The sequence below is a fragment of the Neopsephotus bourkii genome, unplaced genomic scaffold, assembly GCF_033783945.1.
Source record: "Neopsephotus bourkii isolate Nb327-2 ecotype Australia unplaced genomic scaffold, CSIRO-AGI_Nbou_v1 NB_390, whole genome shotgun sequence".
NCBI classification, from domain to species: domain Eukaryota; kingdom Metazoa; phylum Chordata; class Aves; order Psittaciformes; family Psittacidae; genus Neopsephotus; species Neopsephotus bourkii.
The window spans coordinates 145,819-217,907 of NW_026900894.1; the positions used below are offsets into that span (position 1 = coordinate 145,819).

Sequence of the window (72,089 nt, forward strand, 5' to 3'; positions counted from 1 at the left end):
AAGTGGTGCTGTTTATCGTGTATCAAGCAAAACTAGGAAACCACCACACGACTCAACTAACAAAGGTTCTGTTCCTAACCTGAAAGTAAGCCTGGTTTTTTTTACTTGGAAACCTCACCCAAGGTTTGGGCAAACACAAGCTCTTTCTAATTTCTCTCCTCCAATCTGAAAATCAGTTACATCCAGGGACTTCATATATTTATCAATGAAAAATAAATGTTTTGCAAACCATGCTTATACAAACTGAAAAAAGGAGGGAAAAGTACTTGAAACCTACGCTTTTTATAAAAAAAAATTCAAATGCAGAAAGCCCCTATTTTAAACAACTTGTATCATATTCTGTAGTCTCACAATCAAGTACAATACTGACAAAAGATAATTTCTGATGCACTTTTGTACAAAGAAATATTACCAACAGGTATATGGTAACCCAACAACTAATGCTACTTTTCCTCATCAGATGACTCGATTGTACTTTTGAGAGCCAGCTGACTTCCGTAATCCATGAAATTGAAGAAAAAAAGAAGTATGTGTTTGTAAATGCCTATAGTTATTACAATCTTAGGTAACACTACCGAATATGAGAATGGCCATATGAAGTCATCAACCCAGCATTTTCATTAAGACAGCCATAATCAGCTTATTCTGCATTTCCCTACATGATAACCACAGGAGAAAAGACAAAGAATTTACAAGTAAAAAAAAAAAAAGGCAGGATGAGAAGCAGAAAGAAAAAGGTCTTCAGTCAAGGGAAATATTTTCTAAAGCTTTTTTTTTAAAAAAACAACCCTGAACCAAACGACAAGATGACACACACACAGAAATCACCGAGTACCCACCCTCATTAGATTGGCAAAATACAACTGCTCTCACAAAGCATTACTTAGTTTTTAAGTGGTGAGAATATATGGGCGATTGCATGCTCAAGCCTGGAGCATTTCTCAGTGCATCTGTGGTTTGAAAAAGACAGTTTCATAAGCCTGTTTCAAATAAAATTTCAGTCACCCATACTGTCAATATAGCAGGTCACTCATGGAGAAGGCTGGGAGAAAAACAACTACAGGATTAGAAAAGCAACACTGCTTTCTAAACACTAAACACTGTAACAATTTTATTCAATGAGTCTCTAAATGAATCTGTTTTAAAGTCACTTTCTGTTAATATGGAGTTTCATAAATGGGCAGCATAAACTGTCACTTAATTTAAAATATAAATCTGAATATAGTCATCATGGTCTTTTTATGTATGATTTAAAATTCTTATTTTGCAATGCATTGTTTTATTATGAAGCATTTCTTTACCATGAGTGTGGTCCAACACTGGAAGAGGCTTTTTAGGGAGGTGGTTGATGTCCCAAGCCTGTCAGTGTTTAAGAGGCATTTGGACAATGCCCTTAATATAATGCTTTGACTTTTGGTCAGCTCTGAACTGGTCCATCAGTTGGACTAGGTAATCATTGCAGGCCCCTTCCAACTGAAATACCGTATCCTGTCCTGTCCTGTCTGTTCCTGTCCTATCCGTGTCTTATCCTATCCTATCCTGTGCTATCCTGTCCTTTCCCTATCCTATCCTATCCTATCCTATCCTATCCTATCCTATCCTATCCTATCCTATCCTATCCTATCCTATCCTATCCTATCCTATCCTATCCTATCCTATCCTATCCTATCCTTTCCCTGTCCTGTCCTGTCCTGTCCGTCCTGTCCTATCCTATCCTATCCTATCCTATCCTATCCTATCCTATCCATCTTATAATCTCTTCTCCTACGTAGGCTATAATAGTCCTTCTCCTTTTCTTATTCAAGATTACATCACCAGAAGAAGCCTCCTTAACAACTTGGTTTGTGCCTCTGTTTTCCTGTAACCATTGTGTATGTAACCTGCTGCTTTTCTTGATTTTGTTCCTGTCAATGCTGCAATTTATTAAGCATCAGGAAGGCCATATTTATCTCTTGAGAACCTCTATGGACACTAATGAGCTCATGCGGAAGCTAGCTGACAGCCTGGAAAAAATTAATTATTGGTAAATTATTCTTACTGGGGCTACTTTTCCATTCAAAAGTGATTACAGCTTGTTTGCCCAAATACTGTTTTTGAAAACCCAGTTAGATAGATTGGTAAATTTAATAATTCTACGAAGCTATCATGAATGACTCGAACTCTTTTGCAGGACCTACAGTAGCTACCTATACACTTTCTGTGAGTGAACCTAGGGGGGTTCCGTGGCCATGCCTAAGTTTTAAAGGTTAAGTGGAGTCAGTCACAGAAGACTTTTGTCTAATGGTTTTGAGAATGCTGAAAGTCACCCCAAGTAGCCACCTATGGTCATGCTGGGATCAGTTGTCCTCATTGGTGGTATTTTTGCCAGAAACTCATGTTGTCCCTTCTCAAAGATGACTAGAAGCTGTCTAGTCCAAAAGACAGCACTTGCTGAGAAGCAGGGTATGCCAGCTTAGATGTGCCGATTCAGTAAGTTTCCCAATAATCTGGGATCCTGGTCAGAGTGAATCTGAATGTGAAACACCATTTTCCCTCTGGGACACTCACCTCCATACTGCCTTTAAGTGGCAAGAGTCAACTACCAAGTGAACTATTTGAGTGGCATTAAAACAGAATTATACCTGGATTTCAAAGAGTGAATGACTGAAAATAAGTGTTGTGGGTTTTTTTATAACCACCTATTCCCTAGTTGAGAAAGCACATAGAGCTTGCCTTATCCTCCCCTTCTGCAGATTGAACAAGCCCAGCTCCTCTGGTCTAGAAACATCTCCGGTAAAACATGATGAGTCACAGGTTACCTACTTTAGTTTCACGTTCCCACAAAGATTTTGAAGGAACAAAGGTATTTTGTCAGTAAAGCAGGCTTGTTGGAAGCTAGGAAATTTACCTGTGACTTTAGGAGTTGACTGTAAATTTTCAGTAAGAGGAAACAGCAGGAAGCTTTCTTTTTACAGAAGACAGTAACTTTTCATTTTCCTCTAAATGGTATTTCTCTAAATGACATTTAAAAAATTAAAAAGTGCACAACTGTCATTAAGTCCTATAAAACTACTTATGAAACATTATTATAAGGAAATTAACACTGCCGTTAGAACGTATCTCTAGCTAGAATTCTTATATCACATAATCTTCTGAATTATGTAAATTACACGATCCATGTAAAATTAAGTAGCCACACTGAGATCTATAAAGATTAATATGTTCAGAAAAAAATTCTCAGAATCACAGAATAGTTAGGACCTTAAAATCATCTATTTCCAACCCCCAAATAAGAGAGAGATGGATAGCCAGTAAGAGACAAAACTCCTGCAAGAGATGTAATGGCAGAAATGAAAAGAAATGACCAACTACATTCATAATATATAGAGTTATAGAGTATTTTAGACTGACTCTGGAGGTCATCTAGTTAGCTCTGTCACTCATGACGGGGCCAGGTTGGATCAGTTTGTTCAGGTCCTTGTCTAGATGAGTTCTGCATATTCAAGGATGAAGATTTCAGTCTTTCTTTTAGCATAATCTAAGTCCAGCTGTTAGCACAGATAAACAGAAGACATCACATCTTTATCTTCTTTTATTAAAACCCATTGCAAGATCAAAGGTTTCACGAAAAAATAGAAACTTACAAATTGTGTGAATAGTTTTAATACACTCATAAAAAGACATTAGACAAAAAATGACTGAGATTCTGTACTATTTCTGCAATATAATCCATTGCCTGTATTCTGAAAATATTGTGGCCATTTTTTTTAGTAAATAAAAAGCCTAGCATTACACGTGTTCACATATATTTACCACTTACTTAAAGCAAAAACTTTACCATATATATATATATATATTTTTTTTCTTTTCAGAGAAATTAGTTCATCCCCATTTTGAAAAGACTAATAAGAAAACAATCAACACTCGCATTGGAATTACTGTGAGCTGATGTTTCTGTTGTAGAAAATTATGCTATGGAAGTCAAGAAACAGTTCTACAGAGAGTTATACAGCCATAAAGCTCCTAGTTTATGCTGTGTTAGACCTTCTGGATTAGCAAAACATTTTTAAAATAATGGCAATTCCTCAGCTGAAGCTTAAGCATTTCATACTTTGGCTTAAGATGATGTATCCTTTGAAAAACAAATACCCAATGTTACACACCTGAAAACATTCTTAACCAAATAGTAATACTCTGAAGGTTAATGCAGCTTCAAGTTGAAGCTGCAATGTCTGTATTTTCACTGTCCCCTTGTCTAATTGAACTCCCTGTGATGCACAGAAAATTAATCTGTTTATGTATTTTATTCTGGGTATTTTCTTGCATACACTGTATTATGAAGTGTCTGATCCTCCAAAATGATACCCATGATGGGACTTGTATTTAGACGGCTTTCTCAAGGTAAGCACTTTTTGTACTGTAAACTATGTTGTAAAATAACAACCACACATGATATGAGAACTTGTACCTATTTATCTGAATTTCCTCATTCAGCAACATAACAGCATAGTCAGAGGAGAAAAAACATATATTTTTTTAAATTTTTAAATTAAAAAGTAAAAAATATTTTCAAATATTTCAAATATTTTAAAATATTTTTTCAATCAGATGTTTAAACATTGTATAATAATTTATTTCTGATACTTGGTGTATTCAATTACTGTTTCACTTTGTAAAGTGGAAACGGGTTAGCAGTGTTAGGTGAAGCACTGTTAACTCATAAAAATAGTGAGGTGGAAACATCTGGAAATCTCCACAGTCTCCTATTTTAAACAACACAAAATGAAAGAAGATACAAATTTCGTTGAGTGACAGAAAGAAGTAAAATTGTCCATTAAATATCCATTCTGTCACTGTCATAATTTACTAAGATTTGTGTTTAAAGTAATGATTTGTCTAATTATCAACATGTTCATAAGAAAATAACAAATCTAGGTAGATTTTCTTATTACTGTGCATCTGTAAACTCCTTGTATATCTTTAGTAAATAATAAGCATCAAGTTTAGCTCCCAGTTGCAACACAGGACTCTCTGTTGATCAACTGCACTGTTGCTAGCACAAATCAAAGGAAACGCACATGACCAAGAAGGAGTAAAGTAAATAGAGGAAATCAAGCTTAAGATCTTCTATAACTCAAACTATCCAGAGAACTAGTAGAATTTCACTTCAAGAAATCTGCCAAAGGCTTTTGTATATTTTATGCAAACAAAACAATGATACACTTTAAAAGTCTTGCTTTAATATTAGTACTTAGCTACAGTACATTAAAGTCAGTGTACAGCTTTTTCCATTTTACTGTAATCTCTGTAAACTCACGATTATATTGCATCACACAAAAGGTTGTGAATCCTCTGCAATCCCCATTAAATCTACTGAATGCAGTAGAGTGGAACTGCCATGATGGTATAGGAAGTTAAGAGGCAGTAGACATATTGGGTGTCCAGCCCATTTGATAAGCCCGTTCCAATGTCCTCTTGCAATCCTGTAGTACAGTACTGAAGGTTATATGTGGATACTGCTGCACTAGCTGCTCCACTGTGGCTTCATTCACCTGCAAGTGAAAAAAAGGATCAATGATGTGAAAAACTGAATAAAACCCCAACATCTTGCAAGCTAAATGAATGATTGAACTTTGGATTCCTGGAAGGACTTGCAGGATTGTGCTCTTTTCTGATACTATAGGTTTGATGCATTTATCACAAAACAAATACACAAAATGTAATGTTCTGCTGGGGAATTAAAAGAAAACACAAAGCAAAACAAAAAACCAAGCCAAACCCAAGCACCACCACACCTCAATTTTACTGTAAATGAAGAAGTTTTATATAACATTCCAGTAAATTCTGTTTTGATTATTTATGATTGAAAGGAAACAGGAAAGAGGAATAGTCCCTGCTTCAAAACAGCTTTGTTTAGAAAACTGCAACAATGTTTAACAATCTGTTATTTTCATTCCATGCTTGACTATGTTGGCCCAAACCTAATTATTCAAAGAAAAGTCATCCCATTTAACAAAGTGCTGCCCAGAATAACAGATTTCTATATTGAAATAGAAACATTTATTCAAACTCACTCAAGCAGACATAGGTTTGAAGTATGACTTTTCTGACTTTGGAAAATGAAAATTGATTAAATATATTAATTAATTTATGGCACATACTAAGTGTAAATTTTTACACATGCTAAGGAGTAACTTGAATGAGCTTAAGAAATGGGCCCATGCAAACCTCACGAGGTTCAATCTGGGTTGGGGCAACCCCCAGTATCAATACAAGCTGAGGGATGAAGGGATTGAGCATATCCCTGTGGAGAGGGGCTTTGGGATGTTGGTCAACAAGAAACTGAACCTGACCTGGCTTCAGTGTGCGCTCACAGTGCAGAAACCAACTGTATCCTGGGCTGCATCAAAAGCAGTGTGACCAGCAGGTCAAGGGAGCACTGGACCAGGTTGCCCAGGGGGGTTGTGGAGTCTCCTACATTGGAGATATTCAAGGCCCGCCTGGACAAGTTCCTGTGTGATGTACTCTAGGTTATCCTACTCTTGCAGGGGGTTTGGACGAGATGGTCTTCTGAGGTCCCTTCCAACCCTTGGGATTCTGTGATTCTGTGATTCTGCTCCTCTGTTCTCATGAGACCCCAGCTGCAATACTGCAGCAATGGAGTCCTCAGTACAGGAAAGACATGCACCTGCTGGAGAGAGTCCAGAAGATGGCCACAAAAATGATCAGAGGGATGAAGCACCTCTGCTATGAGGAAAGGCTGAGAGGGCAGGGTTTGTTCAGCCTGAAGAAGTCTCTGGGGAGACCTTATTATGGCCTTTCAGTTCTTAAAAGAGGCCTGTAAGAAAGATGGGGAAACACTTTTTAGCAGGGCCTGTTGCAACAGGATGAGGGGTGAAGGTTTTAAACTAAAAGAGGCGACACTCAGGCTGGATGTGAGGAAAAAATTCTTTGCAAAGAGGGTGGTGAAACACTGGCACAGATTGCCCAGAGAGGTGGTGGATGGACCATCCCTGGAGACATTCAAGGCCAGGCTGGATGTGGTTCTGAGCAACCTGATCTAGTGGAAAATGTCCTTGCTTACTGCAGTGGGGTTGGAAATAGATGATCTTTAAAGATCCCTTCCAACTGAAACTGTGATTCTATGAATCAACATTACTGAACAGAACATGAACTGTACTGTAGCTATCAATGCGGCTGCAATGAAAAATTAGAGATAACATGACTTAACATGGGGAAAAGAATGCAAACTACTCTATACTGAAGCTAGATCAATTTACTATTTTACCGATTACCAATATAAGTCAACTCTTCCACAGGTTAAAAGTACTGCTCGTCTTCACTTATGTCATTGGTAGGAGTACTAATTTAATCTTTTGGTGTGAGGCTAACAGCTTTTTGTGGGCAGAAATGTTTACTACCATCTGAGTAGATGATCCATATCCAGTAGAAGATCCATCTTGGGAATAATATTCTAAAGCACAGTGACCACAGTATCTAATGATATTTTTGTCGTTAGAAGATAAAAAGGAGCGCATCATTCTGAACAGTGATTGCACCCAATGACAAGGATAAATGTAAGGTTTAACAGCCAGTTCTTCTACTTTTATAATAGAAACACTCAATCGTCATTGGAAATTTCATTTAGATGAGACTGACTTGGACAGAAAACTGGTTTAACTTTCCTTCATTGCACAAATTGTACTCTTTTGGCAAACTGCCACGTTACAGTAACATCTTCCAGTTCTGAAAAACAAGAAGTTACTTTTAATAAATCAAAATGAAATCAGAGATAGCACAAGTCCCCCAAAATATTTTATATTTATAGCTGAGTACATACTTTCAAACTGTTGGCAACTCTTCCTAGAAATATTGCTTGGAAGGGAAGAATCCCCTATGATAACAGTATTTGCTACTTTTTGCCTATTCAAAAATAGTCAAAAGCCTCTTTACTTTAAGATTTGTGGTGCAGAGTGCCATGTCAGAATTTGTCATACTATCAGCAACTTCTTTTAATGGTTAACTCAGCCACAACAAAATGCTTACCACACACAGCTGCTCATTCTGCTCTTTCATAATGGGAAACCTACTGCTTATCTGCTAGGCATCTGAAAAAATTACCAGTAGATAAAGGCTATTATGATTTGACACATAATATTTGGGCTTTATCTGTTAGACTAACGTGGATTTTTTTCTTACAGGAAACAGTAAGTCAAATTTGCTATAAAGATGATGTACAAACACAGGAAGATAAGTAATGATCTCCATGTCTTGGTGTCTTTGAGTCAGGACTGAAAACATTTACAGAAGCTACAGTCTAGGTAGATATAAGCTAATGTATTTACTACAATGCTAATTTAACTTAAACAGCATGGCCCAGGATATTCAGAAGGACAGGTAATGTTGCAATGGAATCCTTTAGTCTTAAGACATGAAAAAAAGTATCTATCCTAATGGTTATGCCATTACTCAATTACTTTGAGTTTGAAAAATTGAGTTTAGTCTCACGATACAGGAAAAATTATCCTACCAATCTCTATGACAAATGATCAAATATATGTAACTTCTACTTAAGTGTAAATATTTTAATCCTAAAGAACTAACAGCAAGTAGCAAAATATTATGCTGGACAAAATAAATTCTACATAATATTACACAAGAGAAGAGGAAGAAAAAGGATTCTATTTGGCAGTGGGACATCCTACATGGATCCCAGGATGAGAAACAAATGTGAACAGTAGTTAAGCCACAATTGATCCCCTATCAGAATATTTTGAAACCCTTTCTTTTACTAGGAGAAAATTCAGGTCAAACACTAAAACACTGTAAAAATTTAGTATGTTAAACTTCCTGTAGTATTGGACTAAAACTGGACTACCTAAAAGGTAGAAAAAATAGAGAAATCAGAATTTTGTTCTTTGATAATGAATAAGTCATAGCTATGTCAAATCCCTTAGTATCCTTGTCATCAGTTTCCCTAATGGTAGGATTAAGATGAAAAGTCATAGGCCTAACCATTAGAATACACGCTTCTGTCTCCTGAAGATGCAGTCTGGTTGGTGATAAAACAAAAGTACTGAATGCCATTCCCAAAATAAATTCTTTATAACAGCGCAATTTTCCCTTTGAGCTTTAACAGTCTTGTTCAATGAATGAAAACTAAAAATCTTCACATCTTAATATGCTTTAAAATGTTGTATTTTTCTTCCACAGAACTTCCATTAATCTTGAGTTGTCAAAAAGGAAGACTACTGTCTGAAGATAAACTAGTTAGATTATGTAATACATAATCATTCATTTGAATTTTAATAGCTTTTCAATTATATTTTAACACCTAATGAAAGAATGCAGTCCTTATCAGTAAGAGTCGATGTATTAGGTTTGTGGGAATCCTGGTCATCAAACACTAAAAAGACTGCAACAACACGGATTGGTTTGAACTTATTTTTTCTTGATGAAATAAAAATTTATTCCAGCCCAAAGCAGATCTGAAAAGTGAAAGAAGCTGGATTACAGAAACTGGCAAGACCAAGTGATATCATCTCCTTTAACACAATTTTGCTTAAAGACATCTGAACACATATTGCCTGTTTCCCAGGAGAATATACTTGACTTTGTGAGAAATATCATCTTGGTGGCACCTCCTTAATTTCTTCCAGCGATGATGATATGATTGTGAAGAGCATATTTAAATATTATTTGCACTAGAGAGAAAAAATACTTCTTCATGTGATAATTATGAATTCATGTGAAAGAGAAGAACATCAATACCCATCTAGTCCATTTGAGGTGGAAGGACATTCACAAAAGGGTTTTGAGAGTGCATCTCCAGAGGACTTCATTCTCACTCTGCTAGGTACACACACAATGTGGGTAAAATATTGAGAAAAATGTGAATCAGTGTTGAAAACTCTTTTGGTCCTTTAGGTAAAATGACCTACCTGTAACAGAAAGCCTGAAAAACTCCTCCAAGTCCTGAAATATTTTCCCCAGAATAAACTAACTGGCACTTACGAGCTAATTTCTCAGGTTCAGGATAAACTGAAGCTATTCGTTTCCATTAATAAGTTACTCACAGGAAAAAATATTCACTCAGGTCTTTGATCTGGTGTGCTAGAATTATGCATCCGGTCTTACTGCCAGTATTTACAGATTTGGTACATCACTTATATCTGCCACAGACCACCATGAGTAATTTCTTTTATGCCATTTTCCACAAGCTCTCATGGAAAATTCAAACTGCAAACTAGAAAATTTTGGGGTTTTGTTTTTACATGTGTCATGTCATTTGACAGAATTCTAGTGATAATTTCAGCACTGTTTTCTGTCATTTATAGATTCTAAAATCAGGATTTTCTAAAGATAGCAAAAGATTCCAAAGGACTAGGATCTATTTTTCTTTACCTTTACCATTATGATTCTATGACAGATCTTATTAAATTCAAGGGAATGAAACTTTCCTAATGCTGTTAAGATAAATTAGGGATTACAATTGAAACCATCAGTCAAACTATACATTGTTTTTAATGAGACTGGTATCTTCATTCACATATGGAACAGAAACAGGTTTTCCTATGCAGGAGGTTCCTACTTCTAGTTAACTTGTCTTCAGTTGATATCACGTCCAGGAGAGCTTCTTTTGGATTAAAATACCAAGTCGCACATACAAGGGCTTAAAAAAGCTTTGGGTTTAAATGAGAGAAGTCCTTTGCTGTACTTCTAAGAAGAACTGTAAGACTGCCTACTGATCTAAAAAACTCCTCATGAAGTCTTTGAATGCAACTCTGATTCTAAAACTATTAAATTGTCCCTAGAATGCCTGTGTTGTGTCATTTAGAGCAATACTGAAAAAGAAGAGTAGAGTCATGACCTGAACTGCAAGTTTTGTGCTGCTCTACACAAGGAAGAAGTATTCATTGTTAATCTAAAATGTTTCTTATGTGGGGAAAAGCTTCAGGGTAACATCCAATTCACTTGAAAATTAAAAAGAGAAAGCTATCTCCATTACAAGTTAATAACTGAAACCACTAAGCAGCCAAATAAAAAAAAAAACCAAACCAAACCAAACCCAAGCCCCCAAACCTAGGCTCTCATGCAAAATCTCTGGACTTTGAAAACTGGATTAGGGCAAAGGTGCACAACTTATTTCTTAGGAAAACTTGCCTATGCTGCTTAACTGTTTATAACAACATATAGGGATGGGTTCCTGAAATAATTTTTGCATAACCTCTAGCCCAACCCTTGGAGGCATGTGGCTAGCTGACTTTGGAGAGTGCTGACATCGTGGGCTCTCTGATCCTGAGGACAATACAGGTAGGTATCTTCAGTTATATAACGTAGAGGCCACTCATTAATAAAAAATAGCAGACCAAGTTATAATTCTGTTAGTCTGCAGTATCTGTGCAGAAAGGCATTAATAATATACAGATCTTCTAGCTTAATTTTATAAATCTGTGCTTGTAAAGGATTTTAGGGAAACGTTAGTATGTGAGAAGTTACATTCACACCAAAAGATTTTGAGGGCTACCATACATGTAACATTTAATAATAGAGGTCAATAGGATGCAAGTATTATCATTACCCTTTTACATATAAAGAATTACAACTTTGCACAGAATAAATGAAAACTGATTTGTTCCAAAAAGGCTTTCTTACCACATTATAGACACTTGTGCTTACAGAGTTGTACTCCAGTATTAGAGATACTGAAATCTGTGTGCATTTCTGTCTTAGTATACATATATTAGTACTAAATGAAAGCCAAATTTGCAGTTAGTGGTCAAAGAAACAAGTCTATAGTCATTGTGTGTATCCATAATGATGGATTTCAGACACATTTTATGTTCCAAATTCCCTAATGTTTTAACAATAAAATCCAAAATATACACACTTGGAGTTACATAGAAGCAAATTTTCATTCACACTTTCTTCTCTCTGAGCTGTAGTTTGCTTTTTCAAGTCAGTGTCTTATAAAAAGCGCACTTTGATTTTTATTTTTTTTTTTAATAGTTGAATGAATTATATTCTCAGGTGGCCCAATTATAACTGTTGCCTGTAGCCATAACAAAATTAAAGATTTCTGGAAACGTTTTGTGTGAAGTGCACTTGATCAGCTAAGGCAGACATATTCCACAGAGTTTCAGTGACTGCCCTCATGCCCAGGGGCAGAACCTTTGTTTAGGACTTTAATAAAATAACAGCACTGCCAATATTAGCACAATATCCTATAGTCCAAATAAAGTCCCTTATGATTTCAGCAAAGGATTTATTCTGATTTAATGGATGCTGTTAAAAAAAACACAACAAAACAAACAAAAAAACCCCCCACATACACAAACGTACAAACACTGTATTGTGGACTCATAAATAATGAAATTGACAAGTGCAGTCTGATTATAAAGACATTCGACAACTTAACTGTGTTAAATCTTAGCAATTAATTTCACACTTATATTTGAAAAGGGGAAGGAGCAGATAAACACAAATATCAGTAATCTTTTCTGCTGTGTGAAGTGAAATAAACACATCACACAGACTTTCTAATATTCAGTGGCAGCACTTCTGGAAGGATTTCAGAAAACACAGCAACGCTGCTTGTGGAGTATAGCTCCTTTACAGGTCTTGCTTAAATCTCAGCAGAAAGGTGGAGTCCTAGAGGGATGAAATTCATTGTTGTGGTTGTTTACACAGGTGAATGCTATTGCCTCGAACTTCCAGTCCCTGCACAATTGCTGCAGTCACTGTGTTACTGCAAACTAACAAAATAATCCATTTCAGCTCTCTGCGGATTTACTTAGTTTTCCAGCAGAACCCTCATTTCAGGGCTTGCTCTCCTAATCATTACTGCTAACACAGTATTTAATATTAAAGTTGTGTAAGCTATAAAGTTTCCATTTTCAATTATCATTGCTTATAGTGAGGGTTTACTTTCTGTTAAATCAGATAAACCATTCCAAAGGAGCCTTTTAATTTGTCTGGTTGGTTGGTTTGCTTATTCTGTTCATTTCAAACTTGGACCTCTAGACTCCACCTATTATATTTCAAGGTAAAAATACCAGTATCATAAGCATTTAAAATTATGATGAAACTCTGTTGCTTTGCTCTTACTTATAAAAATTGTATGTAATGAAGATCCATATGCAGTGGAATGACAGCTTATCTATATAGTGATAAATATTCTTTCAGATTACTTAATGCCAGTTGAATTAATACCACTGAATACTTTCCTTCCTATTCTGCTACATTAACAATAAGTTAGAGCACATTATTGTAATACTTGTCAAAATGACAGTGTGTAAAACTAACAAAGAACTCATTCTCAAAATTTGCCAGCTGGCAAAAAATGACTAGAGGGAGGAGAGGACAATGCTTCTAAACAAATCTCTCTTTTTTTTTTATCATGCTGACTACTTCACATTGCATTTTTCCTTAACAGTTTGCCTTATCCTGATTGTGGACCATTGATCATTACCTGAGGGCCCATCTTTTCCTTACAGTATGATATGGTCATGTAGGTTCTTTTTAAAAACTAGGATAGGCTCATTAACTCAGTACAGTCTACTGCCATGGATTTGCTGTTGAACAAACCTGCTGCCTGGAAGATAAAAAACTTTCGGTACAGAAACAGTTAAACTAGAAGTATAAAAAGTTCAATTTATATAAAGAATCCTTTTTTATACTTTAGCAGATGCTTTCACGCAGATAATGGATTTGTTATCCTAGTTAGGTAGGGGAAAAAAAAAAAAGTATTGTTCTGTATTTTAAAATTGTTTTATTGAAAACCAAAGTGAAATAAATGCTATTTTTCTTTTTTTTTTTTTTTGTGGGTTAGCAAGGCTAACTGTAGCTTCCTTCTAGTGGGATTCACAGATTTCATAAAATTAAAATCTTCATTATTCATAGGGAGACATATTGATCACAGCTCCTACATTACACATGTAAAACATTAAAAAATACAGCCTATCCTTTTCAATATGCAGCAACATATCTTGAACAAATTATAGTAATTTTATTAAAATAAAAGCTATAGAATTTTTCTTAAAGAGAGGATTGGGTATTTTCAGTTCTCTTCAGTATCACAGAACCGTGATAAATTTTGAAAAGAACCCCTTAAGATATAAAAGAAGAAATGGTACCAATTTGTCAGTTTTTTTTTTTTTGGTTTTTTTTTTTAAATCAGGCTACTGATAGTATTATCTGAAGGGGGAAGGCAAATTGCTACGATAATTATATTAAAACAAACCATGGCTCTGTACTCGTGTTGTACTGTTGGTTAAGACCAGTTTAGCTCAAAGATGTATTTGAAATTTAAAGCTGTATCTCTAGAATTGAGATCTCTTTTTCACTTGCTTAACTCCAGTTACAGACTATCTAGGCAAATCAAAAGTTCCGTGGATGAAGCATAAAAACATATCAAGCCATGATTACTAATATATATATTATATACACTCATATAAATATTTATATCTAAGTATACTTTATATATTTTACATTTCCATATTCTACATATATTATATACAATTTTTATATCTAAAGAAATTGAAAACTCTTTTTGCCCTCAGGTAAGTTTTTTCACAAGCTGGCATTTCCTCATATACAACTGGAGCTGCATCCCAGTTAGGCTAAGGATTTGCAATTTGTATAGGATATATATATATTTATATATATACATATATTTCTAAACCAGATTTTATAGAAGAATAAAGTAATAAATTGTTTTTAAAATCTGATTTTCTAAAAATCTTAATCTTACTTAAGATGCAAATGATTTCTTCACAGACCATTTTTATTTTTAGGGATCATCTATCTTCCTTACTCTCTGTGGTAATATAGAAGTGTTTGTCTTTTTGTCAGTTGTACTGAACATCAATTTCTGTGCTCTAACTTCTCAGTAATACTGTAATATGAAATAGATGCTCAATTCATCTGAGAAAGTCATCTGGAATAAGCTACAGGCTTTCAGAAGTATTTTCACAAAAAGCAACCTGATTATCTCAAAAAAAAAAAGAAAAAAGAAAAATTTCAAGAAAAAAATCAAGGAGTAAAGGCTTTGATTTATTAACTGAAATTGTGTATCTATTCACAGCCAACTTTGTCAGACTCACTTCATTTCATTCACACATAGCTGTGAATGTTGGAATTTTGCAGCCTTTGTTTTTCAGTGTCTTTTTTCTACATATTTTCCCCAAAACTGTCTCCTGCATTTATGTGGTAGCACTGCTGATAATCATTGCAAATAGCACTACAGCTACAAGAAAAGTATCTTGAAATATGAAAATCTGTATTAGAAAAGCTGCAGGAGGATTATTTTGACACATTGTTCAATCAGTCATGCTACTAGCCAGAAAAAAACATCAAGTTTTTAGCCACTATCTCCCATGTGATACCCAGACATTTTCCACAAAGGTGAGGATTTTAAACTGCCATTATTTGAAGCTGTTTAGGTTACAGTGAAAACACAATAAGGAACTGCTGTAAAGACAGCTTTACAAGGAGTTCTACCAATAAGAGGAGATTGCCCTTTTCCAGCATGTAGAAGATTGCCCTTTTCCTTTGATTTCTTTTGGAAATATAAAATATTTAGAAATTTGGTTCAAAGAATACACAGTCATGTTCTCTTTTTGCTGTGGGGACTAAACTGAGGTGAACTGAATACAATCCCTTGTTCTGGAAACAACTTTGTGCTCTTCTTGGTACTTAACCGAGGGACACCTCAGAGCTTCAGTGTTCCCTGCAGTACAGAAACCAGCTATGGGTTGCCAGACCCCCATGTCATGTCCCCAAACACAATCTTGGGCTAAGCTCACAACAGCACAGCCCTCCACTCTGCATAGAAACTGTGAGTTTGTGGTCTTACTGTGCTGCCAGAGGCACTGGGAAGAGGCAAAACAAGGGAATGAAGCCTGGTGCAAATGTAGGCAGTGACACTAGAATGCAAACCAGAAATACTATGTCCTTTAAGCCTTTCCCAATTACAAACCTCTAAAATGTTCTGCTTAGGTCTTAAATAACTACTGATATTATCTCTTACTGCTTTCAAAAGAAATAGAGACTCAGAGTGGCAATGTTTCCTTTTTATAAAACAGATGACTTGTGCAGCCCCAAGAGCCTGTGCAGCCCCTCACAAATACGTGCACTAGGAAAACACATGAACTAGGAAATCATCAACCAGCAATGAGAGAAATACAGACTGTGGTACATACATATAGTTTAACTGATGAGGTAGTAAGACTTATTTTCAGCATCAAAGTAATATTTGCACAGACTTAGATTAGGCACCCTGTACTGTGACAGTGTTCAGAAGGGAGAACTGTCCTAGTTGCTTTCGAGTACACGTTGGTGCTTGTATGCAGGCAACTGGGGAATTTTATTGTCCAAAATATAGGTATTTAAAAATATTTAGGGTCTACTTTATGAATCCCTAAATAATTTTGGAAGTCTGGATAAGTCTCTCAGAAGCCTATCTGACAGAGCAAATTAACAGTATGTGTCTCCATTGTAGAGCCCTGCAGAGATCATCAAGGTAGTGTTTCCTGAGCTACTCATGGAAATGGAAGCAACAGGTTATACTACCACATCTATATGACAGTATGTCATGAGCCTTGCTGAGTGTGATTTTCCTGGACAAGGTGCTGCACTTTGGCAGACCAGCTGCTATATCAGCACTTAAGCCTGTGTCCCCTCCGCCCCTGCACCTTTGCAGTAGTACCAGTTCTTTCTGGGCAATCTCTTGGCCTTAGGCACCACTGCTGTGTAGTGCAGGGAAAGACAAAATTGCCTGTCATGGAGGTGCTAGTGAAAATTAGGAAAAGAAAAAAAAAAGATTTGCACAGTAACTCTGCTTCTAACATTTTTATATTGAAAAGAATATTTAGATTTTGTGTATCTAAGCATAAACATGTTTTCTGAACCAGAATTTGACTACAAATAGTTCTAAATGATTTTCAGAATTTAATAATCTTTCTTCTGTATAAGCTTTGCAAATAGGGATTACGCTGCTACTTAGCAACACTTAAAAGTTGAAAAAATAATGTTAAAATGCTTATTAGAAAACTTGCAACTTAAATATGTGTCCTCATTACGATGATCTCATGAAACAGCATTTTGAGACTTCTCAACATAATGACATTTGAGTCAAAGACCATATTGCTTCTGTGGTGTGCATGTTATATGGTAGGAAACATGATAAAAAGAAAGGTCATGGCAACAGCAATTTCATGAAAAATGAATAATTTGGTTATTTTCATGGTGTGGATCAATAATGCTCTGCATCTACTGAAGCACATTGCCTGGAGGCATTCAGATAATCAATGGCATAAAACAGAGACTGCCTGTACCCAGGCTTGCAGCCTCTCTGATCTTTCCTGGGAGGACCCTTGACGCCTCTAATTTGTGTCAACTGCATATCAAAGAAATTCCAAAGAGCCTGGGTCATAAAGCGTACTTCAGTGGTAACCATTTGAAGTCTACTTACATATGTTCCTTATGGAACAGTGTTTAAGTTCTTTCCTTCCAATGCCTGGGAATTCCTAGAAGGGCATAAATGCTACCTGGTACTAGCATAACAGTCAGCACATCTCAGAAAATGAAGGCTGGTTAGAAGGGTCAAATCTTTTAACTTTCTCTTCACTGCAAGCTGACAATAGCCCAAAGACAAGAATTTAAATTAACAGGGCATGTAAATAAATCCTTCTGCACCACCCAAGAATTCTCTTTAATGATGTGCTGGACACTGACATTTTTAATTTCATAGAGCAGCCATCAGAAAAAATTAGTTCTGAATGATATTGGGAAAAGACAGTTGAAGACATGATTTTGTTCAGTAATTTCTCTGTTCATTTGCAGTGGAAGAAGGGAGCCGGCATCTTCTTGCTGCCAAAAATTCTCAAGTCAAGGATACTTCATTCAGTCTGTGGAGTTGTGTTTCCCATCTAAGCTTTGCAAGCAAGAAAATAATTCCCAGCGGTAGTCTTACTACTAATGTGTTTGCTGTAACAGCATTTACTCATTTCTTAACAAGTTTTAGCTTACCATACTTTGAATATTCATAGACATGCACACACGCACACATGCACAGCACACTCACACACACACGCTTGCAGACACACAGCTAACATTGCTTTTCTATCTTCCTTGTAGCTTTCTCCAAAAATTTTTGTTCCCCTTTTAGCAGTTGACTTTTCTCAAAAAGACTTTTTTTTTTTGTTTTGCTTTTACCAATTGACTTTCGTAACACAAGAGATAGTGTGTAATCCTTTGTAATGAACTAGGAAAGCATTAACCAGCAATGAGAGAAATACAGACTGTTACTACACATAGTTTGATGAGGTGGTAAAACTTGTTTTCAGCATCAAGATCATTGATTTTCTGTAGCAGCTGAAGACAGGATAAAATTACTGCACTTAGATCCTTGTTGATCCTTCTATGTTAGCTAAATCCACAAAATAAATACATGTGTAAAATTAATCAGCTGATTCAGGGTCAGCTCTAATTCCCAAGGTCAAGTAACCCTCTGAATGTTCTCTAAGTACATAATCTTAGCACAATCCATCAAAGAGACTCTCACACTCTTTTTCTCTGTTGGCTCTTGTAAAACACTAATGTTTAGGAGATTAAGTGGAGTCAGCTTTAACAGACAGAGCAATTCTTCTAAAGTGCTCAACCTCTTCCCAAACTGGAAACCGTCTAAGGCTGGGTTTGCAAAATTATATTTCTACCTTTACAAGTGACCTGGAAATTACTCTTTACTAGTTGAAATACTGGGGCTTGTAACTGTCTTCTAGAAAGCACTGCAAGGGATGCGAGGTAATGGTTTTGAGCACGAAGCTTTTTAGGCTAAAAAAAATGCTTCCACAGCTTCACAAGACTCCGAGATGTGCTTATTGATGGGTACCACAAGCTGGAAATTTTGTTCATCATGTCTGGAAAAGAAACAATCCCTGCATACATATTTTAAGATTTGAGATTAGAGACACTGAACCTCCAGTGACTTTTACCTATTTCTGCCATGCTCCCAGGACTTTTGATCTCTCTTCTCTCAACAGAGATACGATTCCTGAAGGCTAATATGAGGTGGAGCATCACTGCCTTGTTGTCTTCTGTTCTAATGATAAAGTATTAAAAGCTAGAGATATTCTTAATATAAGCCAGGTAAGAAAGCTATGTATTAAAAAATTTAATATTCTTTTCTTTTTCAGAATTACGGTTTTATCCAAATCCTTGTCCTTTCACAAACCATTATATATGAGCAAGACCACAGATGTATAGAAAATCACACTGGAAGTAACAGTGAAGTATTTTTTTTTTTTTTAATTCTTTCGTTGCTCTTTTTATTTCTTTTTAAAAAACAAAGTAGTCTATCATAGTAATGACATGACATACCAATCACTTTTACCCAAAAATATTCTAAACCTTCAGGGGGCAGATTTTACATAAAACTTTTGTGAGCACCTCAGGCTGTGGGTGTATCCTGTGGGTGTATTTTGAAAATCCATGTCAGCAAAAATTTAACATGCTCTTTTTAGTTCTCTAGATACTTCACTCTCACACCACTCAAAAGCAGGCACCATAAAATTCATATAAATGTTCTTTACCTGATCGCATCTCATCAGCCCTAAATATCTGAGAGACTTGCTGCTTTGTGCAATTTGGGTGGCTCCATGGTCTGTGATTTCTTTGCACCATCCAACATCCACTGTCTCTATTGTCATGCTGTATTGTCCAATGGCTATCAGAGCTGTAAAGATATTAAAGGCATGAACTATGTAACTTGTAAAGATGGTAAGCTCAGTTCTATGTAAACATTAAACTATGTTTAAATTACAGTCTGAGAAGCAGTTGTCATGTACCTTGTAAAAGATCTTGCATTTATAACTAGGTAATAGCTGTCTCTTCACAGTTTTGCTGTTTTGTTTTCTTTTTTTCAGCAAAATAGTACTGCAAAGACAGCACAGAGAATAACAGGACATACTCCGTGTCACTAAAACACATGGCTTTAGAAAGCCCTACAAGTATCTTATGTCACGCATTTTATAACTATATTCAAAAATTGCATTTGTTTCCTATTGTTCATATTGATGAGGTAATACAATATGTCTCACTTTAACATTTTCCTCAGTGTTTTCCAATTAAAAATAATAATAATAAAAAAAAAAGGCTAGGAGGAATTAAAACAAAAACTTGAACCTTTATAAAAGGAAATGAAAAAGGATCTGGAAGTTCTGAAAGGACTGAAAAATGGAAGGTAGAAGGAACCACAAAGCACCTAAATAGGTTAGGATGGCTTTGACATGAGATGGCTAGTCTAGAATGGCAGAAAAGATACAAATCGCTAGCACCCCTGTCACCATGAATTAGAGCACTTTTCAGGAAATACAGGCTCAAAAACTGTTAAGTCAGGATTTATTAACAGAAATGAGCAGCTTAAGAAAAAGTCTGAGGTTATGATGCAGAAGTCAGCCATCTGCATAGAATCAAGGATGTTTACAGTTTCAACTCTAGTTATAATGTAGTTGCTGAAAAGATGAATGAGTGACTCAGACCAAATAATGTGAGTATCTTTAAAGGGCTGCTTTTGCAGCAGTTGCGGGCCAGTTCTGCTCCTGTTACAGAATATTCTGTCAGAAAAAGAAAATCAAAAAAAGAAAAAGAAAAAGCAGTTATGAAGACCTGGTAGCTCCTGATAAGCCAGATGCCAACCTTAGATAATCAGGGTGTGAGATCTAGAAGCACAGAGGAAGAACTCATCTGGCCTTGCAGTGGTTCTGCAAAGACCTGTATTGATGGTAGCCAGCAGTAAGAATAATTTGATAATTTATAAAAATTTAGGTGGATTTGATCTGAAAACAGAGCTGGCCAAAACAGGCCAAGCACATTCCCAGAATCTGTGGAAGGTGCAGTAGTACATTTTTTTTTATTTTATTGCAGCAATTCACCAAAAAGGACAACAAGAATTGCATTTTGTAACTGACATAATTAACTTATGATACAATCATCTACATAGTAGCTTTGTGGCTTCATTGATTTTTGTAGGACAATACCAACTTTCTGCTTTCTCCCAGTACATTTCTCGAAAACAAGTCTGAATTTTGCAAATACACAGATATATGAATAGCAGAACATAAACTTTTAACTTTTTTTCATAGCGTCCTTTTAAAATATCACTTTAATAACAATTTTAGAAAGAGACAGAACCTTTCTCCATATATTTAACAATAACAAAAGCTATAGCAATTATAAATTATTGTAACTCCACACAAAATGTTATAGATGTGAATTAGTGCAGGCATACTGAAAGCCTGCCAATACATTAGAATATTGTTGGTGAAACAAAATTACAAATATTTTTATGGGAGTGACATAAAAGATCAAGAAAACACACTGGTGAAAAATTCTTTTTAGTAAAAGCATCAAAGGAAATTAGAGATATAATTTTTGGGAGTTCTGTCACAAGACTTAGATTAGAGAGAAAGCTGGGGATGATGCTGTTGAAGACTAAAAAAGGCTGTTATACGTGTGCAGAATGCCCCAGACTAAGGTACAACCTGTGCACCATTAGTGCAAGGATTTGCTCTGAATGCGACAAAAAGAAGCCTTAAAGCATGAAATTTCATGCAGGCATCTTCATATGTACATACGAAACAAACTGGACGAATTAAAGATTTTGTCTTATACAACTTTTTCAAGCAGAACATTCAAAGAAAACCACTATATAACAAAACATAACTTAAAACATGTTAATTTATTGTTCAATACATTTCTCTGTATTCTGGCATTTGGGGTGGGGGTAAAGCATTTAATTCTACCGTAGGACTGTAGTGAAAACCCAGTTAAGTTTCATGTTTTTTTTCAATGCAAAGATAAAAATATTTTTATTTTTTGCATAATAGAAAAGGGACTTAGTAGTTATTGAAATAATTGCAAAATAATTATAAAATAACAGATCATGAAGGCTCTTTGCAAAACTGGCCTTCACTGCTTGTCTTCTGAACATCTGTACTTTAACCAGCCAATTATTGGTGTTACTTCTTCAGAGCATTAAAAGAATGAAAACGGGATTTGGAAAACATAAGTCAGTTTTCATAAATCAAACTATATATGTATGATTTTTGGAATGCATTCTGTCAAATATCAGGAAAGCCAGAACACAACTTTAACAATACCATGAGACAAAACCCATGTGTTTTGGAACAAGTAACAATGCTCACAAGAATAACACAAAGTGGAATAAAAAAACCCTCATGATGTTATGTGTCAATATGATACATTAAAAATAGGACTGAAATCAAAGAATTCCAACTGTGACATTTGGGGAGCAGGGTTTTCTAAGTGAGTATGTTTTGCAGTTCAGAGGTTTCCAACTGATTTTCAAACAACTGTTCATCTGTTTTCTTCACCTGTGTTCCACTTTGAGTATATGCAAAAAATTGAATGAAATTTCATGCTTTAATTAATCCGTGTGTCTAATTTGTGCATCAGGAATATCTTAGGCTAACTATGGTTGAGGTATACTTCAGATTAGGGACTGCTGAATGGATCATATTTTTGTCTGGCTGGCCTTTCCCTTGCAGCTTTCCTCGCCATTGTCTCAACCCTAACCGTTCCTACAGAGCCCCCAGGTGTCATATGCCCATATGCACATATTTGATTTTCTGTTTAGCAGTATTAAATAGCTGGGTATTCTCTAATACATAAGAACAATTGACAGCATTTTCTAATTTAATTACAAATTACACTACAAATCTGCATTTACTATGTGCAATTACTGCATTATAGATGCCTGAAGACATACAACATTCTGTCAGTGGAAAATAACATAATTATTTTGTACTTTGCAACTCTATGTCCTCAGATTAGTAGACTTCTGGAAAACCAAGTATTCTGAGAAGAGTGCGCAATGTTACACTGTTGTCATATATTGCAAAAGTTCATTTACCAGACACATAAAGGCTATGCCATTTTAAAGCACCAATGACCATATGTCCAGAAAAAGTCAGTGTCTGCAACTGCACCCTCGAAAGAACACTCTTGGTCAGACTACTAAGCTACTTAGCTTCTATTAGGACTCAGTAGTAGAAGATATAGGCCAGAAGGACAGGTGAGAATATAACAATGCTTTCCCACATAAACATAAAAAAAATCAGTCAGGGACTTTCTGAACCAGTTTTTATGCCTCTGCTTCTGTAAGTTCATGTAATTAGTCCTGTAGCCCACAAAATCTTTTAGGATCCACAATATCCTCCAGCAAGGAGTCCCTTGGTTCAGTTACCTTCTCTTTCAAAAACCACCTTCACTCGTTTGTTTTGAATCTGACCTAAAACTTCCTCCAGGACTTCCCCTTTTATGACTAGTTAGTTTCTTTGCAAATGCGTTCTGGAAATCATAACAGGCTCCATCAGCAAGGTCTTCCTTATTCCTTCCTGACTTCTTCAGAGTACTCTGTCCGATATGACTGTGAAGCGTGACCTCTTTAGCAAAAGCTGTGTCAGCTCTTCCTGGGTATGTCTTATTTATTCATGTGCTTACTAACCCTCCAGTAAGTAATCTGTATCATTACTAAAGTGCCTTATGCAAGACATCAGATTTACCAGTTAATATTTTTCTGATCTTCCCTAGAACTTTTTTTGAAGCACTCTGGACAGGCAATCCTGTGGTAGTCAAACAGTTTTAAGTGAAGGATTACATAGTGCAGTTAGGAGTTCGGCTATTTCATCTTTGAGCTCTTTTAGAAGACTTGAGTACACACAGCTCTTCTGCTTCTTTGAGCAAAATAGTTTAAACCACAAGTTTCAGCTAAGAAAATGTTTGCCTTGCTCAGCAGCTTTTCTTCCTCTCTGCATTTGCCCACAATAATCAGAATACATTGCTATTCTCAGAAAACTTGGCAGTAGTTTAACAAGGAAACACATGGTAAAAGCCTTAAAAACCATGTTTGGATCCTGAGACTTGGGAAGATGTAGCACAATCAGCAGCAAAGAACAGTCAAATGTGTGTTTCAACACTAATAGCAACCATGCTTAAAAGCCTACTGTGTGACCAAACAGAAGAACATAATAAATTGAAAGTTGAGGTGGGTACAATAGAACCCACTACATAGTTTAAAGATGCTGGCTTTAACATATGAACCTCTCTCTATGTGAATATTTAACAATGCATCCAATTCTTTTCTTTCCTTTTTTACATTCCCATTTCTTTTGGAAAAAGCAAGATTTCCTATTTCTTTTTCCAGCACAAGGTCGGAGGAATGGAAGTCAACTGGTGTATGGCACATACATAGCAGAAGATAAAGTGTAATGTCTCTAACTGGAGCTGGAAAATCACCCTCGCAGCCTTGAGCTATATTAAGCAAAAATGTTTTCCTGTTGTAACTGTACTTTGTTGTAGCTGAGAAGGTGAAAGGATATACGCAGGACCAGGTCTGTAGGCAGAAGTACCATCTTTTAGATGACCAGCTGGAGGAATTGGAAAAATAAGACAAATTTTGTCCTTAGTGCACCACTATTAAAAGCAAATAGTAATTTAGCCTCATTTTAAACTGCTTAAGCTAAACAGTCATAGCTAAATACATCTGTTACTACTGGCAGAAAGGACAGCCCTAGTCAGAGAGGAAAGGTCTCCATTTAACTGTGAAATCTATTTTGCAACATGAAAGTTGCAATGGTTAAACAATCCTTGGACCTCATTGAGGCAGGCACTGAGCTCTTACATCTAACAAAGCTGGGGGTAGATGAGACTGCCGTATTTACTTGCAGGATTGTGTCAGGAGATTCTTCACTGTGAGGGTGGTGAGGCACTGGCACAGGTTGCTGAGAGAGTTGTGGCTGCTTCATCCGTGGCAATGTTCGAGGCCAGGGTGGACGGGGCTTGAAGCAACCTGGAAGGTGTCCCTGGCAGATGGCTTGAATTAGATGAGCTTTAAGGTCCCTTCCAACCCAAACCAGTCTGTGATTCTATGATCTCTTTGGTATGAACAACCAGTATTTGGCCCACTCTTAGTGTATTTTTAATTCTGGAAATGAATACGTCAGGTTTTGTGTAATTTTGCCAATCTAGTCTAGGAAATCTAGTGTACTATGCAGAATTAAATCCAGTTAAACATATTTTTTTACTGACATGAACCTACTATACCATAGAGTACTTCCTTAATCAACAATTCTACCTCAATTTTACTGAAAATAAACCCCTGTGAGATTTATCTGTGTTGCTGTTTTTCTCCTGTCATCACCTAACATACTGCCCATGTAGAAGACACTGCATCTGGTCAGCCTCAGTGAGAACTGAATAGAAATTTGTTTAGAAATTGATTATGACTGACATCACCCTGACACCAGGGCATTACACATATATATGCATTCATTTAAAAAACATTCCAGTATTTGTTTATTAAGTTCTTTTTGCATTAACGTCAAAAGCATTTAAATGTGCAAGAATTAGAATTTAAGATTTCCAGCCTCTCTAAGGCTTTTACACAGAGTAGAAAACAATCAGTCAACTAAGTATTATCAATTAATAGTCTTCTTATGGAACTTTCCATTACCTTATACAGCCAAAAGCTATTAAGGTGTCTTTGATAGCCACCTACTAGCTTCTGAAGAGCCTAAAGGACCCCCCAAAACCCCAAACCAGGAGAGTTTATGAGAGTTAAAATAGCAATAAGCGGAAATAACAAAAATAAAAACGGCAAAGAAAACTATACATTCAGATGTTAAGAAAATTTTGTAACAGTTCATCTTAGTGGACTGTGAAATATTCTCCTTTTGTTAGTGGAATTACGGAGTTATTCACATCTGCTTGAGATATCTAAAATGTGAGTGGACAAAACTGGAGAGGCTAAAAAATAAATGTTATACTAGAAAGACCAAAGAAGCCAATTTAAATGGTTTTTGCTTTTATTTATATTATTCTACTGAATTGTAAACAAAAGAGAAAGATGCAAATGATATGGATAAATTATAAACATTTGAATTCATCGAACCTTTACCAGTCACCAAAATTAGTCTGGTACTCCTCCTTCCAGAGATTTGTGGAAAAGCATTTATAAATTAGCCCACAATTAGACGTAAACACCTGTCAACTGCAAAATACAGTTGAGTATGGACAATATACTGCCAACTAATTTTAATATATTTACAAATTAAAACAGTAACTTACATATGTTAAATATTCTGTAAAATATACAACAGATTAAATATTGAATATTTAGTTAGCATACATATTGTTTATCCATAGAAAAAGCTTTTTTTTTACATGGGCACACCTAAAAAACTTATTTTCATAAAACTTTTAAGTGTCTTAAGTGTTTTTCCCTGAATCAGGGCAACAGAATTTGCTCTTCAGAGCAAATCTTGGTGCTGTAAACAAAAGCTTAATAATTATTCCTGCATGATACTAACAGATAGGATGTGTATTTACCCCCCCCCCCCCCGTGATGGTTATCTGCTATGCAAATTACATGAGGCCTTGCAATTTTGCTAATCTGTTACTTGCAGAGACACAATACACACCTAATCCCATTTCCATGTGTCAAAAGATGTTTTGCTCCTGCAGCTACAGACGGTGGTTAAAGAAATCACTGTCTTGAGTTCTCTGCTACTTTGCTCATCCAGCAGAGGAATCATAGCTCACAACTGACATTGCTTCTGCCTTAAATGAAAAACATTTGTATAAAGCTCACTGCATGATGTAACTTTTTATACAATTCATCTAGTTCTGTTTCAAATTTATAAGGGTATTTTGGTGACTAAATAAATGTTTGTTCATCATATACTGATATAAATTATGCATCCCACACTAGTTCATCTGCTACTATAGGTATTATCACTCCAAAATTTCTGTGCTGGATTCCTAGGCAAAAGTTTAATTCCACTCGGGCTTTTGTACATTCAGCTGATGGTAAAATGACACTTCTATTTTTTTTTTTTTTTATAATCATAACATAACAGCTACATTTCAGTGTCATAATAAAATAGCAGAGCAAGAAAGACGGAATTTATATAAAAACTGGGAGAACTTTATATATTGGGGGAAATCTATACAAAAACTGAGGGAACTCAGCTAATCCCATTTATAATCAAGCACTTAAATGCATTCCCGGTTTTAACTGCATTAAGTAGTACCCTTGAAATATAAGTAAATACATAATAGAGGAGGTAATCATGAACTTCATTGGTCTGAGAACCAAATGTCAATCTTAATTCCCTGGCAGTACATACACCATGTAATAAGTAAACGGAAGCAATTAAGTCCTTTTTCCCCATGGTATGGCGGTGATGCAAAGGGAGATCGGTCAGTGTTATGTTTTTTAATATTTTCCACTACTGATATTTTAATATTTATAGCAAGTGCTCACAGAACACAATAACCAGAAAGGTATGTAAACAGGTAAAGATTTACGCTTTTGTAAATCCTAAAGAAGGTTAGAAAAGAAGTTGCTCAGCCTGAAAAATTTTCCCGATAGAGTGTGGTATCATCTCTCTGGTTATCAAGACTGTATTTTAACACAGTTGGTGTATTTTGTTTTTTTTCTATTGTCTTCACCTGCCTCAGGCTGCTTGAGGTCTCCAGTGATAATTTTATTGTTATACCTTTGTGCATAAGTGGCTATGGCAACGTTTCTTGAGAATGAAGTATGGGACTGCAATAAAATGCAGAAAGATACAGGGGCATGACCATACTGGGAAACCAATCTAATAAGATGCCTCAAGGAAATGAAAAGGATACAGACTGTATCCCCTGAGCAAACCTGTCTTCTCCAAGAGTTTAGGAAATCTGGTTAAATCCCTTCTCTCTGGATGAATATCTTGACCTTTATTTGGAAGCAAGAGTGGCAAACTACTCAAGTTGCTACTGTAATTCTGACTAAAAATCTGAAAGAGGTAAAACATACATTGTAAAACAAAGTATTTCTGTTTTCCTTTTTTGAAAACAAAATCTCATTATTTAAAGTACTGGTTACCTAAAAAGACTAAAAGAAAATCTCTGGAGGCAAGAAAAATCCCAAGGAACTGAAAAAAATGAATGCCCATGAGAGGAAAGATGGCAGAGACTGCTTTAAGGCAGGAAAAGCATTTTATTTTATATTTTTTATATAAAACATACTTCATGCAGGAAAGTTTTGGTTTTTTTTTTTTATTTCTATAAGAGCCATAAAAGTAATTGTCATATAGTTACAAAGCTAAGGTCTGGTTGTAGTACATGGTTACACTTAAGTTGGTACAGTGTACACTTCTGTACTCAATGCCAACTTTATAAGCTGGTATATAGAAAAAGGGTGACTGTTAAAACAACTTTTATTCCAATTCAAACCCCATGAAAAACAGAGTGCAATTAGAGGGCTATGATTTCCCCAGCGGATTAATGTAGTGCTTGCTTTACTTCTTTATCTTGCACACTTGGCCAGACCAAAAATCATAAAAAACCCTGTACATTTGTATGAAAGGTTATTAAAAAAACCCTATCTGTTGTCCTACAATGTAAGCAAAAATCTGCCATAAACTAGAAACGAAACTGGAAAAGCAGAAAAGAGCAATCCTTCAAAATCATCTTTACTGTAACAAGGTTACACAGCTGTTTCTCCAGAAGTCCACACCAAGAACAAGGCTAAATATGGAAAAAAATCACACCAAGTGTTTTGTGATATTTCATATTGACAACAATGAATTCATGTTAAATATATCTGTGTTCTAAATAAACTCTACCACTACAGAAGAAAGGATCTGTGACATTTCAGCCATTTCAGCATCATCTTTTGCTCAATGCATATCAACAGCAAAAAACTAAACCAAAACAAAAAACCCCCCAAATCTTCCATACAAAGATGCAAAAAGATGCTAGTACTGGAAACTGAAAGGCATGCAGAATATCTGTTTTTTGCCCTGACTGTGGAGCTCTCATAAAAATATTAAAACCCATCCATTTCAGGATTTGATTGCATAAGTGATAATAACTGCTGGTTTAAACCCCACAGTCAAGACAAAACAGCCCCTGTGGACTAAGCTGTTAACAACATCTCTATTTTCACTTGCCTGAGGACACTAAAACATTACTTGTTTTCTTTGCATTATTTTGCATAAGAGCAATTTCCAGCACTGCCACAGACACAGTCTGATTGCAAATGGGAGACAGTAAGCCTAAGTTTCAAACCCCAGGAAAATCATGGAGCCACATCTGAAGGACACAAAGATGACGGGGAACAGCTAGCAGAGATCTACCATGTGTGAAACAAACCTGGTCAATCTGATTGCTCTTCTGTAATAACTGACCTTGCAGACAAGGGATATATAAACAATTCTTCTTTTTTTTTTTTTTTTTTTTTTTTTGCATCAGGAGGGTATTGAGAAGAAGTGCTATAGACTCTTAAAGATGACTGCTTCCATTTCCAGACTAAAGATGGAATTTTTTTTGCGTAAGGTAACCAAGACAAAAAAAAGTACCTGAGAGTCTAAAGGAGAAATGAGATACACGATAAATTTAAATATGATCTTCTCAAAACAGATAATGAGGTTTGAGCTTATTTAAACAACATGTACCTAACCTATGAAAGCTGTCACTACTAGCTGCTACTGCATGCAGGAGCTTAGTAGCATTCAGAGAGGACAGTCACTAGTGATGATAGTGAAAATGATAAAAAAATAAGGGCTGTAACCCTGAATGACATACGGTGCATGCAGCATATTAAACTAGAGAGGGAGGAAAGAAACAATCTATTTTGAAACCTGGTGTTCTTTGGTGAACTGATGTATACATTGCTTATGAAGTCCTGTCAATACTCTGACACAGCTGGATCTTGGAGCACTTCAGGAGCTATAGAGTCATGAAATGCAGAGTATCACACAGAGACCAGATGTTCCATGTTTTACTGGAACAGCTGAACAATAAACTGGCAGGAGCTAGAAAATTCACTTTATAGCACTTATTAAGTATACTTATTAATACAGAATTACAAGCTATTAGATAATAGTATGGATATATTTTACATATATAATATATACATAATTAATAATACGACCTCAATTAACAATCTTATTATTCCAAACTTCTGGTGAAAGAGTTTGGGTTTGGCAAGTCCAAATTTCACAGAAAAAGTAAAAATCAGGATGTTGAGATACTGATTGTTAAGAAAGCAAACTTTTAGTCAGTTTTCAGTCACTGATTGGGATTGTAAGAGAGAGGGTAGAAGCAGAAGATGTTTTCACAGCAAAGGAATTTAACTTTTTAGCCTTTTCAGTTGTGGGATCAGCCAAAGTAAGAGTGCCTCTTTGGAAAATGACAAAAAGTAATCCTAAATAAGGTGGGATTTGCAAATTTTGCTTTGTCCTTCTTGCCTAAGGACTCTAGCTACCATATTCTTCTGATTAATAAATACTGACTTTGCAAAGGTAGCTCAATGGTCTGCAAACACTTGCTGAGACAAAGGATGACACCTGTAACAGAGGCCTATACTTAATCCTGCCAGAGAGGAAAAAATGTTCAGAACAGAAGTCCTAAGCTGAAGAACAACTGGATCGTGCTTTTTGCCTTTCAGAAAGGAGGAATCACAAATTTCTCAATTTGAAAAACTACATGTCAAAAAGACTAGAAGATTGGAGTTGGGAGATCATCTAATACATGGGTAACAACATGTTACTTCTGTCATACAGTAAAGAATTTTATGTTTTTGACGGTGAGAAGAGAATAATGACTACTTAAACCATGATTCAGTATAACAACTTGTAATTTTCTATGAATTTAGTAGCAAACAAAACAGATACCTTTTTAGTACATAAACCTGAATCAAATGCAGACAGAAAAGCCAAATAAACACTTCTAGAAGACAAAAAAAAAATGCTTACAAAAATAAGAATTTAGTTATACAACCTAAAAATGGAAGAAAATCGCTAAGGGAAGTTTTGGATTTCGTAGTAAAACTCGTGGTGTGTAACTGGTCAGTGCTCAGTAAGCACTTAAACATTTGACTGTTCACCAAAACACACAAGAGGTAACAGGCAATAAACCCCAAATATACCATAGATCATGAGGTTATACCAGACAGACTGTTTAGGCATTTCAACAACAGTATGTGGGCAGTACTCTTTTAACTACCAGAATTACACTGACTGCCTTTTTATGATATTGTTACAGTATTAAAGTTCTCTACTTGAGGAGCATAGCTTATTTTCCGTGAAGAACTGCATATTTATTTTTCTAACAGAGTCAGTTCATATTCACTCTCCTTACCCAGTCTTCTTCAAAATGGTAACTGGAGACTGGAAAACTGAGATTCAACCAACAGGGCTAGAATTGTTGCATAGTCCTGTGAAGTTGTATGCCTAGGATCTTGGAATATAGGCTTGACAGGTTAGCACTAAACAGAATGAAAAAATTTCTGTGGACTTCAATATACTATAGATTATGTTATGAAAAGGCAGCTAGCTGTGTGAAAGAGCTAAGTAGGACAGGTGAGTGATCATGTGAAGTGTTAACGTATTTTGAAAGAAGAGCAGACAAAAGCATGAAATTGAAAAAGTGAAACCAAATATTACACATATATACATAGACATATCTGTATAGCACACATAAATTGATAAACATGAGAAAACATAAAATATTAACAACTTTATTAAAACTCTTTACAGCCCTGGAGTATCATTCTGTGACACATTATGTTTCCTCTATAACTAATTTTGATCTTTTTTTTCTTTTTCCCTTTTTTTTTCGTTCCCTAAAAGAAATTAAATAAATAAAATATTTTTTTTGGCGTCAAATGTTGCATTTTGCTTACCCCATGCACATCTGTAATAACTTGGGTGTGCACTGAGCTGCTAAAAATGTGAACATACAAGTCACTTTAATGACAAGCCTCCATATATCCCAAAACACATCACAGATCCTGACTGTTAAATTTATCTGCAGAAGATCTGAGTGTTTAATAGTGTTCCAAAGCCTGCTTCACACTGTATTGAGAAAGGCAGTTTGAAAGCTAGTACTTCAAAAGGAGGAGACTCAAGAAGTCCATAAGGACGGCCATAAGAAGAAATTACTCAGCTTCATAGTGTGGCAGAAAAGTCGGAATTAATCTACAACATACTGAAGAAATTAAGAGATGCTTAGGCTTGTATTAGAAAAGCAATCTGAAAATTAGCAGCAATAATAGACATCACTGAGCAACATGACTTAGACACCATTATGGTATTTCCACAGCATTAAAGAATCTGAAATACAACATTCAAACAAAATAATTAAGGTGCACCAGCACTGATCTTTCAACTGTTTCTTACTTCTCAGATACTTTAATTGTATTTTGAATGTCTACCTTATTCAGCTGGAGAAGAAACAACTTTGTACACTAGTTTTGCCTTCTTTCATCCACAATTTTACAGCTATCGAACTAATGTTAATATTATATTAATATGCAGAAATTTTCTCTGAAGACCTCTCTCTACAGCTGGTGAGGCTGCATCTTGAATCCCGTGTTCAGTTCAAGGCCCCTCACTGCAAGAGAGACAACGAGTTGCTGGAGCAAGTCCATGGAAGGGCAATGGAGCTGGTGAAGGGCCTGGAGCACAAGTCTGACAAGGAATGGCTGACGGAACTGGGAGTGTTTAGTCTGGAGAAAAGCAGGCTGAGCGGGGACCTGATCACTCTCTACAGCTACCTGAAAGGAGGCTGTAGTGAGGTGGGTGTCGGTCTCTTCTCCCAAGCAACAGGAGGAAATGGCCTAAAGTTGTGCGAGGTTTAGATTGGATATTGGAAAAAGTTACTTCACTACAAAGGTTGTCAAGCACTGGAACAGGCTGCTCATGGAAGTGGTTGACCCACCATACGTTGGCGTATTTAAAATGCATGAAGATATGGTGCTTACAGCCATAGTCTAGTGGGAGACTTGGCAGCGTTAACAGTTGGACTTGATGATCTGAAGGGTCTTTTCCAACATGATTCTAAAGACAGTCATCAGCCAGTGTGATTACATAGGAGTAACACATATAGTGCAAGTACAGTGAGAACAATGTTGTTTCTAATTCCAATGCTAATGAGGGAAAAGCAAGTAGAACAGGAGAAGCTAGGATATGGCAGCGTAATAGCAAACATAGCATCTATTTTATAACCTTAAGCTTATGCAGACTTCTCATCTAATTATGCCTGAGTACATTTGTACGTGAGTCTGAGTGTTAAAGAGAGCTCTGGGAATGCCATTTGCCGTTAAAGGCTTTGCAGTTATCAGCAGAAGTACAAGCACTGCATTTTATCAACGAGAACTGAACCTTCACAAAGAAGAGGAGTCTGGACACTCATGGAAAAAGGTGAGAAGAGAGTTCATGCAACTAACCTTCCAGATGTGCAGTAATACCTAATAGAATCAGATACGTATTTGCCAAAACATATTTTAAGCCATTGTCAAGATATAACCTTATGTCATTTGTTTTAAATTTAAAATAAGATTGAAAGACATGTTTTTATACATAATCTATATGCATTTATTTTACTTTTATGAACCCTTGAATTGATATAATACTTTTCTTAAAATTGCTGAGTTAAAATATGTTACTGAAAGTATCCTAGATCTTTAAAGATATCCAAAAAGAACAATAAAATTTGATGCAGTGGCTGACAGACTGTTCTGACTGTTTCCTATTGTGCTGATTGTTTCTTAGGTCTGAAATCACAGCATGAAGTTACATACTGCATGTGCTGCAACAAATCTACACAATCAGGCAAGAACAGACTGTCAGCCTCAATTCTGTATTTTTCTGGTTTTGTCAGCATGTATCACTCCACAGCTCAACATAAATTAATGCGAACATAGGATTTTGTGTCTCTTAACATTTAATACATTTCAATGCAATTGTATTGTTCTGCTTTGAAAAAAACAGGGAGAAGTGATGTAACTTGTCATTAATTTCATTATGAGTAACGAAACTGAGGTTGTTCATATAAATCAGTAAATCTGGATGCTGAGAGTGAGTACAACTGACAGGGAGAAATGAAGATAATTTAAAAGGTTCCATACTGTGAATCACCACAAGCAAGCTTGAAAAGTAATGAAGAAACTACTTTCAGGGAACTAGTTTTGAGGATTCTTCCCTGTTAAATATCCAAAACATGGTGTGAATATTCTAGAATGACAGCTAGAGCTGAGTTTCCATGAAAAAGAAAAAATAAAAAAATTATCGTTAATTTCACAAAGAATAATCCAGTGGAGTCAAACTGCCTTCAAATAATGACACCTACAGTACATCTGCAATATGTTGGTAGCTGAACAGTTACACAATCTTTCTTAGAATAATAATATTTCCAGCATTAATTAGCTGTCCTGCATAATGAACAGAATTAAACCTCATAAAATTTGCTGAGTGTAATCACCTAAGGAACTCTTTAAACAATAATTAGCAAGATGAAATGCAAACAAAAAGTGTTAGTTCCTAAGGGCTTGAAAAATACTTGTTTTATGAAGTATTTCTCCAGTGTACTTTATATTTGGGCATCTAATCTATTCCCTTAATAAAGGCCATTTTCTTGGCAACTATAAAGGAAAGCAGTTTAGCACAGTAGAATCTTTTCTCTCTGACAAAATCTGGAATTTTTAGCTAACCGGATCAGAAAATACAGAAGAGTTTATGCCAATTAGGTAATTTCAAATTATTAGTACTATGCGTTAACAAAATTCCAAATTTACTATATAAATATTGTTTCAACAAAACAACATGCACAGCCATACTGCTTGATAAAGAAATCGTTTATTTAATTTGCTTAGTGGGCATTAATTTTCCCTTTGGAGGATTTTCCTTCTTATGTGAGAATGCAGTGGCTTACCTAATAACTTCATTCAGAACACCTTGTTCAAAAGATACTAGAAACTGAAATAAAAACCAAGCTTTTAAGGAAGTAATTTTCTTAATCGGCTAGATGAAAAATTGGCATGCACACAGACAATACTAGTTTAGAAGGCAAAAAATTATCCTATTTTGTATCAGGAATTCTGTGATACTGAAAAAAGACATTCTGTTTGCAAATATATATATTTATATGTAACTGGATATAACCAGTGACCCTGACAGAAGGTCAACCAAGGTCTGAATATTAAACACGTCTGCCATAAATGATAGGGTCGTGGTTTAAACCCAGTCAACAACAGTTTCCACACCACCCCCCCCCTCTTTCTTTTCTTCCCCCCCACCCCCTCCCCGATCCTGGAGGGATGGGGAGGAGAATCGAAAGAATGTAACTCCCACTACGTGAGGTAAGAGCAGTTTAGTAACTAAGGTATAACACAAAACGACTGCTGCTGCCACCAATAATAATGAGAAGGGAAATAACAAGGGAAGAGAATACGATACTACCTGCTGAAATGAGCCTCACTGAGAGCGCCCTTCCGGGTAACTCCCAGTTCCCTCGCCGGCATGACATGCTGTGGTATGAAATACTGTCCTGGGTTCAGCAGTAGCAGTCATTTTTCTCCTTCTTGGTAGATGGTGCAGTGCTGTGTTTTGACTTTCGGCCTGGGAACAGAGCTGATAACAATGATGTTTTGGTTTGGCCAAGGACTTTGTGAGCCTCATGCTCTGCCAGGGAGGAGGGAAAGCCGGGAGGCAGCAGAGACAGGACACCTGACCCAAACTGACCAAAAAGGTATTCCATACCACAGCACGTCATGCCCAGGATGTAACTGGAAGTTACCCAGAAGGGCTAGGTGGATGGCAGGGTTGGAGCAGGTATCAGTTTGTGCTTGGTCGGTCGGTCGGGGGGGGGGGGGGCCCCCCCCGGCCCCGAGTTATTGGTCTGCTGGTGGAGCAGCATGCAGGGGAGGGTAAGGGGGGGGTGTGTGACTGAAACGAGCTGTCTGGCTGGGGTTAAACCATGACAAATACCTCTTTGGCTAGTTTGGGTCAGGTGTCCTGTCTCTGCTTCCTCCCGGCTTCCCCTCCTCCCTGGCAGAGCATGAGACTCACGAAGCCCTATGGCCAGTATAAACATTTGAGCAGGAACTAAAAAAATCGGTGTTACCGGCTCTGTTCCCAGGCCAAAAGTCAAAAACACAGCACTGCACCAGCTACTAAGAAGGACAAAAAGTGACTGCTACTGCTAAACCCAGGACAGTATCCACCCCTTATTCCACACCATTCACATCATGCTCAGGTCCCACATTTTCAATATATCATCGCTCTTACATATATACATCCACAAACACACTCAGACAGAGAGAAAGAGATAATTTCTTGGTGCATGGACCAATTCCTATAATGCTGCTGAGTCCATTCAGTCCATGTCAGGTTCCATCTCTTGTAACAGTCTTTTGGGGCAGGAAAGGCTGTGTGCAGTGCTGGATTGTTGCCTGCTGATGCTGATAGTTCCTTTACCGCAGAACTCGTCTGGTTCTATCAAAGTTCATCTCTGTTTGGATGATGATTGGAGGGAAGTCAGGGCTAGTCGCTGGTGACCTGAAGACCTCCAGTTGATGGGTTATAAGAGTATTACATAGCAGGCAACAGCATACGATTAAGTTCATTGACTGTTTCCCCCTAAAATCAAATCCCCTTGAGGTATACATTGGAATTCCCCATCTTCCTGCATTACCCACCAAATATATAGGTCCCTGAGCAAAAGCAGTCCCACGACTGGGTTTGCCTTTACCTGAAGCAGGAATAACCCAGACTGTCTTCCCCAGCATATTCTTCATATGCATCACAGGAATCTTGTCCCCTTCTAAATATGTAAAAGTTCTGACGGCTGCGCCAGCCCTGTTGGCAGATCCTCTGGTGTTCACCAACCAGGTGGCCTTTGGTAAGTGGGTATCCCAATGCTTGAAATTTCCCCCACCCATTGCCCTCAGTGTAGTTTTTAACTGCCCATTGTACTGTTCGATTTTCCCAGAGGCTGGTGCATGGTAGGGGATGTGATATACCCACTCAATGCCATGCTCTTTGGCCCAAGTGTCTATAAGGTTGTTCCAGAAATGAGTCCCATTGTCTGTCTGTCTCTCTGGGGTGCCATGTCGCCACAAAATCTGTTTCTCAAGGCCCAGGATAGTGTTCTGGGCAGTGGCGTGGGGCACAGCGCATGTGTCTAGGCATCAGTGGTTGCTTCCACCATGGTACGCACATGGCGCTTGCCTTAGCGGGTTGGTGGGAGTGTGATATAGTCAATCTGCCAGGCTTCCCCATATTTATACTTGCAGTCAGAGCCTTTGCCAGAGAAGACTGAGGCAAAGAAGTCATTCAGAACTTCAGCTTTCTCCAAATCCTGTGTAGCTAGCTCACCTGAGAGCTTCCTGAGGGGGCCTACGTTGTCCCTAGTCTGTTTTTTATTTGCTATGTACCTGTAGAATCCCTTCCTGTTATCCTTAATATCCCTAGCCAAGTTTAATTCTAACTGGGCCTTAGCTTTCCTAACCTGGTCCCTAGCTTCCTGGACAATAACCCTGTACTCTTCCTAGGCCACCTGTCCTTGCTTCCACTTTCTATAAAACTCTTTTTTCATTTGAATTTTCCTCAGGAGCTCCTTATCCATCCAAGGAGGTCTCCTGGCCCTCCTGCTGCACTTCCTTCTAGTTGGGATGCAACACTCCTGAGCTTGTAGCAGGTGATCCTTGAAGACCAACCAAGAGTCTTGAGCCCCCCTGCCCTCTAGGGCTATATCCCATGGAACCTTACTAAGCAGGTTTCTGAAGAGGCCAAAGTCTGCTCTCTTGAAGTCTAGGGCAGTGAGCTTGCTGCACGCTCTTCTCACTGTCCTAAGGATCTCAAATTCAACCATCTCGTGCTCGCTGCATCCAAGGCTGCCCTGCAGTGCCATGTTTCCAATGAGCCCTTCCCTGTTTGTGAGCACGAGGTCAAGCATGGCACCTCTCCTTGTCGGTTCCTCTATTACTTGCAGAAGGCAGTTGTCTTCCACACAATCGAGGAACCTCCTGGATTGCTTGTGCCGGGCCATACCGTCATTCCAACAGATGTCAGGGTGGGTGGTTGAAGTCACCCATGAGAACAAGGGCCTGTGAGTGTGAGGCTTTTCCTATCTGCATATAGAGGGCTTCATCCGCAGATTCCTCTTGATCAGGCGGTCTGTAACAGACCCCCACAGTAATGTCTCCCATAGCTGTTCTCCCTTTAACCCTGACCCACAAGCTCTCCGTTAATTGCTCACCCATCCCCAGACAGAGCTTGATACTCTCCAGCCTATCCCTAACATAAAGGGCAACTCCCCCTCCGTGCCTGCCAGGCCTGTCTTTTCTAAAGAGTCTGTAACCTTCCATTCCAACACTCCAGTCACAGGAGCCATCCCACCATGTTTCTGCGACGCCTATTATATCATACCCCCGTAGACGAGCACACATCTCTAATTCTTCTTGTTTGTTCCCCATGCCACAGGCATTTGTATAGAGGCATCTGAGCCAAGCTCCAAATGAAGCCGGCTCATTGGCTGGAGCAGCCGGAATATCTCTACATTGTTCCGAGCATTTATTATAGGTGCTGGCAACTGCCTGGGACTGCTGGGATGGAATGATGCCCCCCTCCCCCAACACATCTAGTTTAAAGCCTCCTTGAGCAGTCTGGCAAGCCTCCTACCAAAACTGCTCTTCCCCTTCTTTTAGACCAGCTCCACCAGCCCTCGCTAGACCTGGCCTACAAACTTGGGTCCCATGTTCAAGACACCCAAACCCCTGACTGTGACACCATTCAACCATTTATTGACCTGGCTAATCCTCCTAGCTTTTTTTCAGGTCCTCCCCTGTATCCTGGAGAATAGATGAAAAGACTATCTGAGCTCCAGAGCCCTTAACCACCTCTCCCAGGGCTCTGTAGTCCTTCCTTATGTTCCCCAGGCTACTATTACCTATATCCGTAGCACCCATATGTATCACTAGAAGTGGGTAATAATCCGTGGGGCTTACTAGAGCAGCCAGCCTCTCTGCCACATCCCTGATCTGTGCCCGTGGGAGGCAACACACCTGCCTGGAGACCGGGTCAGGCCGACAGGCGAGTGCTTCTGTCCCTTTCAAAGTAGAATCCCCTACTACTACGACCCTCTGCTTTTTCCTGGCAGCACCAGTAGAGATCTTCTTTACTAGTGCATCAGCCGGCTGTTTCTGGCGCAAGCGCGTTTCCTTATAAGCCCCCTGCAGGACAGCAAAGTGGTTCTGCACAGGCACAACAGATTCAGAAGGAAGCCCCTTGCTTTTAATTGCCCTTTTCCTCCTTTTTTTGTTGGGTTTTTTTTGTCACCAATTCCCAGCTTTGCGGGTTAACGACCTCCTTTCCTCCATGAGCTACAGGGGAACCTTGAGGACTCTGCACAGTTTGGGCCTGGAGCAAGCATTCCTGCTTCCTCTCAGCTACCCTGACATCTTGTAGCCTATTAATAGCTTCCTGCAGCTCAGCCACCTGCTGCAGGAGAACCTCCACGAGGGAGCACCCAGTGCAGCCCTGCCCATTGTGCACCTTTCCCTCACCAGACCAGTGCAGGCACTCTCTACACCCTGAAGTCTGCACTGCAGCCTCCCCTCTCATCGGCTCTGTCTGGGTGCCTACAGTGGCCACCGCTGGGCCAGCCAGAGCAGAGCTCCCAGACCGGGCCCTGGTCATACAGCGAGTGCTCATCATCCCGCTCGCCTGCCCGTGTGAACTACTGCGCAAACTGCCTTGACCCGCCTTGACCCATCTTGACCCGCTCTGTTTGACTGCTCTGTTCGCCATGCTCCTGGTTGCTCGCCCTCCCTGGGATGGGTTTTTAACCAATCAGGGCTAGCGCTGTTCCTCCTGGCTCCGCCCCCCTGTGAGTCCCTGCCTGCGTCAGCTGAGCTGCCGGCTCCTGGGCAGGTTCTGTCGAGGATTTGAGGCTCCTTCGGTGGCTCTTGTTGCTCTGAGTTGAGGCTCCTGGACGCTGATATCCCCCGCTCCGGTGTTCAGGGCATCCTCTCTCGAGCTACTCACCTCAGCAATTGACCCAGCCATTGTTCTCCATACCAAAGAGGATTTAACTGTTTGGCTTTTTTAACTGCAGCACATGTTTCCACTCATGACTAACCTGGGCAATAGTGTCCATTGTTAAGCCCACCACTCGATCACGGGCCCATCTGTATGTTGTATATCTGTCCTGATGGCCTGAAGTGTCACAGGGCCACCAGGCCAAAAATAGTTCACCTTTAGGTTGCCAATCTAAGTCCATCTGAGCCACATCAATCTTAGCAGCTTTATCCACTTCCTGGTTGGTCTGGTGTTCCTCAGTGGCCCAACTCTTGGGTATATGAGCATCTACATGGCGTACCTTCACCACCAGGTTTTGCACCTGGGCAGTGATATCTTGCCACAGTGCAGCAGCTCAGATGGGTTTACCTCTGCGTTCCCAGTTGCTCCGCATTGCTGCAACCACCCTACAGGGCATTTGCCACCATCCATGAATCAGTATAGAGATACAGTACTGGCCACTTTTTCATTCAGCAATGTCCAAAGCCAGATGGATGGCTTTCACCTTGGCAAACTGACTCGATTCACCCTCTCCTTCAGTAGTTTCTGCAACTTGTCACTGAGGACTCCATACAGCTGCCTTCCATCTCTGATGCTTTCCTGAATATGGCAGTACCCATCAGTAAACAAGGCATACTGTTTTCCACTTTCTAGCAGTTTATTATATGGTGGGGCCTCTTCGGCACAAATCACCTCCTCTTCTGGTGACATCCCAAAATCTTTGCCCTTTGGCCAGTCCATGATGACTTCTAGAATTCCTGGATGACTGGGATTTCCTGTTCTAGCTCGGTGTGTAATTAGTGCAGCCCATTTACTCCATGTAGCCTCAGCTGCATGACGTGTAGAGGAGATGCTGCCTTTGAACATTCAGTATGGGCAACTGGGGTGCCAGGAGGAGCTGTGCTTCAGTTCCAATCACTTCCAAAGCAGCTCAAACCCCTTCATAGGCTGCCAGTATCTCTTTCTCAGTTGGGGCATCCTCTGCATCCCTGACTCCAAAAGCCGAGGGGTCAATCTCAAGTATCCCCTGGAGCTTTCTGCCAGAGGCTCCACCTAGGACCATTCTCCCTGGCTGCAGCGTAGAGCGCATTTTTTATACCTGGCCTGCTCCAAAGTGATCCAAGGGCTACTGCATGAACTGTCTCTCCTTTAATTTGCTCGAAGGCTTGTTGTTGCCCAGGGCCCCATTTAAAATCATTCTTCTTCCAGGTCACATGACAGAGAGGGCTTACAATTGAACTGTAATTTGGGATGTGCATTCTCCAGAACCCCACAGCACCCAAGAAAGCTTGTGTTTCTTTCTTATTTGTTGGTGGACACATTGCTGTTACCTTGTTGATCACATCTGTGAGGATCTGGCGGTGTCCATCTTACCATTTTATTCCCCAAAATTGGATCTCCTGGGCAGGTCCCTTGACCTTACTCCGTTTTATGGTAAAATTGTCTTTCAGCAGGATTTGGATTATTTTCCTCCCTTTCTCAAATACTCCTTCTGAGGTATCGCCACACACAATAATGTCGTCAATGTACTGCAGGTATTCTGGAGCTTGTCCCTCTTTCAGAGCAGTCTGGATCAGTCCATGGCAGATGGTAGGGCTGTGTTTCCACACCTGGGGCAGTCAGTTCCAAGTGAACTGTACGCCCCTCCAAGTAAAAGCAAACTGTGGCCTGCACTCTGCTGCCAAAGGAATTGAGAAAAAATGCATTGGCAGTATCAATCGTGGCGTACCACTTGGCTGCCTTTGACTCCAGTTCATACTGAAGTTCTAGCATGTCCGGTATGGCAGCATTCAATGTTGGTGTGACTTCATTCAGGCCACGATAGTCTACTGTTAGTCTCCACTTTCCATTAGACTTTCGCACTGGCTATACGGGGCTATTAAGGGGTGAGCGGGTCCTGATGATCACACGTTGACTCTCCAGTCTACGGATCAGCTTATGGATGGGAATCAGGAGTGTCGGTGCGATATTGCTGCCGGTGCCCTGTTGTGGTTGTGATTGACACTTATTGTTCTTCGACCTTCATCAACCCCACAAGAGAAGGATCCTTTGAGACCAGGCAAGGTGGACAGCTGTTCAATTTCCTCTGCCTCCAAAGCAGCAATACCAGAAGCCCATCGGTACCCTTTTGGGTCTTTGAAGTACCCTCTCCTGAGGTAGACTATGCCAAGGATGCATAGAGCCTCTGGGCCAGTCACAGCTGGGTGCTTTTTTTCCATTTCCTCCCAGTCAAGCTGATTTCAGCCTCCAGTACAGTCAACTGTTGGAATCCTCCTGTCACTCCAGAAATAGAAATGGGTTCCACCCCTTGACAGCTTGATGGCATCAGGGTACACTGTGCACCGGAATCTACTAGAGCCTTAAACTTCTGTGGGACTGATGTGCCAGGCCATTTGATCCACACAGTCCAGTAAATCCAATTGTCCCCTACCTCCACCTGGCTGGAGGCAGGATGCCTCTAATAGTCATCACAATGTTGGACACTTAAGTCGTGTTGAAAGGGATTATTCTTCCTTATCACAGGAGCTGGAGTAAAATCAGCTCTTCCACTCCACCTGGGAACCTGCTCAACAGAGACTGAAGCCGCAGCTCTCATGGGATGATCAGCCTTGACCCTTGCTCCCCTCTTCAATTCACCCGCCCGTTCCTCCAGAGCTGAGGTAGGTTTGCCATCCCACTTCCTCATGTCTTCTCCGCGATCCCACAAGTAAAACCATAGGGTGGACCATGGCACATACCTTCTATATATTCTCTCTCAAACAGTAGGACGCCTTTTGTTAATAGCTGAGAGGTGTGTTGGTACACGTGAGGAGCTGGACAAATCAGACAGATCGTCCCTCAATTGTCTGAGATCCTGAGACAGTTCTTCCACAGGTGAGATGATGGAAGGAGAAAGATTGTCTTTGAACCTCGCAGTTTATGAATCATTTCATCCACTGTTAGTGGTACTATGTCATTCCAGGTTACTGTTGCCAATTAATGGGCATATCATGAGGGTGCATTCTGTGTCAGTTTTCGCGACATGGGTTGTGTACATTCGACTTCATCTGGATCTATGGCTATATCCCAGTTATTTGGCTTGACGTGATAGATCATCTCTACGATGGCTGATTCCCTCAGAGACTGGATGTCTTCGTCTAAAATTGGCTGAATGACTCATAACATCGTCCTTGTATGGAAACCAGGTGATGATGTGCTCTCCTGGTTGACACGTAAAATCTTTTCGCACATTCTGTAGCTAGGTTGAGGTCCCAGGTTGAGAAGTCACCTCTCCTTCTTCTTCCTCTTCTTCTTTGTCATGTGATGATGACTCCTGATCAGATGCTGGACCGGGTGGTGAATATATTGTTTCTTCATCTTGCTTCACCCTTCTTGCCTCTTTTTGGCTTTTTCTCTTGCGTACAGGGGCAACCGATATTGGTATGAATTGGTCCTCTGGTTTAGCTGCAGTGATTAGCACTGTGGTTTGAGTAGTGACTGTACTACTTGTCACTCGGTCTGGTGTAACTGCTGTGCTTGGAGCTGGGGTAGCTGCGCTGTCTGCTGCAGTCGAAGTTGGAGTAGCTGCTGTACTTGCTGCTGGGGTAGCCGCGCTGTGCACTGCAGCCACAGTTTGAGTAGCGACTGTACTTGTTGCTGCGGGTGGTGTAGCTGCTGTGCTTGGAGCTGGAGTAGCTGCACTGACTGCTGCTTTGGCCTCAGATCCAGGGCCATTTTTTTCCTTTTGAAGGGGCTGGATAGTGTTGAACAAGGCCCTGTAAGCATAGGCCAAGCCCCAGCACCCTGCCATGATTTGTCCGTCTCTGGTATGACCAGAATGAGAACACACCTCATTTAAGTGTTTTACTAATTTTTGCAGATTTTGCACCCGTTCAGTGGTGAAATTCCGAAGTACTGGAGAGGCCCACTGGCCTAGATACTTGCTCGTACTATCCCACACACCCTGCCACTCATGGCTGTCCAGCCTCGGGGAAAATCTCTTGGTCCTCCTATATTGACATTTAACTCCAGACAAGACTCAAACGTGACTCTGCTTAACTCTTGAAATCAGATGAAATGGTTGTGGGCAAATCACACTCTCTATGCGTGCCAACATGCTGATGCCCATCACAATCAGCAAACAGGTCTCAACAGTATTAAAAGGCCATTCAAAAACATCAAAACTCTCAAACGACGCTGTAAATGGTCGGGGTGGGGGGGGTGGGACTGGGAGGTTAAAAGAATGTCTCCTTCACAGGTTGACCACCCGAGAAGGAGAAAAAAGATGTGTGATTGCTAAGCACTTCTATTATATACCTCCCAAAGTATAAAGGTGGTGATCACACTGGGAACGCAAGCCAGATCAGTTTCATAATCAATTATTCTATTGTATTACTAGTCATTACCATAAAGTACAATGAGACAAGAACCTTAGCCCAAGGCCCCCAGCCGATTAACACAGCAAATATTGGCTCTAAGTAAGGTAAAATATGTTGAAACTGTGAGATCAAGAGAAACAACTTTGAGAGCCAATACATCAGCATTGTGACGAGTGATTATTAATCCAAAACAATGAATGCTTATCACAAATACAATTAGACATGCTCTGGTCAGATCTGTCATTATCTCAACCCTTTGTGCCCCATGTTGGGCACCAAAATAACTCACTGTCCACTTCAGGTCCTTGACAAATTGTGACTAAAATATTACTCAAGAATGTTTGGAAGTTTTTACTGGCACTGCATGTGTTCACTTAGATACATATATACACTTAAATTAATGAACTACTAAATGGGAGTTTAAGTGAAAGTCACCTTAGTGATAGTCACATGGAAATATATCTTAAGTCGGACAGCCACTGGAAGTATTGAATTCTGATTCCTTTACCCATTAGTAAAGTTCAAAACTTGGAGTCAAAAACTAGTTTTATGAAAAATCTACTGGATCTACATTTTAGTCTTTCAGAAAACCCTTTGTTTCACCTTGCCACAAGAAAAGTTCTTCCCTTCAATGGTGTTACCATTCAGATAAATGACTTCAAAGTCTTGCATTGTCCTCTGTAAGAACAACCTTTCTGGGTCTATGTCAAAGCAGTATGTTCACTATCAGGTAAATTCTTAAAAAAATAAGTAAATTTAGCTTATGGGAAAGGTCCAAACATTCAGACATTATCCAAATGAAGAGTGGTATACATGGAATCTTGTTAAAGAGTGGCAAGCATTTATCAGTAGCACATCTGCAGCAGTTTTGAAGTATTTTCTTGATGTGTAAGCAGTCAAACAGGGTGAAGAAACACATCTGCTCCTTTCTGTCAGAAGAACAATTCCTTTCAATATTATTTATACTCTTGAGCATGAATTTTATACTTTTATGAGGAAGAATGTGGTGAATCATTCTCTATTCTGTAAGAAAGAGGGATAAGCAGTTGTAGTGTTAGCATAACAGTGACCACGAAAGTGAAATCTGAACCGGTGCTAAAATTTCCAGATACATGATCTCAGCAGATAAACTCACTCTTTTGTGGCTTGTCCTCTGACAGCTTTTACAGGGACAGTACTGCTGTATGTGCCATTACAGACCAGTTGGTGTATGGGTGAAAGAACCCCAGTTCTCACTAAACATTCAGGGGCAAGAAATTCTAAGTGTATGCATGCATGAAGGCAAATTTTTTTTTTTTGTGGGAAATAAGTTGGCAAGTTATTTCCAAACTTATGTCCGATTTGTGCACTGCCCTGAGATTCCAAAACTATTACTATTTAGTTGAAATGTATGCTCACAAACACTACTGACCAGATATGAAGGAGATAAAAAGGTTATCATTTAAACTCAAATCTGCAGTTCCTTTTCTTTCTTTCTTTTTTTTTTTTCCCCAACAGTAAGAGGAGAAAAAGCAAGACAAACTTTTGTCAAGGAGTTAAAAAAGTTGGGGTTTTTCTTCCTCTCTTTCTGCTAGCCATAAGTTTCCATGAGCATTACTCGGAAATATCAACAGTGCTGCTACAGGTAATCTTCAACACTGAACACATCTTTGTCCATGTAGTGTAAAAAAATAATTTTGATCCTTGCAATAGATCAATATCTCTGTTTTCCTCAGTTGTGAGTATTGCTTTTATTCTGGATGTCTTTTGTTCCACTATATTGCAAGGCAGTACATCCCCAAACCTGAAATGGACTTCCACTCCACTGTTACTGCTTTTTGCCTCACTGTCTCTGTCTTCAATCATATTGACAGTAATTGCTTCAAAAAAAGGTTTTACTTCTTTTCTTCCAAAACAGTACTTGTGTCAGAACTGCTGTGAACCTCTATCCCTTGTACTTAAACTTTTTGGTTGTTCAAAAAAATACGATGTTGCATAGAACCTACCTTCTAAAATACATTATTAGGGAGGACATCAGTTAGGACACTGCTAGATAATAGTATCTTCTGGTAAGTCTACATGCGATTACTCTTCCAGCTTTCTAAGGCAGCCATTTTGAATACTTTCTGTTAATTCTGTTATTTTTTTCATTCAGTCCTGTTGTTGCTTAGTTGTACTCAGGAACACCATAACTCCTACCATATTAAGTAATCATGAAAACTAAGTGCTCCAGTAAAATTCAACATGGAATAAAACACAAAAGAATATCCAGACCCAAAAGAACAATGAGCATTATCTAGTGATCTATTTACAATGCAAGTGACACTAAAACTAGGATAATTAGAAACTATCCATACACCTACTTTTTATTTACTTTGGCAAACAAATTATGTTGACAGCTTTTTTACGTAGCAGCATCACACAGGAAATGAGTTAAGATGTCATTTAGAGCCTACCACCACATATATTTCAGAGGTGTAATGAGTGCTTGTCTTTTAAGAGTGGTAAACTGAACAGAAACCATAATCCTCTTTCACTGCACTCCATAACAAAGTCACATTAAAAATTTAGAAAACTGAACTTGCTTCACTAAAACAAACTTTATCTTGGGGGAAAAAAAAAAAATCACATACAGCAGCTATAACTTTCACTAGGTGGGAGACAAAACTCCATTATGGCTGATGATCTTCATTTACCCATGATGAACCTCCAAGAACACTGGAAATTACAACAAATGAAATCCCCAAGCTGCAAGACCTCTTTATCAATCTTCTAAACTTTAGTGCAACTGATGAAGAAGACACAACTTTCATGTAACAGTTTCAGTGATAGAAGCCCCGTTTCACCCATTTTCTTGTTTTCACTGAGTGCATTTTTGACCTCATATTGGAGAATATACCATTAATACAACTTATACTCTTAATGAAAATCCTTCATTAAGATGACAAATCAGAATTTTTGTCTTAATCGTACTTACACCACTAAGTCATGGTCCTTTTTGCCCAAGAATTATTATGATTTTCCATGCAAACTGAGTTGTTTTAAATAAATATTCCCTTTCTGGGATGTCTGTGTAAGTAGCAAGTAAGCGTTCCTTCTAGTCCCACCTCAAAAAGATAAACAAAATTAAACACATTCTGTTTTCTTGGCAGTAATTACACTGTAAGTTATAAGAACAGTAGATGAATCAAAAGTAGACTAGTCATAACTATGCCATAAACAGATGGCCCCTGTAACGGCTGATAAACAGTACAGTAAGCAACAGATTCTTTTTTAATTATTCCAGTCATGTTCAAGTATATCTTGTTGCATATCAAGTTATATCTTGGTAGCAGTTTTAAATTCAGTAAAGGAGGAACATAAGTCTGAATTATACCAGGTACAAATTACCTTTATCCTTCTAATACCCAGAGGTAACAGGATTAACACAAACAGAAAATAGTACAGCCAAGACGATTAAGAGTTTTAAAAGAATTACACTGTAAATCTTCACAAAAAACCCCTAAAACTACCAAAACCCAAACCAAACAAAATGTTGCTAATAATGCAAAGTTTTACTATTTTTTTTTTTCAAATGCAGCAACAAACTAGTCCCTATTTCTATAATACCAGTCAAGTTAGGACTGCATGACCTGGTTAGAGAGAATGAGCACAGATTAGGTTTTTGTTGGTACAATGCAATAGTTTCCAAACAGTATTGTGTGGATTGTAGGAATCTGCAATACTTCTGAAGGCTGCATGTAAAACTCCAATATGACATACAGAAACCTACACATTTCTAAAACATCTGTATTTCCGTTCAAAATTTTTTAGACATCCACAATTTAAGTGATTCATACCACTAGTATGAATCAATAGATATACTGATTATGGGTATATTTGAAAGAAAAAATGAATTTATATTTTGTATAAATGCATTAGTGGTATGGAGGAGTTTGTTGACAATTTTCTTGTCATATTTAAAGCAGCAAATATACCGTGTTACACTTATTAAAGATGCTCAATTTTAAACAAAAGTATGCATTTATTAAATGCACAAATAGATGTACTAATCAAACCCACATGGATGTCTTAAAAAGATTAACAGTGCACCCAAAGAATCAATTGCTTCATCACTTGGCTCGAAATTTCTAAAAATTTGACAGAAACACACCCTGCCCCCAAAGCCAGACAAGACACCCACTCCTTCTTAAAAAAGACTCAATAGAAAGATAAAAATGTGAAGATTACACTTAGAAAGACAGACACTATAGTTCATTGCGAGATTAAAGTCCAGGATCCTGAGACAGTGAATGAAATCATCAGTCTTTTACAATGAGGTACTATAATATCTTTGTTCTAGTTGTTGGAAGCTAGCTGTTGAACTATATTTAACTTATAGGCCAGAATATGCCTCGAGAAATTATCTGGAACAAAATACTATAAGGTCTTACAGTAAAATCAACATCTTGAATGCAGTTAAAAGCTGCCTAAAAACTAGTGCATGCTCTGGGGTATATATGGAAATATACTTCTGCAGATAATCCACTGAAGCAGTAGGCAGCATTATTCCATTCTAGCCAGCATTTCACAACAGGTTTCAGACACAGCTTCACAAGGAGCACATTGCCTTAATATGCTCTCAAATCAACAGATGAAGACAAGTGTTATAAAAAATCTGAAGCCTCCTCACCAAACGTAACCCCTGCTTGTTCACTTCTATTTAATCATTTCAAAGTGGAGAATAACTGAAAAAAATCATATGCGGAACACTTTACCAGCAAATACAAGTATCGTTTGGTATAAAATCAATTGTCTGGGTGCTTCTTCTCACCTAATTGCTTTTGCTGAAAATGATCCTTTTTACACTGTATCAGCTGATAGCTATGTAGGCAGACATCCTCCCTATCTCACTCCTTATTATACACCTGAATTAGAAATAAATTTATTCTTTCACCTCAGAGAAAAAGGCAAGCGTGAATTTAATTGTTCAGATTCCATTATAAACCGAAAGATAAGCACCTCCCCCACTGACTAAGGGAAAACACTGGATGGCCTTAAAGAATGACGTACATTAACCGTAGAAGAAAAAAGAAGGGAGTACATTAACCATAGAGGAGTTACTTTGCTATATTAAACAATCCTTGAACATAGTGGAAAACCACCTAGAGTTAGGTCTGTTACCTGTTGTTTATTCTAAACTCCTCAAAGATGTCAAATACTACTGGGAGTAAAAAAAAAACCCTGCTATTAAAGTCTTATGTTAATGGGTTTGCTGCTCAATTTTAGAAAATACAGTCATGTAGACAAAATACTTTTAACAATTACTGTTAATAGAAGTAATTCCTTAAAATAACTGATATCCTACATTGCAAAACTTCAGAGACAATTTTAAGAAATTAAATGCATATAGTAACCTGTTCTAAATGAACTGAACTGCTTGCCAGTTCAGATCAATACTACACATACAACCTAGTCATCTGAAACAAGCATCTCATATGGCAATAAACCTGTTGCTGAAGCACATTTAGTGTTCACCACACCTAAATGTTTAACTGGCCTCCAAAGCATAATCTGTCAGTGCTAGCAGAACTTGCTGCAGCTTTAAAGACATGGAAATAGCTGCACAGGTCCCCTAGGAACTGTACAAGTTCCTTGTATCAGAACAACTAGAAGAGATGCCTGCCAGTTCCACTGAGCTCAAGCTCAGGTTTCACATTATTTTCCACTTGCCTGCCTTTTTACTAAGTAGCCAGATGATGCTGATATCCCTAAAAATATATGTTCGGTGTCAATAGACACAGAAAGTTCAGATGTAAGGCCAACTTCTCTGTACCCATCTGCAAACTCTAGTTTTAGTTATAGGATTGTAAATTATGTAATTAATCCATTTGACATGATTCTATTTAACCTCTGAAATCTCTTGGCTAGTGAGACTACACTCAGACAAGCTTCACACAACCTCTGCAGAAGTGGGTTAACTACAACGTTAGGACACCAAAATATATTGATGAGCATAGATAAACACATTTGTCTTTGTAATTTGTTTTTTTAATATATTTGTCCCCAGATAAGGTAGACCAAATATCAGGCAAAAAAAGGCACTGGAAGAATAATCTAGTATCACTGTATAGCCTTTCACCTCAATGAGATGGTATTTCCTAATACACAACAACAAGATTTGTCTCCTTGGTTTCTGGATTTAGTAAATGCGAAATACATATGTTTTTGAAATGACACTTAAAAATTTCTTTGCCATGTGGGAAATACTTTAGTTATGAAGTAAATTAACAGCTGAGATTGAGCTACTATAGATCAGATAGGATACCGAAGTGAGATGCTGGTCACTGGAGTGATGGTGCCAGATGTACAGTTCCCACTGCAGCAACTTGTCAGATAACACATACAGGCAGCTGCCCTCGGTTTGCATAATATGCAAAGGAATAAATGCCTAGTGTATTCAATAAGCAAGATAAGAACTGTTATAGTTAAGATACGTCCACAGAAAGTTGTTCTCTTGCTCTCTTTGAGCAGCTTTACAGAGGTAATAGACATTTCTGTTTTGTCAAAGGCCTATGGTAACAAATACCAGTTATGTGGCAAACTGACAGTTTAGTACCAACATTTCCATAGGAACCCGTAACAAAATCCTAGTGTGTAAATATTTTAGATCTGTGTAAAGCAATTCTGTTCTACATGTTACCTTTGTCAGATAAAAATTACAATTCTACTGGCATTGATACTTTCTATGAAAATTTCTGACAGAAAATCTGTGGAGGTAGTCAGACAATAGCTTCAGCTGTATTCTTCTTCAGCAACAACTGAAGGTTATTCCTAAATTAAAAGAAGTACTCTACAAAATCATGGCTAGGAACTATTACTTTCAGCATTACTGGCTGCTGCTCTTATATTCAAACGAGCATGCTGAAGAGAAAAGCTGGTTTCAAGCAAAACATGATAAATGTTTCACGTCTATTACACATTTTTGTTGGCAGTCACACCGACAGTCCCTTTTCTAGATGCACTGAAAACAGTATCTTAGTATGGCAGCACAAGCACATTATAATAGGCATTATCAGTCATTCAGAAAGACCTACCTAACATGTCATAATCTGAAGTTTCATTCAGTTAAATGGTACTATCCTGGTTTTCACGACCAAAGAACCTGACTATTTCTGTGGCTGCATTAAATTACTTTAAATACTCTATTTCTCTAAATCACTATCTCAGCAGGAAGGTTTAGTCACACCCATGACAGATGCAGAATATTGCTCATTACTGACAAGTACAATACACATATAAACAAACATTTCTTTCCTGAGCAACCACTGTCATTAAAAGATGCCTCACTCTGCTTTAGGTGTACCATATCAGTGCAAAATCCTAAACGAGTAAAATTTGAAGGCTTGGGAAAAAAATTTCAGGAGGACTGTAACAAACAAGAAAATGAAATTGAAGAAAAAAAATTTACGGAAAACTAAAATTTTATCTATATAAAATAATTGTTTTTCTTTTCATTTGAAAATTTGATCTAGATTTCAGGGTAAACAGTCAGACACCAGAACCTGAAAGCCCTAATACTTGGCCATGTGTATGAATGTAAAACATATTTATGCACCACTCACAATCAACTTCATTAAGTGACATTCAAAAGGGCTCAGGAAATAAAAGCAAAAAGGTTCTTGGGCAAGAAGGAGTTCACATTTATACCTCATTAGAACAGATCACGTATTGATTAGACCACTTGAAAACCTGTTTAATCAGGGGACTCAAGAAGAGGAAGCTGACCAAAGCAGAAACTTAATGGAGGATATTTGTGAAAAATAATAGTCCATTTAGAACCAGTTTGGGACGGGGCTATTACAAAGGCAGTTCTTATTAAGCACAATTTGCTGATTTCTTCCTGAAATCCACTGCCTTTCATCAAGATCCTGATTTTTCAAGACCTTCCTATATATAAAAATACAAAATCTTAGATTTGACACTGCATTTTAAAATGAAAATTATAAATTGTTTTAGGAGTTCCATAACTGAAGAATAAAAAAGTAGCCCACAGAATTTAATAAAAAAAATATAAAAAAATTATGTTATCTTGACTTTTATCTGGGTAGTAGTACTTTCCTGACAGTAACTGAGATGTCTGTATACACAGTTCTTTCAAATGCAATGGCCTATATAATTTAGAAAAATTCTGAAATAAAAATTATTCTTGGTGGAGTATTAAAACCTAAGCATAAACCATGTGTAGATTAAATCAAAGTAAGCTGCTTAAACCAGATTTTGGAGGAATAGGTATGCTCTTTAAAAAAATAGCTTTCACAGCTTAGAAACATTATGATCTAATTACATAACAGTCTTTTTCTTTGATCCTTTTTTAATCTGATTGCTCTAGTTGCAAACTTGAAGATTATTGTCAAATAGTTGCATTAGTAATAGATAAGTATAATAATTTACAATCTGTTTCAACAGTTAATTTCTTAACTTCCCTTTGCTAATTACGTTTTTGCTCCTTCACCCTTCATATTTATGAATATACACAGAGACAGAAACAGAGAGAAGGAAAAAGACCATGTGTAATGCTCAATGAAAAAAATGATGAAAAATGTAACTTGAGACATGTGAAATGTCTCTTTAGGCCAGCTGATTGCAGGGTAACTACGGAAAAGCTGATATACACACTTTTATTTATATCTACTCAAACGCAAGAAAATGTCAAAGAATCAGGATGAAGATGATTTTCCTCTTGTGTATGTGCATAGGTTTTGATTATAAGCTTTTTCCTCAATTGATGAACTGCTCCGTGGAGTTCTGAAAATCATTTTATGAAAAGAGTGTGGGGTCAATACCTCTCCAACGGTCAGCTATAAAGTTGTCACTGATTTTTTGAAAAGAATGGGATCAGGTCCTTTTTATTTTGTCTGAAGAGATTTTGGAAGTGTGTTTCCAGAAAAAAATAAACCCCCCACATCTGATTTTTGTTGTTGTTGCTGTTGTTGTTGAGAGGACAAACAATGTTATTTTACTCAATTTAAAAGCTATCTTTTAACTTGGGAAAGAATATCAACTTATCTGAATGTTTTACTGTATCAGTAAATACTAGCTGTACAGGGAAATACAGTAACCATCATTAAGGATTAAAAAAGAGAAATAACACATACAATTTTGAAGATAATCTTGCCCATTATCAAATAACCACCTTCCTCAAGATCTGGCACCAGTGTATTTGTTTTGACCCTTCAAAAACTTAATTGCTTTTCAAGATTAAGCTAAGCATTTATGCAAGTGTCTTCCTACAACACATGCACTGCATCAATATCATGTTTCACTCGTGTAACTGGGAATCAAGGGCAATAATTTTTATATGGAAAGACTGTCTCTTTTTTTCACTTTTAATATTAAAAGTCTGAGCGCTTAGAAGACTTGAAAGTCTTCATGTACACCGGCAATGCCATAGCAACTTTCCACTACTTTGCCTGCTCCCGTTTCTAGCATTTTCTTCACTGCATCAATTTCCACACAGAAAATAGAAAAAAGTATAACAACTAACCCATATCTAAATGCCATGTTTACACAACAGTAAGTGATAGGAGTCTGCAGTTCATGCGTTGTGCTGCCATACCAAAGCTTTTGACACTTGCTGGTGACACACCAAAATGGTGACACACCAAAATGAGATTTCAGTCTTGGTAAGGCTCGTGAAGCACTACTCCAATGTAAACATGTAATTAGAATAGAATATTCTTCAATAAAGGCTTTCCTGTAGCATTGGTAAAATATACCAGCTCAAAGCCCTTTCAGAAAAGGCATTTTTACCAGATAGGAAAACAGAACAAGTAATTTCCAAGACATAAAGAAATCACTGACTGGGACAAGAGCAAAGCATGGCTCTCCTTACGTTTTTCCCCTACTTTATTTTGTCTTTTGATACAGTGCCTTCTCCATATGCAATTCAAACATAAAAACAAATTTAATTGACATAAACTATATATAGTGCATTATTATGCACTGTTCCTTGCTTTTAATGTTTTTCTTTAATAATTACTGCATCTTTAGAACAAATATATAGCCACTCTACGAATTGTTGCAGAATACCAGAAAGGGAAGAGAGGAATAATAAACCACTGATTTTTAATTCAAAGTTGAACATTTATCCTGCAAACGCTACCACTGTTCCCACACAACATCATGAATTACACTTTTTCCACCTAGGTTTTTTTCTCCTGACCTTCCTTGGCATTTAAGCGCAGAAAAGAAAGTATTTCAGGGCTACATGTGTCACTCTCAGAGATCTGAAGTTCTGGTTGCCTGCAGAGGCCATTTAAAAACATTAGCGTTGTCCTGGGAAAAGTAGCCTTTGGACATACTCTCATCCATAACAAAAGAGATTCTAAATAATAATAAGTGTGAGAATAAATTGTTTCTCTTTGACCACTGGTGTAGGAAACCTGGTTGTAACATAAAGTCTCGTAAAGAGAGGAAGCACGTAGAGGCAAATAATGGGAAAATAGGACGCCTATGGTGCATGTTTAAACTCTCAGGAATAGCTTTTACCAAGATTAAAAAGGAAAATGAAACTGAATCCTTTGACTAGCTTTGCAGTGAAGTGAGTATACAGTAGCAATCCGTTCCACTCAAGGCTCTAAACTTTTTTTTATGCTGTATTTATGTAAGACAGTTTTGTTTTATGATTTGACTTGGCAAGCAGGAAGTTGATTTCATTTTTTATAGAGATTTCTTTCCTAAACAGCAACAATAAAATTGCATTTTACCTGTAGACCCAGACACTGTCTTTAAATGCAGAGCCATTTTATTTCTTCAGTAAATGCCAATGTTTAAAAATGAACTTAGGTCAAAAGCCTTTAAAAATGATTGCAGCTTTTTTGGTCAGTGTCACTAAAACAAGTTGACAGCAGCTGGATGGACAGACTACGCTTTCAGAAAAAGGATTTTTTTTTTTCATTAATAAGCTTACTGATGATCTAAAATTATTTTTACAAGCAGAACAGAACTCAGTTTTGTCCAGTTCTAAGACGAGCGCTTTCACATTTCGGTTAGTTCCATACCAACTTATAATTACATCAATTATTTGAATAGCATATAGATGCTTTTTTAAAGCACCACATTTTAAAATATTATCCATTTTAAAGTGATCAAAACTTCAAAAAGATACTTGATTTAGCAAATGTCTACACTTACATACTGAAAGTACAGAATATATTTAGATAATATAGGACCAAATAATTCAAAGTTGCTTTGTCAAACACAGTTTTTTACTGTTTATACATCTACAGGTCATTTAATGGAGGGCAAAAAAATATCAGCAATGAAAGGTAAAATCTTTCTCTCTTTCTCTCTCTTTGTATATGGTCCCTCAAGGGATCCTGCCATTTCAACAGTAAAAAGTAACCTGTCAATATACATACACCCTAATGACTGAAAAGACACAAGAACCAGTTCTCATACTTTGTGCCCAAGCAAGTGAATTTTCTCCTACATTTTGGTTTTTTTGATTCAGAGACTGTCAAAACATTTTATCACTCTAACTCTTATATGCATCAGTTCAGTGTATCTAAAATACCTTATGTCCTCGTAGTTCTTCCCAAAAAAATACATGAATTACTAACAGCTTCAACAGTTCGAAGCAAATGCGTAGCTAAACGGTCTGCCTTTGAATTCCCTCTAATGTAAGACTATGTAGCAAACAAAAACAAAATATTGAGACTACAGTTCAATGTAATTAGATATAATAAGACTGGCATAGAGCGAGAGCACTCCCTGAGCTATATGAAAACATTCATACATATACAATGAGTATTTGGTAGAGGCAGATTTAAACAGCTGGGAAAATAACTGTGATAAACATGCCAGAATGTGCCATGATCTGAAATTGTTTCCTACACCTTCAAACAACTGCAGAAATCTACATTAAAAGTTAAGAATCAGATACTAACCACATGCCCGGGATCGAACTGGGTGAGTCCAGGGTCTTTTCACTTCTTTCCATTTTTATTTTTTTTTTCTCATTCTATCATGCTGTGAATGTATGTGCAGCTGCAAATTTTACTGGAACATTTTCAAGGCTATTTCAGCATGGTAGTAGCAAAAAAACCCAGAATTCAGATATCAGCACAAATGCACTGCAAGTACTGCAAACTCTTTATCATGAACTTTGATACGAAAACAGAAATCCTGACAAAGTGCATCTGCTGAAAATAAAAAAAAAAGATGGATCATTCATGTAACAGCTTAGATTTCAAGCTATACTGGGCAAAAGCCCAGTACCCAGCATGTACTGCAGTGTATCCAGAGCCCATTAAGAAGAGTTACAGAACAGAAACTTAATTACACTAATAGACAGTTGGAGGAAGGTAATAATTTGGCATAAGACAATACGATTGCATTACAGACCTATTTTGAGATCTACAAAAATGAAGAAAAAAACCTTTTATCTCAAGAAAATAATACTTTTTTTTTAAGGTGAACAAGACATTTGAGTGTATGCTGATGAAATAAGATTTTAAGTCTATTCAATTATTCCCTTCTGCAGATGGTAGTTCATGAGATGAGAAAACAAAACAACAAACTCTAATGTCCTTGGATAGGGTCACCAGTGTCTTTTAGTTGCGAGCATTTTACCTGATGTGAATTAAAGTATGGGGTTTATCCATAAAAACAGAGAAGTCATATGGTATTATGAGAGATCAGACCCATTTGCATGGACTAACGGACCACCCTCTATTCTCCTGGAAATGCTGTTTCGGAAGAGCTGCCCTACTCTGTAATTACTATTACTTTCCCCTGGGAACCTTTGTCTAAGAAAGAATGAGTGCCTAGCTGTTGGCTTTTGGGTTTTTTTTCCCTTTTTTTGGTGAAAATTTTAGATTTTATTATGCAGTCTTTGAGAGTTTCAGTGAGATACAATTTTAAGTAACACAGCACCTATCTTCCAACTTATTTTAAAAGCTGATACAAAGTACCTTTCTGCCTTTTTACCTTGGAAATCAGAAATACCCAAGACTATCTTTGTCCAGGAATATTGGCATGTGATGTAGGTGGATGACTAACAATATATGCAATCATATTATGCAAAATGTATCTATTAAAAAACAGTATTAAAACCAGAATTTAAATTTAATTTTCTGGCATCTAAAATAAAAGCAGTTAGGTAAGTCTCCAACTTGAAAGATCAGAATTACTTCAATGTCCTGCAAGAAACACAGCTATATTTTTGTTAATTGAATCTTTGGAGGCAGAAAATAAAAAACCCAACAAACCAAACAAAAACCAACAGTTAAAAATGAATCTCCCAAAGTAACGTACTTTGTAAAGAATCTTGCAAAATAAAGCTGAATAGTTTCCCAAACTATTACCCAAAGTACTTAACACAAACCATATTGTATTTTTAATTTAATCTTTTGTCAAATCCAAAGACTGTGACTTTGACCAAAGGATACCAAAAAAATAATTAAAATTTTAATTGTTCATAATGTGTACAGCAATACTTAGGTAACACATCTAATGAGTGAAAAATCACCTTTTTATTCTCATATATCTGAGGTTTATTTTTTGATGCGGAAGGACATTAGGGGACAGGTCTTGAGTTTCCAAGATCATGGTATAAGAATTCATACTGGACCAGAAAGCAAACATGCAGGACCCATGCTTCACACAGCAACAAAATTATTTAACTAAGGTCATGTGTATACAAGGAAAAAATGCATCGATTTAACTAAACTGATTGATTTTAAATCCAGTTAAGCTGGTGCAAACAGCTACTGTAAATGCACTTCCCCCAGCTAAGACCTCACTTAAATTGATTCAGCTTACTTCAGCGATTTATCAATGTTAGCTAAACCAATTCTAGCAAAGGTTAAGCAGGTTTAAGTGCTTTTGTATAAGGAGTTTGAACAGATTTAACTATATTAACTTAAAAACATTTTAATTAAAACAGTGTAACTTCTCATACGGGCAAAATTTAAATCCCCAAGGCAAAAGAAGCAAAGCAGCATATACTGTGATATTGCATGCAAACTGAAATCAGTCCTGGCTTCCATTTGGGTACTATTCCGCTGCTAAAGGGTACACATAATCAGCACTGGGCAGGGGGCACAGCAGAACCAAGATTAAAGTTCAGATGCCAAAAGGCTTTGCAGGACCAGCAGAAAAAGGGTAAAGGAAAAAAAAAAAAAAAAAACCCCAAACAAAAAATCCAAACCCCAAGCAAATAATTATGAATTGAGGAAACCTGCTCTGCATATAAATGAAATACAATTAGAATTGTAGCATGGCATTTAAAAGAGTCACTTCTCAGAATGGAAACTTGTACATCTGTTTAAAACATTGAAAATAATACCAGTGCAGTATTTAATAAGTGTCTCTCTTTTATGTATCAATTTATGTAGTCTGGGAATTTCCTGGTGTAGGTATGGGTGGTAGTCTCCATCACATATATTTTAAAGTTAGCCCCACCAGTGGCAAAAGCCATTGATACTAATTTTCTCCTTCCCATCAAAACAGTAGCCACTGCAGGCTTTTAAGCAAACTTTCATAACACCTCATATTTGGAAGTCTTGAGAGGCACTGATCTACAGGTGAGTGCAGGACAGGGCAAGTCCTCTACACGTTATAGCTCTCCAGCAAGACTGCACTGCTGAAGGACATGGTGTCTTACTCTGCCTGCAGTAACATATGTGTACACCTACGTCTTGTAGTCAAATCTATTCCACCCCTAAGGAACAGAGTGCAGCTACAGGCACTGAAGGCATCTGCCGATACCCATATTAACTTTCAACTTTATGATCCTTAACTCTATTCTTAAGATTCTAAAATAATATACAGCCTCTAGAATACAGAAGAAGCTACAGCAGGTAGGCTTTCATTGTCATAAATCCTAAAGTAGACACTAACCTAAGCTCACCGCAGCTGGCACAGCTGTCTGTGACACTTCTGCTCCTTATGTTCTCTTTCCACCAGATTAAATCCTGCGTTCTGTTTTTGATTTTGCAGCTCTCCTTCTCTTCTTTACTGGCACTCTGAGTGCAATTCCATGACTCTAGGTAAAAAGCTGTTTAAATGTCTTTTTGCCTTTCTGACCCCAATCCTACTAGATGAATCAGCTAACATGTTATAGGTGGCATATACAATTGAATCCCTCCCTTGGCAACTGAGATCATCACCATTACAATTTGCTTAGTCTCTGCTGGTCTAACTTCTAGCATCCAAACCTGCCTTTCTCAGAAAGACTTACAGCAAATGCACAACTAAGTTAGTATCACAGTATCACAGTATGTTAGAGATTGGAAGGGACCTCAAAAGATCATCTAGTCCAATCCCCCTGCCGGAGCAGGAACACCTAGATAAGGTTACACAGGAACGTGTCCAGGCGGGTTTTGAATGTCTCCAGAGAAGGAGACTCCACAACCTCCCTGGGCAGCCTGTTCCAGTGTTCCGTCACCCTCACTGAGAAGAAGTTTCTTCTCAAGTTTAAGTGGAACCTCTTGTGTTCCAGTTTGTACCCATTGCCCCTTGTCCTATCATTGTTTGCCACTGAGAAGAGCCTGGCTCCATCCTCATGACACTCCCCCTTTATATATTTATATACACTAATAAGGTCACCCCTCAATCTCCTCTTCTCCAAACTATAGAGACCCAGCTCCCTCAGTCTTTCCTCATAAGGGAGATGCTCCACTCCCTTAATCATCTTAGTTGCCCTGCGCTGGACTCTCTCCAGCAGGTCCCTGTCCTTCTTAAACTGAGGGGCCCAGAACTGGACACAATATTCCAGATGAGGTCTCACCAGGGCAGAGTAGAGGGGAAGGAGGACCTCTCTCGACCTACTAACCACCCCCCTTCTAATACACCCCAGGATGCCATTGGCCTTCTTGGCCACAAGGGCACAGTGTCGGCTCATGGTCACCCTGTCGTCCACTAGGACCCCCAGGTCCCTCTCCCCTACACTGCTCTCTAACAGGTCGTTCCCCAACCTATACTGGAACCTGGGGTTGTTCCTGCCCAGATGCAGGACTCTACACTTTCCCTTGTTATATTTCATCAAGTTATTCCCCGCCCAACTCTCCAGCCTGTGCAGGTCTCTCTGAATGGCAGCACAGCCTTCTGGCGTGTCGGCCACTCCTCCCAGCTTAGTGTCATCAGCAAACTTGCTGATAGTACACTCAATTCCCTCATCTAAATCATTGATGAATATATTAAATAATACTGGTCCCAGTACCGACCCTTGAGGCACTCCACTAGATACAGGCCTCCAACTAGACTCCGCCCCATAGACTACAACTCTCTGGCTTCTCTCCTTCAGCCAGTTCACAGTCCACCTCACTACCCGATCATCCAGACCACACTTCCTCAATTTAGCTGCGAGGATGCTGTGGGAGACTGTGTCAAACGCTTTGCTGAAGTCAAGGTAGACCACATCCACCGCTCTGCCATCATCCATCCACCGTGTTATTTCCTCATAAAAGGCTATGAGGTTGGTCAAGCATGACTTCCCCTTGGTGAAGCCATGTTGACTGCCCCTCAGAACCCTCTTATCCTTGATATGCCTTAAGATGGCACCAAGGATAAGGTGTTCCATCACTTTCCCAGGAATGGAGGTGAGGCTAACCGGTCTATAGTTACCTGGGTCCTCCTTCTTGCCCTTTTTGAAGACAGGAGTGACATTTGCTTTCCTCCAGTCCTCAGGCACCTCTCCTGTTTCCCAAGACTTGGTAAAGATGATGGAGACTGGTCTAGCAACGACCTCCGCCAGTTCCCTTGGCACCCACGGGTGCATCCCATCTGGACCCATGGATTTATGGATGTCCAGATTGCTCAACTGGTCTCTAACCCATTCCTCATTGACTAAGGCAAACCGCTCCGTTGACCTATCTTCATCTGAGGTCTCAGCGGTACAGGGCTCTTCAGGACTGCCTCCGGCAGAGTAGACAGAGACAAAGAAGGCATTAAGTAACTCTGCCATCTCTGTATCTTCTGTCACCAGGGCACCCGTCCCGTTCATCAGCGGGCCTACATTGCCTCTGGTGTTAGTTTTATCTGCCATGTATTTGAAAAAGCTCTTTCTGCTGTCCTTGACCCCTCTCACCAGCTTTAATTCCAAGGAGGCCTTAGTCATCCTAGCTGCTTTCCTACATCCTCTAGCAGCAGCCTTATATTCCTCCCAAGTGGCCAGCCCTTCCTTCCATGACCTGTGAACTCTCCTCTTCCACTTTAGCATACCCAGCAATTCCCTATTTAGCCACACAGGTCTCCTGACCCTCTTCCTTGACTTCCTACGTGTCGGGATGCTCTGATCTTGAGCTCTGAAAAAGCAGTCCTTGAACGTCAACCAACTATCTTGGACCCCTTTAACTTCAAGCAGCCTAGTCCATGGAATTCCCCTAGCAATTGCTTGAAGAGGCCAAAGTTTGCCCTGCTAAAGTCCAGGGTTGCAATTCTACTTGCTATTCTACTGGCCCTGCCACACAAGTGGTTGCATAAGGTCAAACATGAAGCATTTAGATAAATTTTCATAATGTATTCGAACTGAACTAAATGTTTTAATGCTTCCCAATTTTTAGGAGGACAAAACACTCAACTGTAGTTAAAATTTCTGAAAGAAAATTCTGAATTGCTGAATTTTAGTGTTTTAAGAAGTCTGTAAAAATGCCACAGTACATGTTCATTTGATAATTTACTAGAATACAGAAAAATAGCTACCTGAAATTTAAAAAAAATTAATTATTAAAAAAAAGGAGCTAGGTGTTTTAAGTGCTTTTTCATTAAGCAGCTCTGTCTAACTTTCTTGCAAATTCTGATATTCTTTGGTAAGCTGTTTTCATATTATCAAGCAGCTAATTGCATGGCTAAGGTTAACGTTAAATGCTACTAACACTACAATGTATGAAAGACAGGACTATATCTGCTTGTGATATCACCAGGTATTTTTTACACTTAAAACATTTTATAAACTGTTTGCCAACAAAAAGCTGTATTCTCTCTTTAAAGGTACAGTAATAACATTTAAAAAGGAAGCTAATGGCAGATTAATCTCATTTTATTTTAGCTATGGCATTTACTTTCATTGTTAGTTTAAGTTCTGTTCTCAGCTCAGTGGAGGGTTACTTCTGGAGATGCCTGAAACTGATGAATCATTCTGGTGACACAGGTCTTGCTCCTTGCCAGCTGAAGAGGTACAGATGGCTTAGACTCATGGCTAACACAACGTGAGATGAATCCCACACTATGTGACTAAAACCAGAAGACTAACATAAGCAAATTGAACAATTATTTGCATATTTTCTATGAAAATTGCTGTTACTTGTATATAGTCATAACACAGGGAATGGTCATGACACAGTCATGCCATACTTCTAAAATATCATTTTTAAGAGTATATGTTTTTTTGTTTTAACAAAATACCCATTATTAAAATATGATACTTGCTAGTGATGTGTATGAAACAGTGTAATAAAATGTTCACAGGTTTAAACTTTATCTAGGACAGGTTTTTTATAAAAAGAGCAAATGTGCTAAGTTAGAACTACCTAATTAGAGATTCTTTTATAGAATTGTTTTTTACCTTGTATCTTACATTAATGTCATTTAGACAGTTTTAATCACTTCACACTCAAAATCTGCTTAGCATATTTTTACCCATTTTTAGTAAATACATTTTTGCTTTATTATAGATATTGGCTATATTTCATGTGGTCTTAGTGTAGACTTAGTATAAACCACTGCAAGACTAGCACTGAAAGTAAGTCTTGTTTGACTAACACACCACAAAAGTGTATTTGTTTAATCACTACAGGTGATTGTCTGGAAGGCTGCTGCAAATATACATCTCAGATGAATACATAATTCCTTTGCATAGGTTAAAAGAAAAAAGGTAAAAAGATACATGCACTATACGATGCAGTAGGGTGTTCTGTACTGGGCACAGACTTTAACATCAGACTGGAATATTATTACTTTTTATTAGCCTCACCTAATACACCTTCAAGAAAATCCTATGAATGTTTCTTCCCAAGATGGCTTTAAGATTATTCCTATTACTGAAAACCATAACAAAGCTAACAAAAAATCTAATAGATATCTTTGATGAAAGCGCGACAAAGTTCTTCTAGCAATCTAGATTCTGTCACTATCACTAACATCCTGGATTGCTGAAAATAAAAATACACAGGAATGTGAATAATCTTTGAATCAGCCCATCTGCAAACTAATCAGACAGTCAAGTGTTCATGTTGGAGAATATCCATTGCAGCAATAAGTAAGAATGTGTTGTACCTGGCTATCATGTCTCTCTGAAATACCTGTCTGGATGGATCAAATGAGTAACAATACAGTTTTTGCCTTCAAAATTGTTAACTTAAATGCTGGGCAAGACCCTGCTGAGAAGTACTCATTTTCTTGATGCAGCACAGTGACAGTGAAGTGTGGATATTTTCTCCTAATGGGCCAAGTTCATATAAAGGAAAACCCTCCTGCTCCAGATGTTACCAACAGAAAATGGTAAGAACAGTTTGAACAATGAAATAAATGAATATGGTTGAGAATAAGTTACACAAATGCTTCACTTAATCCCTCCCAGTGAAGGGACAGAATAAATGAAAGAACTTTAAGAGTGCCCTATGAAACAGAGGTGTAGAGTATAACTGAATCACTTTAACATGAATCACTTTGTTTTAATGAATCTAAGTATTTATTTTTTGCTGCATAGTATAGTAAGTACACTGTTGCAGAAGTGCAGTAAGTAGAATTAGATTCAGATTATGAACCTACCCTAATACCCTACAGATGTATTTTACAATTTTATAATCTATTCCTTTACAAATATTCACTTTATCTACCCTGCAGCTTTAAAAAAATAAATGAAAGAAAAACTTCCATTACCAACACTGATAATCAGCAAGTGACTAAGATACATTTTTGTACCTCCTTAGTAGTGATATATTAGTTTAATCTCTACAGAACTGGCAGTGAAATCCTTTCCATATGGACACCCGTATGCTATATTACTAGTAACAAATCTTCTAGGAAATAGCCATATGTTTCACTTTTAAACCTGTACAATTTAAGGACTTCCTTGTATTTTTATAGTCTTTCTCACTGTGCATTTGAAACACCTCTGAGCATTAAGTAGCATGAGAATAATTAATGTTATATTGAACTCTATTCAGTGCTATCATTAGAAGTGCTTCTACACTCTTGGCTGTTTTCAGCAATGTCTTTTTTAAAAGGAAAATATTTCAGTGTTGACTATGCACACCTTTTCCTTCTGTTCTTAAGAACAGTGGTGCACATTTATTCATGTGAGAAAAAGAACATTAACCCTTGAATTTAGTCCACTAAAGCTGCATCTTGGTGCAGCTGCAGCATTGTTCTGGAGTATCCTGGGACCCTTTGAACATCCACCCTGCCTATCAGGGCAGGCCCAGGCTATGAGCCTGATACTGTAAAGCTGATCCCTTCAGGACTGGGCTGTAAGAGGACTGTCCTCTCCATCCATTCTGCCCCCCACTTTACATCTCTCTGCTTTCACCACTCAGGAGTGTTGGACACAAGAGCAGACTGACATTTCACAAAATCCACGGCAAGCTTCACACTCAGACCAGCAGAGAGACAGCTAGAATAAAAAAAAATTCACATGCCCTCTTACTCCATCGTCTCTCTGTATAGCTCTGGCTCTTCCTAGAGATACAGACATACTACAGGCATAAAAAAAGATAGTGGGTAGGCTATTGTTGGCAGAGGCCATTAACTGAGAAGATTCCTGTAGGTCCGAGGAAACAGATGTCATGGAGATGACCTATTACGAATCCTTACAACTCAACCCCTCATCTTGAAATCCAGTTACAGAGAAACCTGCAAGTTACTGAGGAAGACAAGTGTTCTTGTGGAAAAGTAAAATAAGCTTACGGTCTTCTTCATGTCATGTTTTTCTTGCCATGTCTCAGATTATAAAGTGTAACTAAAACCAAGTGTTAACGTTCCTAAGGAAAAGAGAACTGATGAGACTGGTGTTGACTTTGCAAGATCTTTCTGAACACTTTTATTCACTGGTTTTGAATTTAAAAAAAGGATATAAAAAAATTAAAGTTGTCCAGTGAAAGAGTGTAGTCAGAAGCTCTTTACTGCCATTTGAAATAACATTTTCACAGCATGATTTTCTTCTATTGATCAACAATTATATTCTTCATGCTGTTTTAGTATTATGTCACTATTCCTTGTTTTATTGCTTGAGTTGTTCCCACAGAGATCAAAGAAAATCTGTTTATCTGAAGTTTATTTAGTAGGCACTTAATAAGATGTTTAATCTCGGTAAGAGTTTGCAGTTGTAGTCTTTATTTAGAAATGCACAACAGGTCTTGTTAAGTTAATTATTATGCATTAAAAAAAATTCTCTATCAAAATGTGGACAAAAAAAATATTAGCTACTTAGTTTTCAGTTGACTTATGCCATCGTTTATCCAACTAAAACACACCAGGGTAAAATGCCGATCTTCATAAACAGAGAGCAATCTAGCTATCAGATACTGAATGTTCTCCTAGTGCTCATACAGGGTGAAAATGATAATAAAAGTGCAGGGTATTATTATGGGACAAAGTAACTCTGCCTGGAAATTGATGTCTCCCTTTCTATTTTTATCTACACTTTTCTAAAAGAAACACAAATTTCCAATTAAAGCTGCGATTGTAAACACAATTAACACAAAGAGAGGTTCTACATCTAAATAACTCCACAAATTGCAGTACTTTATACCAATAAATGCATCTTATACTTCAGTGGGACTTCTTATTGCAAGAAATCTGCAAAATTAGAATCCAAATACAGAAATTAAGTATATATAACCCAACACTGTATCAAATGTGATTTTATTTCTCTTCTTCTGCCCTTAGTTTATGCTAGCAGCAGCAGATTAATTTAATTTGAGTTATATTTCCCACATTCATATGTGTTTATATACGCTAATTCATCACTACATAGAAAAGCCCTAAAGCGTATTAACATATGTTATGAATTCAGGCATCTGCTTTATTTATTTGAGAATAAGAAAAGATAAATGATAAAATATTACTACCAATGTCGTTTACAATAACTCAGTAGTTTCCTAAAATAGGATTTAAAAAATACTATTAAAAAATACTAAAATACTAAAATACAGCCATAAAGAAAATGATGTAGTGTATTAGCCTCTGATTTTGAATTTACTTATAATCTGTGATCAATTTGCACCATGCATTTCATGATATGCCATAGAAATAGTTATTTCAGAAACAAAATAATTAGTGCAGAAGAAACAATGAGCTTTGAATTTACTAAAAGAATTTTAAGGATTATCACAGTCAGTAACAGCCTTTTCTGCCATCTGTTTTATAACCTTACAATCCAGTATAGAAGCCAAATCAAATACATCAACCTGCATTTTTCCTGCATGCTTCAATCCTGATTTTAAAAGATTTTTGATTTCATCTTTTTTTAACAACGATCATTGTTCTTTCTCTTTAATAGCTGTGTATCACAATGGAAATGCCACTAAATCCCACTCAGTTCCAAAACTGTATCTTTGAAAAGTAGAAATAAACTGATTTGAAGAGCTGATTACAGAATTTGTTTACTAGGACAAAAGAACAGATTACAGCATATGAAGACTCCCATGACATACTACTTTCCACATTTAGTGACATCAGTGGAGAAAATTTACTGTGGTAAATTCCAGGCTTCATCATTACTTACAGTAGACTGTGCACCCACATACACTCAGCATGGTTACTTGGAGCAGTAGGACTAAGATGAAACTTGCCAATAACTGGCACTGTGTGTTTGGCATGGTGCCCTAAGGGAATGGAGGGCAAACTAAGCACATTCAGTGCTTGTGTATGATGTGCGGCAGAGTTTGCCTTTTCCCAGCCTCCACAAACCGACAAAACCTGCAAAGCCCAATGATCCATTTAAACATGACTTGGTGCTCAGTTCCAACCAAACCTGACAGAGTTGTCTCGAAGTTGCTAACCTCTTATGAGGTTTTTGAGAATGGTTTTCTGAGAACCCATCAATGCTCACACAGAAGAAACAGCTGCAGTGTGAGCTCATCCTTGCTTTTAGACATCAGGGGCTCAACACAAGCTTAGCCCACAAATGCAAATCCACAGGAAATCATGCTTCATTGTTTTCTAAAACCAATATACTGTAAGATACAAATACTAAATGGAACAGAAAACCTTAATAACTAAACTGGAGGTTTGACATTTCTTCTCGGTATCTTTGAATTGATGAACAAGAGTGGTAATCTATTAACGTCTCATAAAATCTCAACTTGCAGAGGATGTACACCCAACTTTAAATAAATTGGGCATAAATAATTTCAATATTCAATTTCTTGTTACCAATACCAATACTAGCCCACAATTTTTATTCCTCTAATGTTCACATAGGAGCAAAATGCAGAAGAATGGGTTCATTCTTCCTTTCTTTCCTTGTAAATGACTTTCTGAGCCGGAAAAAAAACCACAACAAACAAACCAAATACAAAAAAAACCAACAAAAAAAACCCCAACACCCCAAACAGCGTAAACCCCCCCCCCCCCCCCAAATGCCTCAAACAAACCACACAAGAATAAAGCAGGTATACATAAGGAAACTCAACAGATAACATTCGTATAAATAATGCTGTTGCATGAGACCATCAACTGTGACACAACTGCCTACCATTCACAATAGGGCTGCACCTACACCATGTCAGAAGACCTGTTTTGCATCTTGTCGCATACTGTGGTAACATGCACTGGCATGAAATAATTGATCAAGTTTTCTAAAACCTATGAAAGCATCATTTGGTTCAGTGTGCACATAGATCTTAATTACCTTCCACAATATAACATCTTTGTATAAAGAAAGACACATACATGTCATAAGTTCATCAGATATTCTCAGATGATATGGCTGAAGCTGTCAATTAGTATAAAACTAGCACAAAGCTCTAAGTTTTAAAATAATTACCATAGAAGTTTCCTTTTCCCCTATTTTTAACATATAATATTGTCAATAGAAATTATCACTATCAAACTTTGCCAAATACAAAAGTATTCTTTTGAGATCTTTTATGTGTACATCTATAGACACACACATGCACACATGCATTTATATACACGTGCCCCATGTCATCATTTTGGTCATGATAAAAATATATTTAATGTAAGATGCTTCTCATTTCCCAGATGTACACAGTTGGTTGCTTTTTTTATATTTACTTCACTACAAATAATTTTGTCTTTTTCCTCTTGGTGCTGTCCACAGACACTACATAGTGCTTTCCCCATTTTAAGAATGTTTTCCCTTTTATTTATCTAACACTAAAGGATAGTGCAAGAAGCTTAGCAAGGTATAGGTAGCTTTATTGTTTATAAATATACAATTCTGTATGTGGAGTCGTAAATACATGTAACGCTAAGATGATGATTTGAGTATTAGTAATGAGTAAGCTGTATTTCATGCACAGTAGTGATTCATAGGTTATTCTCTGTGACAATCACTACGTGTAAAGGCATGCTAGCTAATGAACATGCTGTCAGTAATTCCAGATTCTGTATATTAACAAAGGCAATATTTTAATTATAGTAATGAATTTTAAAACTGTTGCCTTTTCTACATAGAACAAACATATGTATTTGAGTAACTGTTTTTGAGATCATAGTTAACAGCAGAGGAAGCCATCGAGACCTTTGCCTTGCAGCAAACAGCACACAGACGATACTGCTAGTATACTAGACTACCGATGCTTGAAGTTGGGGGTTAGTGGCATGAAGCAAGTTTTATTGCCAGCTCAGGGAACGTGTTGGAGAATTCTAACTCATGTTTTAGAATGCAGTTTTCCAAGTCTGGCAACACATTATTCTAGGGCTTTCTACAGTATTTGCCATGATCCTGATCACTCACATTGCAGACATTGTGTTTTTAAGCGAGAAAGTAAATAAGTACAGATTGGTTTTGCAAGGCACCTCCACTATTTAAAATAATGATTTTTATAATTCTAAAAGAAAAAAAAAAGAAAACCAAGATTTGATTTAGCTGAGTTACACAGGGGTGCATTTTTATTATTATTGTGTACTGACAGGATATTCCAGAAAATCATCCAGACTCTATACATAATTTTTCTCAATTTTTTTTTCTGTCCTAAAAATAGTGTATGACAAATCATGTTTCTATTTAAGATTCACTGACCAATTTTACCTCATTTTGCTTTCACTCTCACCCACTAACTTCTCTAGCAATGAGACGGAGGTTATCATCTTTGTACCTTGTCACCTTCCCAGTCATTATATTTCTTTCAAATTCTCTGAGAACAAAAAAGCCATTATCTTCTTTCTAATGATTTTTTTTTTTTAAACAATCATGTGAGAAAGACTTAATGTAATAAGGATTTCTTATACCCGGTATACATTTCCATACATTCAGGAACCCTCAAGTTTGAAAGAATGTCTGAAAAAAAATACAATTAAGCTTTTATTACAAGGAAGAGTTCTGAAGCTGTTTATATTTCTTCAGTATTTCCATTGTCTAGTGTCATGGTCCAAGCCCAGCTGACAACCCAGAACCACGCAGCCGCTCACTCACTCCACCCCCCCCCTTCCTCCCCCCAATCACAGAGGGATGGGGAGGAGAATGGAAAGAATGTAAACCCCACAGGTTGAGATAAGAACAGTACAGTAACTAAGGTATAACATAAATCACTGCTGCTACCACCAATAATAATAATGAGAAGGGAAATAACAAGGGAAAAGAATACAACCACTCACCACCTGCTGCCTGACACCCAGCCTGACCCGAGCAGTGATTTAGCCCTTCCAGGTAACTGCCCCCAGTTTATATACTGGGCATGACGTGCTGTGGTATGGAATACCTCTTTGGTCAGTTTGGGTCAGGTGTCCTGTCTCTGCTTCCTCCCGGCTTCCCATCCCCCCTGGCATGAGCATGAGAGTCAGAAAGTCCTTGGTCAGAGTAAACATTACTGAGCAACAACTAAAAACACTGGTGTTATCAGTGTTCTTCTCAGGCTGAAAGTCAAAAACACAACACTGCGCCAGCTACTAAGAAGGAGAAAAAATGACTGCCACTGCTGAACCCAGGACAACCAGTGAAGCCAAATGTATTTTTATTTGAAAAAAAGGAGAACTTTTAAGACATATTGGAATGGGATGACTTGAATATTTCAAGGCATAAAGGATTACCATGTACTTCTTCCAAGCTGATCATGCTGAAAATTCCTGACCAAGAACATGAGTCGCAGAAAACTGAGAAGGGGAGATAGTTTGAAGGACCCACAGGACAGTTTCAGAATTCTGGTGAAAAGGCCTCATCATTTATAAAAGACCTAGTACAGCATACTCTGCATCATACGCAATCACTCAGGAGCTGCTACTTGAGAAAAACCAGTCTTAAACAACTTTAAACATACACCAGCCTTCAGAAACTGCATGTGACCTCAGTGATAGAAATGTCAAACTTCTCTTGCAATCTCTTACCCTCTAACTTCTGCTAGTTTAAACATGCTAAGTATCACAGATTCTCAAAAATCACCATCAGTGTCATCCCATGGCATGCTGAGACCCATGTCTTTCACACTGACCAGGATTGCCTCATAATTCTTTTATTTTCCGGTTTCATTTTATTCACTTCTAGTCTCCAGTTTTATACACGGAATATGAGCTCAGAAGGGCAAGGACCTCGGGGACCTTTTTGTTCTGCTTTTAAATAATGCCTTCTATACGGGAATTCCCCAGTTTGCTGCTACAGATTTTACAGTCACTCATGGTGCTGTGATAAACAGTGCAGTAACACTGCAGATTAATGACTATCTTGCGCAGCTTAATGTGAAAAGGAATAACAGTATCATGATAGCAGGCACTACCCCAAGTAGTGAAGGCATACATTGCACACAGAGTAACAAATACAATAAACTGTTTCAATAAACAAAGAGAAATGCTTTCAAATGTGGCAAGTTTCTTTATTTTGGTAGTATACTCTGCCAAAGATGTTAGTATGTGGCCCTCGAATCCAGCCATCTACTGATGACACTGTATGGGGAACAGAAACTTTGTCATTGGTACTGGCTTGAGCACCAGCTAAGTATTTTAAAATCACATTAATAAAAAAAAAAAAAAAAAGAAAAAGAGAAAAAGGAAACAGCATCTTATGAATTAATGAAGCCTGGTTTCCAAGGGATTTGTGTTGTTACTGAGTTTTTAACTGCATTACACTAAGACTACAGCAAAAGTTCTCGCTTTTTTATATATCAAGAGAACCAACACAGGAAGGAAAAGCCATCATGGACTAAAGAATTCAACTGGTAAAGAAACCCTGGCTGAGGATGAGGTACTTTGACATCTAATATAGCATTTACTGCAACAATCAGAGCATTCACAGTAGCTGTTTTTTGCCTGGATCTTTGGGCATGTAATAAAAATAGACATATGGCATTTTAGACATTTTGCTAAGTGGGGCAACTACTGGTGTTTTATCTCTTTTACCCAAAAGACTGTTTTAATGAAATTTGTTGGAACTTAATACGTCTGAGATTTAGCTTAAATTAGGTGGGTGAAAAGTAATATCAAACCACCACCAAAAAACCCCGTCTCTGTAGGAGGATAAAACCAGATGCAAATACGCAGGCAAATACAGAGTGATAGGGAATACTGCAAATCCAAATACACAGAAGTTAGGCAAAACTAGTAATGAGGTTAGCTGCTTACCTTAATTTCATCCTTCATGCCTCCATGTGATGATAACAAAATGGTAATTAAGCATAAGATCCCAGAACAGACTGTTTGCCACTGAATGAGAGCCTATTTAATATTTTTCATTTACCTC

General features: G+C 37.8%; 1 protein-coding gene across 1 annotated transcript; it reads right to left on the reverse strand.

The window, feature by feature from the left end:
- Positions 1-5,199: 5,199 nt before the first annotated feature.
- LOC133210127 (F-box/LRR-repeat protein 17-like) lies at positions 5,200-19,737 on the reverse strand. The gene is made up of 2 exons (XM_061349245.1): positions 19,572-19,737; positions 5,200-5,531 (listed from the first exon to the last, which is right to left on the reverse strand). The coding sequence occupies exons 1-2, from the start codon at positions 19,686-19,688 to the stop codon at positions 5,394-5,396; spliced, it is 255 nt and encodes an 84-aa protein (XP_061205229.1). The 5' UTR covers positions 19,689-19,737; the 3' UTR covers positions 5,200-5,393.
- Between the last annotated feature and the right edge of the window lie 52,352 nt (positions 19,738-72,089).

Coding starts and splice junctions, on each gene's coding strand:
- LOC133210127 (XM_061349245.1), bottom strand. CDS start 19,688: ATGACAATAGAGACAGTGGATGTTGGATGGTGCAAAGAAATCACAGAC. Junction 5,532..19,571: donor GGCTGATGAGATGCGATCAG/GTAAAGAACATT, acceptor TTTCACTTGCAG/GTGAATGAAGCCACAGTGGA.